This window comes from Ascidia mentula, chromosome 9 (genome assembly GCF_947561715.1).
Source record: "Ascidia mentula chromosome 9, kaAscMent1.1, whole genome shotgun sequence".
In the NCBI taxonomy this organism is placed as follows: domain Eukaryota; kingdom Metazoa; phylum Chordata; class Ascidiacea; order Phlebobranchia; family Ascidiidae; genus Ascidia; species Ascidia mentula.
The window spans coordinates 7,097,879-7,169,967 of NC_138574.1; the positions used below are offsets into that span (position 1 = coordinate 7,097,879).

Sequence of the window (72,089 nt, forward strand, 5' to 3'; positions counted from 1 at the left end):
CGTTTTCCACTGTATAATAAAGCTTGTACTGAAAAAAAATATTTTTGATCGAAAAGTCATATACTGCAAAATGGACATGTGCTGAAATCGCATGGTTACATACGTTGTGCAACCGCAAACTCAGTACTGGATTATCAGCGTTTTCCACTGTATAATAAAGCTTGTACTGAAAAAAAATATTTTTTATCGAAAAGTCATATACTGCAAAATGGACAAGTGCTGAAAGCGCATATGTTACATACGTTGTGCAACCGCAAACGCAATACTGGAGTATCAGCGTTTTCCACTGTATAGTAAAGCTTGTAATGAAAAAAAATATTTTTTATCGAAAAGTCATTTCCTGCAAAATGGACAAGTGCTGAAATCGCACAGTTACATACGTTGTGCAACCGCAAAAGCAATACTGGAGTATCAGCGTTTTCCACTGTATAATAAAGCTTGTACTGAAAAAAAATATTTTTTATCGAAAAGTCATATACTGCAAATTGGACATGTGCTGAAATCGCATGGTTACATACGTTGTGCAACCGCAAACTCAGTACTGGAGTATCAGCGTTTTCCACTGTATAATAAAGCTTGTTCTGAAAAAAAATATTTTTTATCGAAAAGTCATATACTGCAAAATGGACAAGTGCTGAAATCGCATAGTTACATACGTTGTGCAACCGCAAACGCAATACTGGAGTATCAGCGTTTTCCACTGTATAGTAAAGCTTGTAATGAAAAAAAATATTTTTTATCGAAAAGTCATTTCCTGCAAAATGGACAAGAGCTGAAATCGCACAGTTACATACGTTGTGCAACCGCAAAAGCAATACTGGAGTATCAGCGTTTTCCACTGTATAATAAAGCTTGTACTGAAAAAAAATATTTTTTATCGAAAAGTCATATACTGCAAATTGGACATGTGCTGAAATCGCATGGTTACATACGTTGTGCAACCGCAAACTCAGTACTGGAGTATCAGCGTTTTCCACTGTATAATAAAGCTTGTTCTGAAAAAAAATATTTTTTATCGAAAAGTCATATACTGCAAAATGGACAAGTGCTGAAATCGCATAGTTACATACGTTGTGCAACCGCAAACGCAATACTGGAGTATCAGCGTTTTCCACTGTATAGTAAAGCTTGTAATGAAAAAAAATATTTTTTATCGAAAAGTCATTTCCTGCAAAATGGACAAGTGCTGAAATCGCACAGTTACATACGTTGTGCAACCGCAAAAGCAATACTGGAGTATCAGCGTTTTCCACTGTATAATAAAGCTTGTACTGAAAAAAAATATTTTTTATCGAAAAGTCATATACTGCAAAATGGACAAGTGCTGAAAGCGCATAGTTACATACGTTGTTCAACCGCAAACTCGGTACTGGAGTATCAGCGTTTTCCACTGTATAATAAAGCTTGTAATGAAAAAAAATATTTTTTATCGAAAAGTCATATACTGCAAAATGGATAAGTGCTGAAAGCGCATAGTTACATACGTTGTTCAACCGCAAACTCAGTACTGGAGTATCAGCGTTTTCCACTGTATAATAAAGCTTGTAATGAAAAAAAATATTTTTTATCGAAAAGTCATATACTGCAAAATGGACAAGTGCTGAAATCGCACAGTCACATACGTTGTGCAACCGCAAAAAGCAATACTGGAGTATCAGCGTTTACCACTGTATAATAAAGCTTGTACTGAAAAAAAATATTTTTTATCGAAAAGTCATATACTGCAAAATGGACAAGTGCTGAAATCGCATAGTTACATACGTTGTGCAACCGCAAACTCAGTGCTGGAGTATCAGGGTTTTCCACTGTATAATAAAGCTTGTACTGAAAAAAAACATTTTTTATCGAAAAGTCATATACTGCAAAATGGACAAGTGCTGAAATCGCACAGTTACATACGTTGTGCAACCGCAAACTCAGTACTGGAGTATCAGCGTTTTCCACTGTATAATAAAGCTTGTACTGAAAAAAAAAATTTTTTATCGAAAAGTCATATACTGCAAAATGGACAAGTGCTGAAATCGCATGGTTACATACGTTGTGCAACCGCAAACTCAGTACTGGAGTATCAGCGTTTTCCACTGTATAATAAAGCTTGTACAGAAAAAAAATATTTATTATCGGAAAGTCATATACTGCAAAATGGACAAGTGCTGAAATCGCATAGTTACATACGTTGAGCAACCGCAAAAGCAATACTGGAGTACCAGCATTTTCCACAGTATAATAAAGCTTGTACTAAAAAAAAATATTTTTTATCGAAAAGTCATATACTGCAAAATGGACAAGTGCTGAAATCGCATAGTTACATACGTCGTGCAACCGCAAACTCAGTACTGGAGTATCAGCGTTTTCCACTGTATAATAAAGCTTGTACTGAAAAAAAATATTTTTTATCGAAAAGTCATATACTGCAAAATGGACATGTGCTGAAATCGCATGGTTACATACGTTGTGCAACCGCAAACTCAGTACTGGAGTATCAGCGTTTTCCACTGTATAATAAAGCTTGTTCTGAAAACAAATATTTTTTATCGAAAAGTCATATACTGCAAAATGGACAAGTGCTGAAATCGCATGGTTACATACGTTGTGCAACCGCAAACTCAGTACTGGAGTATCAGCGTTTTCCACTGTATAATAAAGCTTGTACTGAAAAAAAATATTTTTTATCGAAAAGTCATATACTGCAAAATGGACAAGTGCTGAAAGCGCATAGTTACATAAGTTGTGCAACCGCAAACGCAATACTGGAGTATCAGCGTTTTCCACTGTATAATAAAGCTTGCAATGAAAAAAAATATTTTTTATCGAAAAGTCATATACTGCAAAATGGACAAGTGCTGAAATCGCATAGTTACATACGTCGTGCAACCGCAAACTCAGTACTGGAGTATCAGCGTTTTCCACTGTATAATAAAGCTTGTACTGAAAAAAAATATTTTTTATCGAAAAGTCATATACTGCAAATTGGACATGTGCTGAAATCGCATGGTTACATACGTTGTGCAACCGCAAACTCAGTACTGGAGTATCAGCGTTTTCCACTGTATAATAAAGCTTGTTCTAAAAAAAAAATATTTTTTATCGAAAAGTCATATATTGCAAAATGGACAAGTGCTGAAATCGCATGGTTACATACGTTGTGCAACCGCAAACTCAGTACTGGAGTATCAGCGTTTTCCACTGTATAATAAAGCTTGTACTGAAAAAAAATATTTTTGATCGAAAAGTCATATACTGCAAAATGGACATGTGCTGAAATCGCATGGTTACATACGTTGTGCAACCGCAAACTCAGTACTGGAGTATCAGCGTTTTCCACTGTATAATAAAGCTTGTTCTGAAAAAAAATATTTTTTATCGAAAAGTCATATACTGCAAAATGGACAAGTGCTGAAATCGCATGGTTACATACGTTGTGCAACCGCAAACTCAGTACTGGATTATCAGCGTTTTCCACTGTATAATAAAGCTTGTACTGAAAATAAAAATTTTTTATCGAAAAGTCATATACTGCAAAATGGACAAGTGCTGAAAGCGCATATGTTACATACGTTGTGCAACCGCAAACGCAATACTGGAGTATCAGCGTTTTCCACTGTATAGTAAAGCTTGTAATGAAAAAAAACATTTTTTATCGAAAAGTCATTTCCTGCAAAATGGACAAGTGCTGAAATCGCACAGTTACATACGTTGTGCAACCGCAAAAGCAATACTGGAGTATCAGCGTTTTCCACTGTATAATAAAGCTTGTACTGAAAAAAAATATTTTTTATCGAAAAGTCATATACTGCAAATTGGACATGTGCTGAAATCGCATGGTTACATACGTTGTGCAACCGCAAACTCAGTACTGGAGTATCAGCGTTTTCCACTGTATAATAAAGCTTGTTCTGAAAAAAAATATTTTTTATCGAAAAGTCATATATTGCAAAATGGACAAGTGCTGAAATCGCATGGTTACATACGTTGTGCAACCGCAAACTCAGTACTGGAGTATCAGCGTTTTCCACTGTATAATAAAGCTTGTACTGAAAAAAAATATTTTTGATCGAAAAGTCATATACTGCAAAATGGACATGTGCTGAAATCGCATGGTTACATACGTTGTGCAACCGCAAACTCAGTACTGGAGTATCAGCGTTTTCCACTGTATAATAAAGCTTGTTCTGAAAAAAAATATTTTTTATCGAAAAGTCATATACTGCAAAATGGACAAGTGCTGAAATCGCGTGGTTACATACGTTGTGCAACCGCAAACTCAGTACTGGATTATCAGCGTTTTCCACTGTATAATAAAGCTTGTACTGAAAAAAAATATTTTTTATCGAAAAGTCATATACTGCAAAATGGACAAGTGCTGAAATCGCATAGTTACATACGTTGTGCAACCGCAAACGCAATACTGGAGTATCAGCGTTTTCCACTGTATAGTAAAGCTTGTAATGAAAAAAAATATTTTTTATCGAAAAGTCATTTCCTGCAAAATGGACAAGTGCTGAAATCGCACAGTTACATACGTTGTGCAACCGCAAAAGCAATACTGGAGTATCAGCGTTTTCCACTGTATAATAAAGCTTGTACTGAAAAAAAATATTTTTTATCGAAAAGTCATATACTGCAAATTGGACATGTGCTGAAATCGCATGGTTACATACGTTGTGCAACCGCAAACTCAGTACTGGAGTATCAGCGTTTTCCACTGTATAATAAAGCTTGTTCTGAAAAAAAATATTTTTTATCGAAAAGTCATATACTGCAAAATGGACAAGTGCTGAAATCGCATAGTTACATACGTTGTGCAACCGCAAACGCAATACTGGAGTATCAGCGTTTTCCACTGTATAGTAAAGCTTGTAATGAAAAAAAATATTTTTTATCGAAAAGACATTTCCTGCAAAATGGACAAGTGCTGAAATCGCACAGTTACATACGTTGTGCAACCGCAAAAGCAATACTGGAGTATCAGCGTTTTCCACTGTATAATAAAGCTTGTACTGAAAAAAAATATTTTTTATCGAAAAGTCATATACTGCAAAATGGACAAGTGCTGAAAGCGCATAGTTACATACGTTGTTCAACCGCAAACACGGTACTGGAGTATCAGCGTTTTCCACGGTATAATAAAGCTTGTAATGAAAAAAAATATTTTTTATCGAAAAGTCATATACTGCAAAATGGATAAGTGCTGAAAGCGCATAGTTACATACGTTGTTCAACCGCAAACTCAGTACTGGAGTATCAGCGTTTTCCACTGTATAATAAAGCTTGTACTAAAAAAAAATATTTTTTATCGAAAAGTCATATACTGCAAAATGGACAAGTGCTGAAATCGCATAGTTACATACGTCGTGCAACCGCAAACTCAGTACTGGAGTATCAGCGTTTTCCACTGTATAATAAAGCTTGTACTGAAAAAAAATATTTTTTATCGAAAAGTCATATACTGCAAAATGGACATGTGCTGAAATCGCATGGTTACATACGTTGTGCAACCGCAAACTCAGTACTGGAGTATCAGCGTTTTCCACTGTATAATAAAGCTTGTTCTGAAAAAAAATATTTTTTATCGAAAAGTCATATATTGCAAAATGGACAAGTGCTGAAATCGCATGGTTACATACGTTGTGCAACCGCAAACTCAGTACTGGAGTATCAGCGTTTTCCACTGTATAATAAAGCTTGTACTGAAAAAAAATATTTTTTATCGAAAAGTCATATACTGCAAAATGGACAAGTGCTGAAAGCGCATGGTTACATAAGTTGTGCAACCGCAAACGCAATACTGGAGTATCAGCGTTTTCCACTGTATAATAAAGCTTGTAATGAAAAAAAATATTTTTTATCGAAAAGTCATATACTGCAAAATGGACAAGTGCTGAAATCGCATGGTTACATACGTTGTGCAACCGTAAACTCAGTACTGGATTATCAGCGTTTTCCACTGTATAATAAAGCTTGTACTGAAAAAAAATATTTTTTATCGAAAAGTCATATACTGCAAAATGGACAAGTGCTGAAAGCGCATATGTTACATACGTTGTGCAACCGCAAACGCAATACTGGAGTATCAGCGTTTTCCACTGTATAGTAAAGCTTGTAATGAAAAAAAACATTTTTTATCGAAAAGTCATTTCCTGCAAAATGGACAACTGCTGAAATCGCACAGTTACATACGTTGTGCAACCGCAAAAGCAATACTGGAGTATCAGCGTTTTCCACTGTATAATAAAGCTTGTACTGAAAAAAAATATTTTTTATCGAAAAATCATATACTGCAAATTGGACATGTGCTGAAATCGCATGGTTACATACGTTGTGCAACCGCAAACTCAGTACTGGAGTATCAGCGTTTTCCACTGTATAATAAAGCTTGTTCTGAAAAAAAATTTTTTTTATCGAAAAGTCATATATTGCAAAATGGACAAGTGCTGAAATCGCATGGTTACATACGTTGTGCAACCGCAAACTCAGTACTGGAGTATCAGCGTTTTCCACTGTATAATAAAGCTTGTACTGAAAAAAAATATTTTTGATCGAAAAGTCATATACTGCAAAATGGACATGTGCTGAAATCGCATGGTTACATACGTTGTGCAACCGCAAACTCAGTACTGGAGTATCAGCGTTTTCCACTGTATAATAAAGCTTGTTCTGAAAAAAAATATTTTTTATCGAAAAGTCATATACTGCAAAATGGACAAGTGCTGAAATCGCATGGTTACATACGTTGTGCAACCGCAAACTCAGTACTGGATTATCAGCGTTTTCCACTGTATAATAAAGCTTGTACTGAAAAAAAATATTTTTTATCGAAAAGTCATATACTGCAAAATGGACAAGTGCTGAAAGCGCATATGTTACATACGTTGTGCAACCGCAAACGCAATACTGGAGTATCAGCGTTTTCCACTGAATAGTAAAGCTTGTAATGAAAAAAAATATTTTTTATCGAAAAGTCATTTCCTGCAAAATGGACAAGTGCTGAAATCGCACAGTTACATACGTTGTGCAACCGCAAAAGCAATACTGGAGTATCAGCGTTTTCCACTGTATAATAAAGCTTGTACTGAAAAAAAATATTTTTTATCGAAAAGTCATATACTGCAAAATGGACAAGTGCTGAAATCGCACAGTTACATACGTTGTGCAACCGCAAACTCAGTACTGGAGTATCAGCGTTTTCCACTGTATAATAAAGCTTGTAAAGAAAAAAAATATTTTTTATCGAAAAGTCATATACTGCAAAATGGACAAGTGCTGAAAGCGCATAGTTACATACGTTGTGCAACCGCAAACTCAGTACTGGAGTATCAGCGTTTTCCACTGTTTCGTAAAGCTTGTAATGAAAAAAAATATTTTTTATCGAAAAGTCATTTCCTGCAAAATGGACAAGTGCTGAAATCGCACAGTTACATACGTTGTGCAACCGCAAAAGCAATACTGGAGTATCAGCGTTTTCCACTGTATAATAAAGCTTGTACTGAAAAAAAATATTTTTGATCGAAAAGTCATATACTGCAAAATGGACATGTGCTGAAATCGCATGGTTACATACGTTGTGCAACCGCAAACTCAGTACTGGATTATCAGCGTTTTCCACTGTATAATAAAGCTTGTACTGAAAAAAAATATTTTTTATCGAAAAGTCATATACTGCAAAATGGACAAGTGCTGAAAGCGCATATGTTACATACGTTGTGCAACCGCAAACGCAATACTGGAGTATCAGCGTTTTCCACTGTATAGTAAAGCTTGTAATGAAAAAAAATATTTTTTATCGAAAATTCATTTCCTGCAAAATGGACAAGTGCTGAAATCGCACAGTTACATACGTTGTGCAACCGCAAAAGCAATACTGGAGTATCAGCGTTTTCCACTGTATAATAAAGCTTGTACTGAAAAAAAATATTTTTTATCGAAAAGTCATATACTGCAAATTGGACATGTGCTGAAATCGCATGGTTACATACGTTGTGCAACCGCAAACTCAGTACTGGAGTATCAGCGTTTTCCACTGTATAATAAAGCTTGTTCTGAAAAAAAATATCTTTTATCGAAAAGTCATATACTGCAAAATGGACAAGTGCTGAAATCGCATAGTTACATACGTTGTGCAACCGCAAACGCAATACTGGAGTATCAGCGTTTTCCACTGTATAGTAAAGCTTGTAATGAAAAAAAATATTTTTTATCGAAAAGTCATTTCCTGCAAAATGGACAAGTGCTGAAATCGCACAGTTACATACGTTGTGCAACCGCAAAAGCAATACTGGAGTATCAGCGTTTTCCACTGTATAATAAAGCTTGTACTGAAAAAAAATATTTTTTATCGAAAAGTCATATCCTGCAAAATGGACAAGTGCTGAAATCGCACAGTTACATACGATGTGCAACCGCAAACTCAGTACTGGAATATCAGCGTTTTCCACTGTATAATAAAGCTTGTAAAGAAAAAAAATATTTTTTATCGAAAAGTCATATACTGCAAAATGGACAAGTGCTGAAAGCGCATAGTTACATACGTTGTGCAACCGCAAACTCAGTACTGGAGTATCAGCGTTTTCCACTGTATAATAAAGCTTGTAATGAAAAAAAATATTTTTTATCGAAAAGTCATATACTGCAAAATGGACAAGTGCTGAAATCGCACAGTCACATACGTTGTGCAACCGCAAAAGCAATACTGGAGTATCAGCGTTTTCCACTGTATAATAAAGCTTGTACTGAAAAAAAATATTTTTTATCGAAAAGTCATATACTGCAAAATGGACAAGTGCTGAAATCGCATAGTTACATACGTTGTGCAACCGCAAACTCAGTGCTGGAGTATCAGGGTTTTCCACTGTATAATAAAGCTTGTACTGAAAAAAAAACATTTTTTATCGAAAAGTCATATACTGCAAAATGGACAAGTGCTCAAATCGCACAGTTACATACGTTGTGCAACCACAAAAGCAATACTGGAGTATCAGCGTTTACCACTGTATAATAAAGCTTGTACTGAAAAAAAATATTTTTTATCGAAAAGTCATATACTGCAAAATGGACAAGTGCTGAAATCGCATGGTTACATACGTTGTGCAACCTCAAACTTAGTACTGGAGTATCAGCGTTTTCCACTGTATAATAAAGCTTGTTCTGAAAAAAAATATTTTTTATCGAAAAGTCATATACTGCAAAATGGACAAGTGCTGAAATCGCATAGTTACATACGTTGTGCAACCGCAAACGCAATACTGGAGTATTAACGTTTTCCACTGTATAATAATATGCGCTTTCAGCACTTGTCCATTTTGCATATATGACTTTTCGAAAAAAATATTTTTTTTCAGTACAAGCTTTATTATACAGTGGAAAACGCTGATACTCCAGTAATGAGTTTGCGGTTGCACAACGTATGTAACTATGCGATTTCAGCACTTGTCCATTTTGCAGTATATGACTTTTCGATAAAAAATATTTTTTTTTAGTACAAGCTTTATTATACAGTGGAAAACGCTGGTACTCCAGTATTGCTTTTGCGGTTGCACAACGTATGTAACCATGCGATTTCAGCACTTGTCCATTTTGCAGTATATGACTTTTCGATAAAAAATATTTTTTTTCTGTACAAGCTTTATTATACAGTGGAAAACGCTGATACTCCAGTACTGAGTTTGCGGTTGCACAACGTATGTAACCATGCGATTTCAGCACATGTCCATTTTGCAGTATATGACTTTTCGATAAAATATATTTTTTTTCATTACAAGCTTTATTATACAGTGGAAAACGCTAATACTCCAGTATTGCGTTTGCGGTTGCACAACGTATGTAACTATGCGATTTCAGCACTTGTCCATTTTGCAGTATATGACTTTTCGATAAAAAATATTTTTTTTCATTACAAGCTTTATTATACCGTGGAAAACGCTGATACTCCAGTACTGAGTTTGCGGTTGCACAACGTATGTGACTATGCGATTTCAGCACTTGTCCATTTTGCAGTATATGACTTTTCGATAAAAAATATTTTTTTTTAGTACAAGTTTATTATACAGTGGAAAACGCTGATACTCCAGTACTGAGTTTGCGGTTGCACAACGTATGTAACTATGCGATTTCAGCACTTGTCCATTTTGCAGTATATGACTTTTCGATAAAAAATATTTTTTTTCATGACAAGCTTTATTATACCGTGGAAAACGCTGATACTCCAGTATTGCGTTTGCGGTTGCACAACGTATGTAACTATGCGCTTTCAACACTTGTCCATTTTGCAGTATATGACTTTTCGATAAAAAATATTTTTTTTCAGTATAAGCTTTATTATGCAGTGGAAAACGCTGATACTCCAGTACTGAGTTTGCGGTTGCACAACGTATGTACCCATGCGATTTCAGCACTTGTCCATTTTGCAGTATATGACTTTTCGATAAAAAATATTTTTTTTTAATACAAGCTTTATTATACAGTGGAAAACGCTGATACTCCAGTACTGAGTTTGCGGTTGCACAACGTATGTAACCATGCGATTTCAGCACATGTCCATTTTGCAGTATATGACTTTTCGAAAAAAAATATTTTTTTTCATTACAAGCTTTATTATACAGTGGAAAACGCTGATACTCCAGTATTGCGTTTGCGGTTGCACAACGTATGTAACTATGCGCTTTCAGCACTTGTCCATTTTGCAGTATATGACTTTTCGATAAAAAATTTTTTTTTTCAGTACAAGTTTTATTATACAGTGGAAAACGCTGATACTCCAGTATTGCTTTTGCGGTTGCACAACGTATGTAACTGTGCGATTTCAGCACTTGTCCATTTTGCAGTATATGACTTTTCGATAAAAAATATTTTTTTTCATTACAAGCTTTATTATACAGTGGAAAACGCTGATACTCCAGTATTGCGTTTGCGGTTGCACAACGTATGTAACTATGCGCTTTCAGCACTTGTCCATTTTGCAGTATATCACTTTTCGATAAAAAATATTTTTTTTCAGTACAAGCTTTATTATACAGTGGAAAACGCTGATACTCCAGTACTAAGTTTGCGGTTGCACAACGTATGTAACCATGCGATTTCAGCACTTGTCCATTTTGCAGTATATGACTTTTCGATAAAAAATATTTTTTTTTAGTACAAGCTTTATTATACAGTGGAAAACGCTGATACTCCAGTATTGCTTTTGCGGTTGCACAACGTATGTAACTGTGCGATTTCAGCACTTGTCCATTTTGCAGGAAATGACTTTTCGATAAAAAATATTTTTTTTCATTACAAGCTTTACTATACAGTGGAAAACGCTGATACTCCAGTATTGCTTTTGCGGTTGCACAACGTATGTAACTATGCGCTTTCAGCACTTGTCCATTTTGCAGTATATGACTTTTCGATAAAAAATTTTTTTTTCAGTACAAGCTTTATTATACAGTGGAAAACGCTGATAATCCAGTACTGAGTTTGCGGTTGCACAACGTATGTAACCATGCGATTTCAGCACTTGTCCATTTTGCAGTATATGACTTTTCGATAAAAAATATTTTTTTTCAGAACAAGCTTTATTATACAGTGGAAAACGCTGATACTCCAGTAATGAGTTTGCGGTTGCACAAGGTATGTAACCATGCGATTTCAGCACATGTCCATTTTGCAGTATATAACTTTTCGATAAAAAATATTTTTTTTCAGTACAAGCTTTATTATACAGTGGAAAACGCTGATACTCCAGTACTGAGTTTGCGGTTGCACAACGTATGTAACTATGCGATTTCAGCACTTGTCCATTTTGCAGTATATGACTTTTCGATAAAAAATATTTTTTTTTAGTACAAGCTTTATTATACAGTGGAAAACGCTGATACTCCAGTACAGAGTTTGCGGTTGCACAACGTATGTAACCATGCGATTTCAGCATATGTCCATTTTGCAGTATATGACTTTTCGATAAAAAATATTTTTTTTCATTACAAGCTTTATTATACAGTGGAAAACGCTAATACTCCAGTATTGCGTTTGCGGTTGCACAACGTATGTAACTATGCGATTTCAGCACTTGTCCATTTTGCAGTATATGACTTTTCGATAAAAAATATTTTTTTTCAGTACAAGCTTTATTATACAGTGGAAAACGCTGATACTCCAGTACTGAGTTTGCGGTTGTACAACGTATGTGACTATGCGATTTCAACACTTGTCCATTTTGCAGTATATGACTTTTCGATAAAAAATATTTTTTTTCAGTACAAGCTTTAATTTATTATACAGTGGAAAACGCTGATACTCCAGTACTGAGTTTGCGGTTGCACAACGTATGTAACTATGCGATTTCAGCACTTGTCCATTTTGCAGTATATGACTTTTCGATAAAAAATATTTTTTTTTAGTACAAGCTTTATTATACAGTGGAAAACGCTGGTACTCCAGTATTGCTTTTGCGGTTGAACAACGTATGTAACTATGCGATTTCAGCACTTGTCCATTTTGCAGTATATGACTTTTCGATAAAAAATATTTTTTTTCTGTACAAGTTTATTATACAGTGGAAAACGCTGATACTCCAGTACTGAGTTTGCGGTTGCACAACGTATGTAACTATGCGATTTCAGCACTTGTCCATTTTGCAGTATATGACTTTTCGATAAAAAATATTTTTTTTCATTACAAGCTTTATTATACCGTGGAAAACGCTGATACTCCAGTATTGCGTTTGCGGTTGCACAACGTATGTAACTATGCGCTTTCAGCACTTGTCCATTTTGCAGTATATGACTTTTCGATGAAAAATATTTTTTTTCAGTATAAGCTTTATTATACAGTGGAAAACGCTGATACTCCAGTACTGAGTTTGCGGTTGCACAACGTATGTAACCATGCGATTTCAGCACTTGTCCATTTTGCAGTATATGACTTTTCGATAAAAAATATTTTTTTTCAGTACAAGCTTTATTATACAGTGGAAAACGCTGATACTCCAGTACTGAGTTTGCGGTTGCACAACGTATGTAACCACGCGATTTCAGCACATGTCCATTTTGCAGTATATGACTTTTCGATAAAAAATATTTTTTTTCATAACAAGCTTTATTATACAGTGGAAAACGCTGATACTCCAGTATTGCGTTTGCGGTTGCACAACGTATGTAACTATGCGCTTTCAGCACTTGTCCATTTTGCAGTATATGACTTTTCGATAAAAAATTTTTTTTTTCAGTACAAGCTTTATTATACAGTGGAAAACGCTGATACTCCAGTATTGCGTTTGCGGTTGCACAACGTATGTAACTATGCGCTTTCAGCAGTTGTCCATTTTGCAGTATATCACTTTTCGATAAAAAATATTTTTTTTCAGTACAAGCTTTATTATACAGTGGAAAACGCTGATACCCCAGTACTAAGTTTGCGGTTGCACAACGTATGTAACCATGCGATTTCAGCACTTGTCCATTTTGCAGTATATGACTTTTCGATAAAAAATATTTTTTTTCAGTACAAGCTTTATTATACAGTGGTAAACGCTGATACTCCAGTATTGCTTTTGCGGTTGCACAACGTATGTAACTGTGCGATTTCAGCACTTGTCCATTTTGCAGGAAATGACTTTTCGATAAAAAATATTTTTTTTCATTACAAGCTTTACTATACAGTGGAAAACGCTGATACTCCAGTATCGCGTTTACGGTTGCACAACGTATGTAACTATGCGCTTTCAGCACTTGTCCATTTTGCAGTATATGACTTTTCGATAAAAAATATTTTTTTTCAGAACAAGCTTTATTATACAGTGGAAAACGCTGATACTCCAGTACTGAGTTTGCGGTTGCACAAGGTATGTAACCATGCGATTTCAGCACATGTCCATTTTGCAGTATATAACTTTTCGATAAAAAATATTTTTTTTCAGTACAAGCTTTATTATACAGTGGAAAACGCTGATACTCCAGTACTGAGTTTGCGGTTGCACAACGTATGTAATTATGCGATTTCAGCACTTGTCCATTTTGCAGTATATGACTTTTCGATAAAAAATTTTTTTTTTTAGTACAAGCTTTATTATACAGTGGAAAACGCTGATACTCCAGTACAGAGTTTGCGGTTGCACAACGTATGTAACCATGCGATTTCAGCATATGTCCATTTTGCAGTATATGACTTTTCGATAAAAAATATTTTTTTTCATTACAAGCTTTATTATACAGTGGAAAACGCTAATACTCCAGTATTGCGTTTGCGGTTGCACAACGTATGTAACTATGCGATTTCAGCACTTGTCCATTTTGCAGTATATGACTTTTCGATAAAAAATATTTTTTTTTAGTACAAGCTTTATTATACAGTGGAAAACGCTGGTACTCCAGTATTGCTTTTGCGGTTGCACAACGTATGTAACCATGCGATTTCAGCACTTGTCCATTTTGCAGTATATGACTTTTCGATAAAAAATATTTTTTTTCTGTACAAGCTTTATTATACAGTGGAAAACGCTGATACTCCAGTACTGAGTTTGCGGTTGCACAACGTATGTAACCACGCGATTTCAGCACATGTCCATTTTGCAGTATATGACTTTTCGATAAAAAATAATTTTTTTTCATTACAAGCTTTATTATACAGTGGAAAACGCTAATACTCCAGTATTGCGTTTGCGGTTGCACAACGTATGTAACTATGCGATTTCAGCACTTGTCCATTTTGCAGTATATGACTTTTCGATAAAAAATATTTTCTTTCATTACAAGCTTTATTATACAGTGGAAAACGCTGATACTCCAGTACTGAGTTTGCGGTTGCACAACGTATGTGACTATGCGATTTCAGCACTTGTCCATTTTGCAGTATATGACTTTTCGATAAAAAATATTTTTTTTTAGTACAAGTTTATTATACAGTGGAAAACGCTGATACTCCAGTACTGAGTTTGCGGTTGCACAACGTATGTAACTATGCGATTTCAGCACTTGTCCATTTTGCAGTATATGACTTTTCGACAAAAAATATTTTTTTTCATTACAAGCTTTATTATACCGTGGAAAACGCTGATACTCCAGTATTGCGTTTGCGGTTGCACAACGTATGTAACTATGCGCTTTCAACACTTGTCCATTTTGCAGTATATGACTTTTCGATAAAAAATATTTTTTTTCAGTATAAGCTTTATTATGCAGTGGAAAACGCTGATACTCCAGTACTGAGTTTGCGGTTGCACAACGTATGTACCCATGCGATTTCAGCACTTGTCCATTTTGCAGTATATGACTTTTCGATAAAAAATATTTTTTTTTAATACAAGCTTTATTATACAGTGGAAAACGCTGATACTCCAGTACTGAGTTTGCGGTTGCACAACGTATGTAACCATGCGATTTCAGCACATGTCCATTTTGCAGTATATGACTTTTCGAAAAAAAATATTTTTTTTCATTACAAGCTTTATTATACAGTGGAAAACGCTGATACTCCAGTATTGCGTTTGCGGTTGCACAACGTATGTAACTATGCGCTTTCAGCACTTGTCCATTTTGCAGTATATGACTTTTCGATAAAAAATTTTTTTTTTCAGTACAAGTTTTATTATACAGTGGAAAACGCTGATACTCCAGTATTGCTTTTGCGGTTGCACAACGTATGTAACTGTGCGATTTCAGCACTTGTCCATTTTGCAGTATATGACTTTTCGATAAAAAATATTTTTTTTCATTACAAGCTTTATTATACAGTGGAAAACGCTGATACTCCAGTATTGCGTTTGCGGTTGCACAACGTATGTAACTGTGCGCTTTCAGCACTTGTCCATTTTGCAGTATATCACTTTTCGATAAAAAATATTTTTTTTCAGTACAAGCTTTATTATACAGTGGAAAACGCTGATACTCCAGTACTAAGTTTGCGGTTGCACAACGTATGTAACCATGCGATTTCAGCACTTGTCCATTTTGCAGTATATGACTTTTCGATAAAAAATATTTTTTTTTAGTACAAGCTTTATTATACAGTGGAAAACGCTGATACTCCAGTATTGCTTTTGCGGTTGCACAACGTATGTAACTGTGCGATTTCAGCACTTGTCCATTTTGCAGGAAATGACTTTTCGATAAAAAATATTTTTTTTCATTACAAGCTTTACTATACAGTGGAAAACGCTGATTCTCCAGTATTGCTTTTGCGGTTGCACAACGTATGTAACTATGCGCTTTCAGCACTTGTCCATTTTGCAGTATATGACTTTTCGATAAAAAATATTTTTTTTCAGTACAAGCTTTATTATACAGTGGAAAACGCTGATAATCCAGTACTGAGTTTGCGGTTGCACAACGTATGTAACCATGCGATTTCAGCACTTGTCCATTTTGCAGTATATGACTTTTCGATAAAAAATATTTTTTTTCAGAACAAGCTTTATTATACAGTGGAAAACGCTGATACTCCAGTACTGAGTTTGCGGTTGCACAAGGTATGTAACCATGCGATTTCAGCACATGTCCATTTTGCAGTAAATAACTTTTCGATAAAAAATATTTTTTTTCAGTACAAGCTTTATTATACAGTGGAAAACGCTGATACTCCAGTACTGAGTTTGCGGTTGCACAACGTATGTAACTATGCGATTTCAGCACTTGTCCATTTTGCAGTATATGACTTTTCGATAAAAAATATTTTTTTTTAGTACAAGCTTTATTATACAGTGGAAAACGCTGATACTCCAGTACAGAGTTTGCGGTTGCACAACGTATGTAACCATGCGATTTCAGCATATGTCCATTTTGCAGTATATGACTTTTCGATAAAAAATATTTTTTTTCATTACAAGCTTTATTATACAGTGGAAAACGCTAATACTCCAGTATTGCGTTTGCGGTTGCACAACGTATGTAACTATGCGATTTCAGCACTTGTCCATTTTGCAGTATATGACTTTTCGATAAAAAATATTTTTTTTCAGTACAAGCTTTATTATACAGTGGAAAACGCTGATACTCCAGTAATGAGTTTGCGGTTGCACAACGTATGTAACTATGCGATTTCAGCACTTGTCCATTTTGCAGTATATGACTTTTCGATAAAAAATATTTTTTTTTAGTACAAGCTTTATTATACAGTGGAAAACGCTGGTACTCCAGTATTGCTTTTGCGGTTGCACAACGTATGTAACCATGCGATTTCAGCACTTGTCCATTTTGCAGTATATGACTTTTCGATAAAAAATATTTTTTTTCTGTACAAGCTTTATTATACAGTGGAAAACGCTGATACTCCAGTACTGAGTTTGCGGTTGCACAACGTATGTAACCATGCGATTTCAGCACATGTCCATTTTGCAGTATATGACTTTTCGATAAAAAATATTTTTTTTCATTACAAGCTTTATTATACAGTGGAAAACGCTAATACTCCAGTATTGCGTTTGCGGTTGCACAACGTATGTAACTATGCGATTTCAGCACTTGTCCATTTTGCAGTATATGACTTTTCGATAAAAAATATTTTTTTTCATTACAAGCTTTATTATACAGTGGAAAACGCTGATACTCCAGTACTGAGTTTGCGGTTGTACAACGTATGTGACTATGCGATTTCAACACTTGTCCATTTTGCAGTATATGACTTTTCGATAAAAAATATTTTTTTTCAGTACAAGCTTTAATTTATTATACAGTGGAAAACGCTGATACTCCAGTACTGAGTTTGCGGTTGCACAACGTATGTAACTATGCGATTTCAGCACTTGTCCATTTTGCAGTATATGACTTTTCGATAAAAAATATTTTTTTTTAGTACAAGCTTTATTATACAGTGGAAAACGCTGGTACTCCAGTATTGCTTTTGCGGTTGAACAACGTATGTAACTATGCGATTTCAGCACTTGTCCATTTTGCAGTATATGACTTTTCGATAAAAAATATTTTTTTTCTGTACAAGTTTATTATACAGTGGAAAACGCTGATACTCCAGTACTGAGTTTGCGGTTGCACAACGTATGTAACTATGCGATTTCAGCACTTGTCCATTTTGCAGTATATGACTTTTCGATAAAAAATTTTTTTTTTCATTACAAGCTTTATTATACCGTGGAAAACGCTGATACTCCAGTATTGCGTTTGCGGTTGCACAACGTATGTAACTATGCGCTTTCAGCACTTGTCCATTTTGCAGTATATGACTTTTCGATGAAAAATATTTTTTTTCAGTATAAGCTTTATTATACAGTGGAAAACGCTGATACTCCAGTACTGAGTTTGCGGTTGCACAACGTATGTAACCATGCGATTTCAGCACTTGTCCATTTTGCAGTATATGACTTTTCGATAAAAAATATTTTTTTTCAGTACAAGCTTTATTATACAGTGGAAAACGCTGATACTCCAGTACTGAGTTTGCGGTTGCACAACGTATGTAACCACGCGATTTCAGCACATGTCCATTTTGCAGTATATGACTTTTCGATAAAAAATATTTTTTTTCATAACAAGCTTTATTATACAGTGGAAAACGCTGATACTCCAGTATTGCGTTTGCGGTTGCACAACGTATGTAACTATGCGCTTTCAGCACTTGTCCATTTTGCAGTATATGACTTTTCGATAAAAAATTTTTTTTTTCAGTACAAGCTTTATTATACAGTGGAAAACGCTGATACTCCAGTATTGCGTTTGCGGTTGCACAACGTATGTAACTATGCGCTTTCAGCACTTGTCCATTTTGCAGTATATCACTTTTCGATAAAAAATATTTTTTTTCAGTACAAGCTTTATTATACAGTGGAAAACGCTGATACTCCAGTACTAAGTTTGCGGTTGCACAACGTATGTAACCATGCGATTTCAGCACTTGTCCATTTTGCAGTATATGACTTTTCGATAAAAAATATTTTTTTTCAGTACAAGCTTTATTATACAGTGGTAAACGCTGATACTCCAGTATTGCTTTTGCGGTTGCACAACGTATGTAACTGTGCGATTTCAGCACTTGTCCATTTTGCAGGAAATGACTTTTCGATAAAAAATATTTTTTTTCATTACAAGCTTTACTATACAGTGGAAAACGCTGATACTCCAGTATCGCGTTTACGGTTGCACAACGTATGTAACTATGCGCTTTCAGCACTTGTCCATTTTGCAGTATATGACTTTTCGATAAAAAATATTTTTTTTCAGTACAAGCTTTATTATACAGTGGAAAACGCTGATAATCCAGTACTGAGTTTGCGGTTGCACAACGTATGTAACCATGCGATTTCAGCACTTGTCCATTTTGCAGTATATGACTTTTCGATAAAAAATATTTTTTTTCAGAACAAGCTTTATTATACAGTGGAAAACGCTGATACTCCAGTACTGAGTTTGCGGTTGCACAAGGTATGTAACCATGCGATTTCAGCACATGTCCATTTTGCAGTATATAACTTTTCGATAAAAAATATTTTTTTTCAGTACAAGCTTTATTATACAGTGGAAAACGCTGATACTCCAGTACTGAGTTTGCGGTTGCACAACGTATGTAACTATGCGATTTCAGCACTTGTCCATTTTGCAGTATATGACTTTTCGATAAAAAATTTTTTTTTTTAGTACAAGCTTTATTATACAGTGGAAAACGCTGATACTCCAGTACAGAGTTTGCGGTTGCACAACGTATGTAACCATGCGATTTCAGCATATGTCCATTTTGCAGTATATGACTTTTCGATAAAAAATATTTTTTTTCATTACAAGCTTTATTATACAGTGGAAAACGCTAATACTCCAGTATTGCGTTTGCGGTTGCACAACGTATGTAACTATGCGATTTCAGCACTTGTCCATTTTGCAGTATATGACTTTTCGATAAAAAATATTTTTTTTTAGTACAAGCTTTATTATACAGTGGAAAACGCTGGTACTCCAGTATTGCTTTTGCGGTTGCACAACGTATGTAACCATGCGATTTCAGCACTTGTCCATTTTGCAGTATATGACTTTTCGATAAAAAATATTTTTTTTCTGTACAAGCTTTATTATACAGTGGAAAACGCTGATACTCCAGTACTGAGTTTGCGGTTGCACAACGTATGTAACCACGCGATTTCAGCACATGTCCATTTTGCAGTATATGACTTTTCGATAAAAAATAATTTTTTTTCATTACAAGCTTTATTATACAGTGGAAAACGCTAATACTCCAGTATTGCGTTTGCGGTTGCACAACGTATGTAACTATGCGATTTCAGCACTTGTCCATTTTGCAGTATATGACTTTTCGATAAAAAATATTTTTTTTCATTACAAGCTTTATTATACAGTGGAAAACGCTGATACTCCAGTACTGAGTTTGCGGTTGTACAACGTATGTGACTATGCGATTTCAACACTTGTCCATTTTGCAGTATATGACTTTTCGATAAAAAATATTTTTTTTCAGTACAAGCTTTAATTTATTATACAGTGGAAAACGCTGATACTCCAGTACTGAGTTTGCGGTTGCACAACGTATGTAACTATGCGATTTCAGCACTTGTCCATTTTGCAGTATATGACTTTTCGATAAAAAATATTTTTTTTCTGTACAAGTTTATTATACAGTGGAAAACGCTGATACTCCAGTACTGAGTTTGCGGTTGTACAACGTATGTGACTATGCGATTTCAACACTTGTCCATTTTGCAGTATATGACTTTTCGATAAAAAATATTTTTTTTCAGTACAAGCTTTAATTTATTATACAGTGGAAAACGCTGGTACTCCAGTATTGCTTTTGCGGTTGAACAACGTATGTAACTATGCGATTTCAGCACTTGTCCATTTTGCAGTATATGACTTTTCGATAAAAAATATTTTTTTTCTGTACAAGTTTATTATACAGTGGAAAACGCTGATACTCCAGTACTGAGTTTGCGGTTGCACAACGTATGTAACTATGCGATTTCAGCACTTGTCCATTTTGCAGTATATGACTTTTCGATAAAAAATATTTTTTTTCATTACAAGCTTTATTATACCGTGGAAAACGCTGATACTCCAGTATTGCGTTTGCGGTTGCACAACGTATGTAACTATGCGCTTTCAGCACTTGTCCATTTTGCAGTATATGACTTTTCGATAAAAAATATTTTTTTTCAGTATAAGCTTTATTATACAGTGGAAAACGCTGATACTCCAGTACTGAGTTTGCGGTTGCACAACGTATGTAACCATGCGATTTCAGCACTTGTCCATTTTGCAGTATATGACTTTTCGATAAAAAATATTTTTTTTCAGCACAAGCTTTATTATACAGTGGAAAACGCTGATACTCCAGTACTGAGTTTGCGGTTGCACAACGTATGTAACCACGCGATTTCAGCACATGTCCATTTTGCAGTATATGACTTTTCGATAAAAAATTTTTTTTTTCATTTCAAGCTTTATTATACAGTGGAAAACGCTGATACTCCAGTATTGCGTTTGCGGTTGCACAACGTATGTAACTATGCGCTTTCAGCACTTGTCCATTTTGCAGTATATGACTTTTCGATAAAAAATTTTTTTTTTCAGTACAAGCTTTATTATACAGTGGAAATCGCTGATACTCCAGTATTGCTTTTGCGGTTGCACAACGTATGTAACTGTGCGATTTCAGCACTTGTCCATTTTGCAGTATATGACTTTTCGATAAAAAATATTTTTTTTCATTAAAAGCTTTATTATACAGTGGAAAACGCTGATACTCCAGTATTGCGTTTGCGGTTGCACAACGTATGTAACTATGCGCTTTCAGCACTTGTCCATTTTGCAGTATATCACTTTTCGATAAAAAATATTTTTTTTCAGTACAAGCTTTATTATACAGTGGAAAACGCTGATACTCCAGTACTAAGTTTGCGGTTGCACAACGTATGTAACCATGCGATTTCAGCACTTGTCCATTTTGCAGTATATGACTTTTCGATAAAAAATATTTTTTTTCAGTACAAGCTTTATTATACAGTGGTAAACGCTGATACTCCAGTATTGCTTTTGCGGTTGCACAACGTATGTAACTGTGCGATTTCAGCACTTGTCCATTTTGCAGTATATGACTTTTCGATAAAAAATGTTTTTTTTTCAGTACAAGCTTTATTATACAGTGGAAAACGCTGATACTCCAGCACTGAGTTTGCGGTTGCACAACGTATGTAACTGTGCGATTTCAGCACTTGTCCATTTTGCAGTATATGACTTTTCGATAAAAATTTTTTTTTTTCATTGCAAGCTTTATTATACAGTGGAAAACGCTGATACTCCAGTACTGAGTTTGCGGTTGAACACACTTATCCATTTTGCAGGATATGACTTTTCGATAAAAAATATTTTTTTTCATTACAAGCTTTATTATACAGTGGAAAACGCTGATACTCCAGTATTGCTTTTGCGGTTGCACAACGTATGTAACCATGCGATTTCAGCACTTGTCCATTTTGCAGTATATGACTTTTCGATAAAAAATTTTTTTTTCATTACAAGCTTTATTATACAGTGGAAAACGCTGATACTCCAGTACTGAGTTTGCGGTTGCACAACGTATGTAACCATGCGATTTCAGCACATGTCCATTTTGCAGTATATGACTTTTCGATAAAAAATATTTTTTTTCATTACAAGCTTTATTATACAGTGGAAAACGCTAATACTCCAGTATTGCGTTTGCGGTTGCACAACGTATGTAACTATGCGATTTCAGCACTTGTCCATTTTGCAGTATATGACTTTTCGATAAAAAATATTTTTTTTCATTACAAGCTTTATTATACAGTGGAAAACGCTGATACTCCAGTACTGAGTTTGCGGTTGCACAACGTATGTGACTATGCGATTTCAACACTTGTCCATTTTGCAGTATATGACTTTTCGATAAAAAATATTTTTTTTCAGTACAAGCTTTAATTTATTATACAGTGGAAAACGCTGATACTCCAGTACTGAGTTTGCGGTTGCACAACGTATGTAACTATGCGATTTCAGCCCTTGTCCATTTTGCAGTATATGACTTTTCGATAAAAAATATTTTTTTTTAGTACAAGCTTTATTATACAGTGAAAAACGCTGGTACTCCAGTATTGCTTTTGCGGTTGCACAACGTATGTAACTATGCGATTTCAGCACTTGTCCATTTTGCAGTATATGACTTTTCGATAAAAAATATTTTTTTTTAGTACAAGCTTTATTATACAGTGGAAAACGCTGATACTCCAGTACTGAGTTTGCGGTTGCACAACGTATGTAACTATGCGATTTCAGCATTTGTCCATTTTGCAGTATATGACTTTTCGACAAAAAATATTTTTTTTCAGTACAAGCTTTATTATACAGTGGTAAACGCTGATACTCCAGTATTGCTTTTGCGGTTGCACAACGTATGTAACTGTGCGATTTCAGCACTTGTCCATTTTGCAGTATATGACTTTTCGATAAAAAATATTTTTTTTCATTACAAGCTTTATTATACCGTGGAAAACGCTGATACTCCAGTATTGCGTTTGCGGTTGCACAACGTATGTAACTATGCGCTTTCAGCACTTGTCCATTTTGCAGTATATGACTTTTCGATAAAAAATATTTTTTTTCAGTATAAGCTTTATTATACAGTGGAAAACGCTGATACTCCAGTACTGAGTTTGCGGTTGCACAACGTATGTAACCATGCGATTTCAGCACTTGTCCATTTTGCAGTATATGACTTTTCGATAAAAAATATTTTTTTTCAGTACAAGCTTTATTATACAGTGGAAAACGCTGATACTCCAGTACTGAGTTTGCGGTTGCACAACGTATGTAACCACGCGATTTCAGCACATGTCCATTTTGCAGTATATGACTTTTCGATAAAAAATATTTTTTTTCATTACAAGCTTTATTATACAGTGGAAAACGCTGATACTCCAGTATTGCGTTTGCGGTTGCACAACGTATGTAACTATGCGCTTTCAGCACTTGTCCATTTTGCAGTATATCACTTTTCGATAAAAAATATTTTTTTTCAGTACAAGCTTTATTATACAGTGGAAAACGCTGATACTCCAGTACTAAGTTTGCGGTTGCACAACGTATGTAACCATGCGATTTCAGCACTTGTCCATTTTGCAGTATATGACTTTTCGATAAAAAATATTTTTTTTCAGTACTAGCTTTATTATACAGTGGTAAACGCTGATACTCCAGTATTGCTTTTGCGGTTGCACAACGTATGTAACTGTGCGATTTCAGCACTTGTCCATTTTGCAGTATATGACTTTTCGATAAAAAATGTTTTTTTTTCAGTACAAGCTTTATTATACAGTGGAAAACGCTGATACTCCAGCACTGAGTTTGCGGTTGCACAACGTATGTAACTGTGCGATTTCAGCACTTGTCCATTTTGCAGTATATGACTTTTCGATAAAAAATATTTTTTTTCAGTACAAGCTTTATTATACAGTGGTAAACGCTGATACTCCAGTATTGCTTTTGCGGTTGCACAACGTATGTGACTGTGCGATTTCAGCACTTGTCCATTTTGCAGTATATGACTTTTCGATAAAAAATATTTTTTTTCATTGCAAGCTTTATTATACAGTGGAAAACGCTGATACTCCAGTACTGAGTTTGCGGTTGAACAACGTATGTAACTACCCAGTCAAAAATTATCTACCCCCTTAGTATGGGCCTAGCTTGGTTTAAGATCGGTTTAGTGCGTTTAAGCTTGGCACGGCCAATCAGCACTTATTCGGACGTCAGCCAAACTTATACGTTCGGTTTACGAATGGTGCGCCGTGCTTAAGTTTGCATAATTTCCCCCTGCGCAAAATAATTTTGAAGTGTAATACGGTGCTTGAAGATGAGTTTCGTCGGCGGGAGTTTTTCCTTGTATAGCTGCGTCACACATATCATATTGTTTTGTCATAAGGTGGGCATAGAAGCATGAAGTTGATTTTATTTCATTTTTGGGTAGTTTGGTTGTACCTCTCTTGGTGATTTCTGCCGTGGGGTTGTGACACATGCAGTTTTGCAGGGCAAATTATTGTCAGTGATTTTTACCATAATATTTGTTGATTTTGCGAGCTAACTAAAATGTTTTTTTAAATATTACAAAGCGAAGCTGAGGCGCTGCTTCGTCATGGTTGGATGAACAACAAGCAGGCAGGCAGGGCAGGCTAGGAGGCTTGGCTAACTGCGTAATTGCTGAGTTGTTTGTTGTAATGACTTGACGGCGGGAAACCTTGTCTAAATTTACAGGTGGTTTACGACAGCAGTTGTTTTATGTCAGGTATTTCTGTTTGATATACTTGCGACTCAAATTCAGATCAAGGGTGAATACGCATCTGGCATGTTTGGGTGTAATGCGTCGATTGTTAATCTGGTGGTGGGGTAAACCACGCCAATTGCAAGTTAAGCTTTCTTCAACTGTCGTCATGTTAACGTCACCACAACCTTACAAAATATAAGGAATTTATACTGCTTGAGTTCAACAGAAAATCGAGGCCTTTGTCTGATTTGCTTTACTGGAAAGCAACAGAATTTAGACTATTTATGCTGTATGTGGGAGTGGTGCTGTGCTGTTGAAAGATAAAAATGTGCTGTGCCATAAACGTATTGTCATTTTCTGCATTTTTCTTTAGCTACGAGATGTTTGTTGTCGCCAAACATTAACACACATGAGTTTTTGTTATGTGTCCAAATGCTAAAAGACTTTGTTAGCAAATCTTCACATATTTATGGTAAAGCATTTGTCAGTTACAATGTTCATTGTTTGATCCACTTGTGTAATGATTATGAAAAACATGGTTCATTGGAAAGCATTGGCTGTTTTCAATTTGAAAATTATTTGGGTTGTTTGAAAAAAAGTTTTGAATTTGGGTACAAACCTATGCAACAAATTGCAAGATTTGCATTTTATGAAAACCAAACTTCCCATTATATGTTTCTTAATTCCACATAATATCCAGTCGAAAAAACTGTCAAAGCAATATTGCCTTTTGGCGTCTTCTTAAAAACCTTGTCAACTTAAAACATGTCGGAATTTACAAAGTGTGTGGTTTGAATGGTGATTATTTTCTGCTGAAAGTTAATGATCAAATTAAAAATGTGTTCTGTTGCCATATAAAGGACATTTCATTGTCAATAATTTGCTTGATGCCACATGATATATCTGCATGTATATTTGTTTCTTCCACAGTACATTAGAATGGAAAATTTTGTTTGTATAAAATCCCCAAAAGCTGGATGGTCGGCGCCAATGCATGTAAGTGGATACCCAGCGATTTGGATGTACAAAGCTTCTTGAAAAATGAAATTTCTGCGGATGCAGCTTGGCAGACATGTCCTTCCACCATTCTTTGTGAAGGGAGTAAGTTGTGTGTTTGTGACAAATAATTGTGCATTTTTGTTTCATGCATTTTGTTCTTTTCAGGCACACATGCCCGTTGTTTGAAAAGAAAATGTAGATCTGCTGATCTGGAAAGGGACATTCTAATGAGCGAATCCACTGAAAGCAGTTCTTCTTCCACGATACCTCTCTTGCAAAAAAAGGTGTCCATAAACCTTGTGCTGATTTTTATGCATAAAACTGGCACATATTATTCATCTAGTTTTTTAATTGACTGGGGACCTTTGCTTGTGCATTTGCTTATTTTAGTTTACTTTCAACAGGTTCTTGCCACCCAAGCAGCAAACACAATGTCACAATGACAGGAGCATGAACTGTCTGAAAACATTGGCATCCTTATCGACAAAACAATAAAGGTGAAGGAAGAAATGCGGAGGATTGGTGACCGAATTCAGAGAATGGAAACTCTGACAGAAAAAAAACACATGTGTGGCAGAAAAGTTTTTGCCGCAATCAGCTGTCAACGAAGAACATCTGATGGCTCTACTTACTAAACCAAATGTGAGCTTTCTTTTTACCTAATGCACTGAGGCTTTTGTCTGCATGCTTTACACTGTAAATGACATCTGCTCTACATTTCAATCATTTTGTATGTTGATACTTTTCAAAAGGACAAAGTAAAACTTGCCCAAGTGATGGACATTGACCAACTTCGTGGCACCTTCCGGAATTCTGTAATACTGTTTATGACAAAACACCTGGCTCTTCAATCTTGTTTTGGCGGTTGGACGCAGGAAAACAAAAATCCCATTCAAATCACATCCTCTGTTGGCATTTATGTTGGGTGAGTCAAATTGCTTTAGAAATCTCACAAGACACGCCACACTGCGGGCCTCATTGTAAAGCCTTCCGATTGTGAAGTTTTCACAACTTTCACATATTTAATTCCCACATGTCAAATATTTAATTTCTGTGCACGATAGAATGTTACCAACATTTTAACTAAATCTTATGTTTTATGTTCCGCAGACGCATAGAAAGATGCAAGACGCCGGCAGTTAAATACCAAGAAATCGCCACAGCGGTGAAACGAGTTTTACCTGGAGTTGTTGACGGAGTGGCGGCAGAATATCAAGCAACGGCAATCAATCCTCAATTAAGCCCACCACGTCTCAGAGTACATAGTTTCGTCGAACACTGCACTTCGTGTTACTCCGTACTTCCACTGCGCTTGCCACTGTATTTCTATTTATGTGTTGTTAATTTCAATAAAACATTATGCAATTAAAGTCGTGGTGCGTGCGAGACGGTGAAGTAGCGAGTTTGATGAGGTCATATTTTGAAAGTGACCAGGCAATATCATTATGTTCGGTAAACGCACGGCGAACGCTCGCTCGGCCAAGCTTGGATTTGTTCAATTGTAGAACATACGCCGAACATATATCCAACATTTAAGTACGGTGAACATGCGTCGCCCAAGCTTGATGCCAAGCGTATGCGCTTTCAGCACTTAGCCGTGCCTAAATTTTTGACTGGGTATGCGCTTTCAGCACTTATCCATTTTGCAGGATATGACTTTTCGATAAAAAATATTTTTTTTCATTACAAGCTTTATTATACAGTGGAAAACGCTGATACTCCAGTATTGCTTTTGCGGTTGCACAACGTATGTAACCATGCGATTTCAGCACTTGTCCATTTTGCAGTATATGACTTTTCGATAAAAAATATTTTTTTTCATTACAAGCTTTATTATACAGTGGAAAACGCTGATACTCCAGTACTGAGTTTGCGGTTGCACAACGTATGTAACCATGCGATTTCAGCACATGTCCATTTTGCAGTATATGACTTTTCGATAAAAAATATTTTTTTTCATTACAAGCTTTATTATACAGTGGAAAACGCTAATACTCCAGTATTGCGTTTGCGGTTGCACAACGTATGTAACTATGCGATTTCAGCACTTGTCCATTTTGCAGTATATGACTTTTCGATAAAAAATATTTTTTTTCAGTACAAGCTTTATTATACAGTGGTAAACGCTGATACTCCAGTATTGCTTTTGCGGTTGCACAACGTATGTAACTGTGCGATTTCAGCACTTGTCCATTTTGCAGTATATGACTTTTCGATAAAAAATGTTTTTTTTTCAGTACAAGCTTTATTATACAGTGGAAAACGCTGATACTCCAGCACTGAGTTTGCGGTTGCACAACGTATGTAACTGTGCGATTTCAGCACTTGTCCATTTTGCAGTATATGACTTTTCGATAAAAAATATTTTTTTTCAGTACAAGCTTTATTATACAGTGGTAAACGCTGATACTCCAGTATTGCTTTTGCGGTTGCACAACGTATGTGACTGTGCGATTTCAGCACTTGTCCATTTTGCAGTATATGACTTTTCGATAAAAAATATTTTTTTTCATTGCAAGCTTTATTATACAGTGGTAAACGCTGATACTCCAGTATTGCTTTTGCGGTTGCACAACGTATGTGACTGTGCGATTTCAGCACTTGTCCATTTTGCAGTATATGACTTTTCGATAAAAAATATTTTTTTTCATTGCAAGCTTTATTATACAGTGGAAAACGCTGATACTCCAGTACTGAGTTTGCGGTTGAACAACGTATGTAACTATATGCGCTTTCAGCACTTATCCATTTTGCAGGATATGACTTTTCGATAAAAAATATTTTTTTTCATTACAAGCTTTATTATACAGTGGAAAACGCTGATACTCCAGTATTGCTTTTGCGGTTGCACAACGTATGTAACCATGCGATTTCAGCACTTGTCCATTTTGCAGTATATGACTTTTCGATAAAAAATATTTTTTTTCATTACAAGCTTTATTATACAGTGGAAAACGCTGATACTCCAGTACTGAGTTTGCGGTTGCACAACGTATGTAACCATGCGATTTCAGCACATGTCCATTTTGCAGTATATGACTTTTCGATAAAAAATATTTTTTTTCATTACAAGCTTTATTATACAGTGGAAAACGCTAATACTCCAGTATTGCGTTTGCGGTTGCACAACGTATGTAACTATGCGATTTCAGCACTTGTCCATTTTGCAGTATATGACTTTTCGATAAAAAATATTTTTTTTCAGTACAAGCTTTATTATACAGTGGTAAACGCTGATACTCCAGTATTGCTTTTGCGGTTGCACAACGTATGTAACTGTGCGATTTCAGCACTTGTCCATTTTGCAGTATATGACTTTTCGATAAAAAATGTTTTTTTTTCAGTACAAGCTTTATTATACAGTGGAAAACGCTGATACTCCAGCACTGAGTTTGCGGTTGCACAACGTATGTAACTGTGCGATTTCAGCACTTGTCCATTTTGCAGTATATGACTTTTCGATAAAAAATATTTTTTTTCAGTACAAGCTTTATTATACAGTGGTAAACGCTGATACTCCAGTATTGCTTTTGCGGTTGCACAACGTATGTGACTGTGCGATTTCAGCACTTGTCCATTTTGCAGTATATGACTTTTCGATAAAAAATATTTTTTTTCATTGCAAGCTTTATTATACAGTGGAAAACGCTGATACTCCAGTACTGAGTTTGCGGTTGAACAACGTATGTAACTATATGCGCTTTCAGCACTTATCCATTTTGCAGGATATGACTTTTCGATAAAAAATATTTTTTTTCATTACAAGCTTTATTATACAGTGGAAAACGCTGATACTCCAGTATTGCTTTTGCGGTTGCACAACGTATGTAACCATGCGATTTCAGCACTTGTCCATTTTGCAGTATATGACTTTTCGATAAAAAATATTTTTTTTCATTACAAGCTTTATTATACAGTGGAAAACGCTGATACTCCAGTACTGAGTTTGCGGTTGCACAACGTATGTAACCATGCGATTTCAGCACATGTCCATTTTGCAGTATATGACTTTTCGATAAAAAATATTTTTTTTCATTACAAGCTTTATTATACAGTGGAAAACGCTAATACTCCAGTATTGCGTTTGCGGTTGCACAACGTATGTAACTATGCGATTTCAGCACTTGTCCATTTTGCAGTATATGACTTTTCGATAAAAAATATTTTTTTTCATTACAAGCTTTATTATACAGTGGAAAACGCTGATACTCCAGTACTGAGTTTGCGGTTGCACAACGTATGTAACTATGCGATTTCAGCCCTTGTCCATTTTGCAGTATATGACTTTTCGATAAAAAATATTTTTTTTTAGTACAAGCTTTATTATACAGTGAAAAACGCTGGTACTCCAGTATTGCTTTTGCGGTTGCACAACGTATGTAACTATGCGATTTCAGCACTTGTCCATTTTGCAGTATATGACTTTTCGATAAAAAATATTTTTTTTCATTGCAAGCTTTATTATACAGTGGAAAACGCTGATACTCCAGTACTGAGTTTTCGGTTGAACAACGTATGTAACTATGCGCTTTCAGCACTTATCCATTTTGCAGGATATGACTTTTCGATAAAAAATATTTTTTTTCATTACAAGCTTTATTATACAGTGGAAAACGCTGATACTACAGTATTGCTTTTGCGGTTGCACAACGTATGTAACCATGCGATTTCAGCACTTGTCCATTTTGCAGTATATGACTTTTCGATAAAAAATATTTTTTTTCATTACAAGCTTTATTATACAGTGGAAAACGCTGATACTCCAGTACTGAGTTTGCGGTTGCACAACGTATGTAACCATGCGATTTCAGCACATGTCCATTTTGCAGTATATGACTTTTCGATAAAAAATATTTTTTTTCATTACAAGCTTTATTATACAGTGGAAAACGCTAATACTCCAGTATTGCGTTTGCGGTTGCACAACGTGTGTAACTATGCGATTTCAGCACTTGTCCATTTTGCAGTATATGACTTTTCGATAAAAAATATTTTTTTTCATTACAAGCTTTATTATACAGTGGAAAACGCTGATACTCCAGTACTGAGTTTGCGGTTGCACAACGTATGTGACTATGCGATTTCAACACTTGTCCATTTTGCAGTATATGACTTTTCGATAAAAAATATTTTTTTTCAGTACAAGCTTTATTATACAGTGGAAAACGCTGATACTCCAGTACTGAGTTTGCGGTTGCACAACGTATGTAACCATGCGATTTCAGCCCTTGTCCATTTTGCACTATATGACTTTTCGATAAAAAATATTTTTTTTTAGTACAAGCTTTATTATACAGTGAAAAACGCTGGTACTCCAGTATTGCTTTTGCGGTTGCACAACGTATGTAACTATGCGATTTCAGCACTTGTCCATTTTGCAGTATATGACTTTTCGATAAAAAATATTTTTTTTCATTACAAGCTTTATTATACAGTGGAAAACGCTGATACTCCAGTATTGCGTTTGCGGTTGCACAACGTATGTAACTATGCGCTTTCAGCACTTGTCCATTTTGCAGTATATGACTTTTCGATAAAAAATATTTTTTTTCAGTACAAGCTTTATTATACAGTGGAAAACGCTGATACTCCAGTACTGAGTTTGCGGTTGCACAACGTATGTAACTATGCGATTTCAGCACTTGTCCATTTTGCAGTATATGACTTTTCGATAAAAAATATTTTTTTTCAGTACAAGCTTTATTATACAGTGGTAAACGCTGATACTCCAGTATTGCTTTTGCGGTTGCACAACGTATGTAACTGTGCGATTTCAGCACTTGTCCATTTTGCAGTATATGACTTTTCGATAAAAAATGTTTTTTTTTCAGTACAAGCTTTATTATACAGTGGAAAACGCTGATACTCCAGCACTGAGTTTGCGGTTGCACAACGTATGTAACTGTGCGATTTCAGCACTTGTCCATTTTGCAGTATATGACTTTTCGATAAAAAATATTTTTTTTCAGTACAAGCTTTATTATACAGTGGTAAACGCTGATACTCCAGTATTGCTTTTGCGGTTGCACAACGTATGTGACTGTGCGATTTCAGCACTTGTCCATTTTGCAGTATATGACTTTTCGATAAAAAATATTTTTTTTCATTACAAGCTTTATTATACAGTGGAAAACGCTGATACTCCAGTATTGCTTTTGCGGTTGCACAACGTATGTAACCATGCGATTTCAGCACTTGTCCATTTTGCAGTATATGACTTTTCGATAAAAAATATTTTTTTTCATTACAAGCTTTATTATACAGTGGAAAACGCTGATACTCCAGTACTGAGTTTGCGGTTGCACAACGTATGTAACCATGCGATTTCAGCACATGTCCATTTTGCAGTATATGACTTTTCGATAAAAAATATTTTTTTTCATTACAAGCTTTATTATACAGTGGAAAACGTTAATACTCCAGTATTGCGTTTGCGGTTGCACAACGTATGTAACTATGCGATTTCAGCACTTGTCCATTTTGCAGTATATGACTTTTAGATAAAAAATATTTTTTTTCATTACAAGCTTTATTATACAGTGGAAAACGCTGATACTCCAGTACTGAGTTTGCGGTTGCACAACGTATGTGACTATGCGATTTCAACACTTGTCCATTTTGCAGTATATGACTTTTCGATAAAAAATATTTTTTTTCAGTACAAGCTTTAATTTATTATACAGTGGAAAACGCTGATACTCCAGTACTGAGTTTGCGGTTGCACAACGTATGTAACTATGCGATTTCAGACCTTGTCCATTTTGCAGTATATGACTTTTCGATAAAAAATATTTTTTTTTAGTACAAGCTTTATTATACAGTGAAAAACGCTGGTACTCCAGTATTGCTTTTGCGGTTGCACAACGTATGTAACTATGCGATTTCAGCACTTGTCCATTTTGCAGTATATGACTTTTCGATAAAAAATATTTTTTTTCATTACAAGCTTTATTATACAGTGGAAAACGCTGATACTCCAGTATTGCGTTTGCGGTTGCACAACGTATGTAACTATGCGCTTTCAGCACTTGTCCATTTTGCAGTATATGACTTTTCGATAAAAAATATTTTTTTTCAGTACAAGCTTTATTATACAGTGGAAAACGCTGATACTCCAGTACTGAGTTTGCGGTTGCACAACGTATGTAACTATGCGATTTCAGCACTTGTCCATTTTGCAGTATATGACTTTTCGATAAAAAATATTTTTTTTCAGTACAAGCTTTATTATACAGTGGTAAACGCTGATACTCCAGTATTGCTTTTGCGGTTGCACAACGTATGTAACTGTGCGATTTCAGCACTTGTCCATTTTGCAGTATATGACTTTTCGATAAAAAATGTTTTTTTTTCAGTACAAGCTTTATTATACAGTGGAAAACGCTGATACTCCAGCACTGAGTTTGCGGTTGCACAACGTATGTAACTGTGCGATTTCAGCACTTGTCCATTTTGCAGTATATGACTTTTCGATAAAAAATATTTTTTTTCAGTACAAGCTTTATTATACAGTGGTAAACGCTGATACTCCAGTATTGCTTTTGCGGTTGCACAACGTATGTGACTGTGCGATTTCAGCACTTGTCCATTTTGCAGTATATGACTTTTCGATAAAAAATATTTTTTTTCAGTACAAGCTTTATTATACAGTGGTAAACGCTGATACTCCAGTATTGCTTTTGCGGTTGCACAACGTATGTAACTGTGCGATTTCAGCACTTGTCCATTTTGCAGTATATGACTTTTCGATAAAAAATGTTTTTTTTTCAGTACAAGCTTTATTATACAGTGGAAAACGCTGATACTCCAGCACTGAGTTTGCGGTTGCACAACGTATGTAACTGTGGGATTTCAGCACTTGTCCATTTTGCAGTATATGACTTTTCGATAAAAAATATTTTTTTTCAGTACAAGCTTTATTATACAGTGGTAAACGCTGATACTCCAGTATTGCTTTTGCGGTTGCACAACGTATGTGACTGTGCGATTTCAGCACTTGTCCATTTTGCAGTATATGACTTTTCGATAAAAAATATTTTTTTTCATTGCAAGCTTTATTATACAGTGGAAAACGCTGATACTCCAGTACTGAGTTTGCGGTTGAACAACGTATGTAACTTATGCGCTTTCAGCACTTATCCATTTTGCAGGATATGACTTTTCGATAAAAAATATTTTTTTTCATTACAAGCTTTATTATACAGTGGAAAACGCTGATACTCCAGTATTGCTTTTGCGGTTGCACAACGTATGTAACCATGCGATTTCAGCACTTGTCCATTTTGCAGTATATGACTTTTCGATAAAAAATATTTTTTTTCATTACAAGCTTTATTATACAGTGGAAAACGCTGATACTCCAGTACTGAGTTTGCGGTTGCACAACGTATGTAACCATGCGATTTCAGCACATGTCCATTTTGCAGTATATGACTTTTCGATAAAAAATATTTTTTTTCATTACAAGCTTTATTATACAGTGGAAAACGCTAATACTCCAGTATTGCGTTTGCGGTTGCACAACGTATGTAACTATGCGATTTCAGCACTTGTCCATTTTGCAGTATATGACTTTTCGATAAAAAATATTTTTTTTCATTACAAGCTTTATTATACAGTGGAAAACGCTGATACTCCAGTACTGAGTTTGCGGTTGCACAACGTATGTGACTATGCGATTTCAACACTTGTCCATTTTGCAGTATATGACTTTTCGATAAAAAATATTTTTTTTCAGTACAAGCTTTAATTTATTATACAGTGGAAAACGCTGATACTCCAGTACTGAGTTTGCGGTTGCACAACGTATGTAACTATGCGATTTCAGACCTTGTCCATTTTGCAGTATATGACTTTTCGATAAAAAATATTTTTTTTTAGTACAAGCTTTATTATACAGTGAAAAACGCTGGTACTCCAGTATTGCTTTTGCGGTTGCACAACGTATGTAACTATGCGATTTCAGCACTTGTCCATTTTGCAGTATATGACTTTTCGATAAAAAATATTTTTTTTCAGTACAAGCTTTATTATACAGTGGTAAACGCTGATACTCCAGTATTGCTTTTGCGGTTGCACAACGTATGTGACTGTGCGATTTCAGCACTTGTCCATTTTGCAGTATATGACTTTTCGATAAAAAATATTTTTTTTCATTGCAAGCTTTATTATACAGTGGAAAACGCTGATACTCCAGTACTGAGTTTGCGGTTGAACAACGTATGTAACTTATGCGCTTTCAGCACTTATCCATTTTGCAGGATATGACTTTTCGATAAAAAATATTTTTTTTCATTACAAGCTTTATTATACAGTGGAAAACGCTGATACTCCAGTATTGCTTTTGCGGTTGCACAACGTATGTAACCATGCGATTTCAGCACTTGTCCATTTTGCAGTATATGACTTTTCGATAAAAAATATTTTTTTTCATTACAAGCTTTATTATACAGTGGAAAACGCTGATACTCCAGTACTGAGTTTGCGGTTGCACAACGTATGTAACCATGCGATTTCAGCACATGTCCATTTTGCAGTATATGACTTTTCGATAAAAAATATTTTTTTTCATTACAAGCTTTATTATACAGTGGAAAACGCTAATACTCCAATATTGCGTTTGCGGTTGCACAACGTATGTAACTATGCGATTTCAGCACTTGTCCATTTTGCAGTATATGACTTTTCGATAAAAAATATTTTTTTTCATTACAAGCTTTATTATACAGTGGAAAACGCTGATACTCCAGTACTGAGTTTGCGGTTGCACAACGTATGTGACTATGCGATTTCAACACTTGTCCATTTTGCAGTATATGACTTTTCGATAAAAAATATTTTTTTTCAGTACAAGCTTTAATTTATTATACAGTGGAAAACGCTGATACTCCAGTACTGAGTTTGCGGTTGCACAACGTATGTAACTATGCGATTTCAGCCCTTGTCCATTTTGCAGTATATGACTTTTCGATAAAAAATATTTTTTTTTAGTACAAGCTTTATTATACAGTGAAAAACGCTGGTACTCCAGTATTGCTTTTGCGGTTGCACAACGTATGTAACTATGCGATTTCAGCACTTGTCCATTTTGCAGTATATGACTTTTCGATAAAAAATATTTTTTTTCATTACAAGCTTTATTATACAGTGGAAAACGCTGATACTCCAGTATTGCGTTTGCGGTTGCACAACGTATGTAACTATGCGCTTTCAGCACTTGTCCATTTTGCAGTATATGACTTTTCGATAAAAAATATTTTTTTTCAGTACAAGCTTTATTATACAGTGGAAAACGCTGATACTACAGTACTGAGTTTGCGGTTGCACAACGTATGTAACTATGCGATTTCAGCACTTGTCCATTTTGCAGTATATGACTTTTCGATAAAAAATATTTTTTTTCAGTACAAGCTTTATTATACAGTGGTAAACGCTGATACTCCAGTATTGCTTTTGCGGTTGCACAACGTATGTAACTGTGCGATTTCAGCACTTGTCCATTTTGCAGTATATGACTTTTCGATAAAAAATGTTTTTTTTTCAGTACAAGCTTTATTATACAGTGGAAAACGCTGATACTCCAGCACTGAGTTTGCGGTTGCACAACGTATGTAACCATGCGATTTCAGCACATGTCCATTTTGCAGTATATGACTTTTCGATAAAAAATATTTTTTTTCATTACAAGCTTTATTATACAGTGGAAAACGCTAATACTCCAGTATTGCGTTTGCGGTTGCACAACGTATGTAACTATGCGATTTCAGCACTTGTCCATTTTGCAGTATATGACTTTTCGATAAAAAATATTTTTTTTCATTACAAGCTTTATTATACAGTGGAAAACGCTGATACTCCAGTACTGAGTTTGCGGTTGCACAACGTATGTGACTATGCGATTTCAACACTTGTCCATTTTGCAGTATATGACTTTTCGATAAAAAATATTTTTTTTCAGTACAAGCTTTAATTTATTATACAGTGGAAAACGCTGATACTCCAGTACTGAGTTTGCGGTTGCACAACGTATGTAACTATGCGATTTCAGCCCTTGTCCATTTTGCAGTATATGACTTTTCGATAAAAAATATTTTTTTTTAGTACAAGCTTTATTATACAGTGAAAAACGCTGGTACTCCAGTATTGCTTTTGCGGTTGCACAACGTATGTAACTATGCGATTTCAGCACTTGTCCATTTTGCAGTATATGACTTTTCGATAAAAAATATTTTTTTTCATTACAAGCTTTATTATACAGTGGAAAACGCTGATACTCCAGTATTGCGTTTGCGGTTGCACAACGTATGTAACTATGCGCTTTCAGCACTTGTCCATTTTGCAGTATATGACTTTTCGATAAAAAATATTTTTTTTCAGTACAAGCTTTATTATACAGTGGAAAACGCTGATACTACAGTACTGAGTTTGCGGTTGCACAACGTATGTAACTATGCGATTTCAGCACTTGTCCATTTTGCAGTATATGACTTTTCGATAAAAAATATTTTTTTTCAGTACAAGCTTTATTATACAGTGGTAAACGCTGATACTCCAGTATTGCTTTTGCGGTTGCACAACGTATGTAACTGTGCGATTTCAGCACTTGTCCATTTTGCAGTATATGACTTTTCGATAAAAAATGTTTTTTTTTCAGTACAAGCTTTATTATACAGTGGAAAACGCTGATACTCCAGCACTGAGTTTGCGGTTGCACAACGTATGTAACTGTGCGATTTCAGCACTTGTCCATTTTGCAGTATATGACTTTTCGATAAAAAATATTTTTTTTCAGTACAAGCTTTATTATACAGTGGTAAACGCTGATACTCCAGTATTGCTTTTGCGGTTGCACAACGTATGTGACTATGCGATTTCAGCACTTTTCCATTTTGCAGTATATGACTTTTCGATAAAAAATATTTTTTTTCATTGCAAGCTTTATTATACAGTGGAAAACGCTGATACTCCAGTACTGAGTTTGCGGTTGAACAACGTATGTAACTGTGCGATTTCAGCACTTGTCCATTTTGCAGTATATGACTTTTCGATAAAAAATGTTTTTTTTTCAGTACAAGCTTTATTATACAGTGGAAAACGCTGATACTCCAGCACTGAGTTTGCGGTTGCACAACGTATGTAACTGTGCGATTTCAGCACTTGTCCATTTTGCAGTATATGACTTTTCGATAAAAAATATTTTTTTTCAGTACAAGCTTTATTATACAGTGGTAAACGCTGATACTCCAGTATTGCTTTTGCGGTTGCACAACGTATGTGACTATGCGATTTCAGCACTTTTCCATTTTGCAGTATATGACTTTTCGATAAAAAATATTTTTTTTCATTGCAAGCTTTATTATACAGTGGAAAACGCTGATACTCCAGTACTGAGTTTGCGGTTGAACAACGTATGTAACTATGCGCTTTCAGCACTTATCCATTTTGCAGGATATGACTTTTCGATAAAAAATATTTTTTTTCATTACAAGCTTTATTATACAGTGGAAAACGCTGATACTCCAGTATTGCTTTTGCGGTTGCACAACGTATGTAACTATGCGATTTCAGCACTTGTCCATTTTGCAGTATATGACTTTTCGATAAAAAATATTTTTTTTCATTACAAGCTTTATTATACAGTGGAAAACGCTGATACTCCAGTATTGCGTTTGCGGTTGCACAACGTATGTAACTATGCGCTTTCAGCACTTGTCCATTTTGCAGTATATGACTTTTCGATAAAAAATATTTTTTTTCAGTACAAGCTTTATTATACAGTGGAAAACGCTGATACTACAGTACTGAGTTTGCGGTTGCACAACGTATGTAACTATGCGATTTCAGCACTTGTCCATTTTGCAGTATATGACTTTTCGATAAAAAATATTTTTTTTCAGTACAAGCTTTATTATACAGTGGTAAACGCTGATACTCCAGTATTGCTTTTGCGGTTGCACAACGTATGTAACTGTGCGATTTCAGCACTTGTCCATTTTGCAGTATATGACTTTTCGATAAAAAATGTTTTTTTTTCAGTACAAGCTTTATTATACAGTGGAAAACGCTGATACTCCAGCACTGAGTTTGCGGTTGCACAACGTATGTAACCATGCGATTTCAGCACATGTCCATTTTGCAGTATATGACTTTTCGATAAAAAATATTTTTTTTCATTACAAGCTTTATTATACAGTGGAAAACGCTAATACTCCAGTATTGCGTTTGCGGTTGCACAACGTATGTAACTATGCGATTTCAGCACTTGTCCATTTTGCAGTATATGACTTTTCGATAAAAAATATTTTTTTTCATTACAAGCTTTATTATACAGTGGAAAACGCTGATACTCCAGTACTGAGTTTGCGGTTGCACAACGTATGTGACTATGCGATTTCAACACTTGTCCATTTTGCAGTATATGACTTTTCGATAAAAAATATTTTTTTTCAGTACAAGCTTTAATTTATTATACAGTGGAAAACGCTGATACTCCAGTACTGAGTTTGCGGTTGCACAACGTATGTAACTATGCGATTTCAGCCCTTGTCCATTTTGCAGTATATGACTTTTCGATAAAAAATATTTTTTTTTAGTACAAGCTTTATTATACAGTGAAAAACGCTGGTACTCCAGTATTGCTTTTGCGGTTGCACAACGTATGTAACTATGCGATTTCAGCACTTGTCCATTTTGCAGTATATGACTTTTCGATAAAAAATATTTTTTTTCATTACAAGCTTTATTATACAGTGGAAAACGCTGATACTCCAGTATTGCGTTTGCGGTTGCACAACGTATGTAACTATGCGCTTTCAGCACTTGTCCATTTTGCAGTATATGACTTTTCGATAAAAAATATTTTTTTTCAGTACAAGCTTTATTATACAGTGGAAAACGCTGATACTACAGTACTGAGTTTGCGGTTGCACAACGTATGTAACTATGCAATTTCAGCACTTGTCCATTTTGCAGTATATGACTTTTCGATAAAAAATATTTTTTTTCAGTACAAGCTTTATTATACAGTGGTAAACGCTGATACTCCAGTATTGCTTTTGCGGTTGCACAACGTATGTGACTGTGCGATTTCAGCACTTGTCCATTTTGCAGTATATGACTTTTCGATAAAAAATGTTTTTTTTTCAGTACAAGCTTTATTATACAGTGGAAAACGCTGATACTCCAGCACTGAGTTTGCGGTTGCACAACGTATGTAACTGTGCGATTTCAGCACTTGTCCATTTTGCAGTATATGACTTTTCGATAAAAAATATTTTTTTTCAGTACAAGCTTTATTATACAGTGGTAAACGCTGATACTCCAGTATTGCTTTTGCGGTTGCACAACGTATGTGACTATGCGATTTCAGCACTTTTCCATTTTGCAGTATATGACTTTTCGATAAAAAATATTTTTTTTCATTGCAAGCTTTATTATACAGTGGAAAACGCTGATACTCCAGTACTGAGTTTGCGGTTGAACAACGTATGTAACTACCCAGTCAAAAATTATCTACCCCCTTAGTATGGGCCTAGCTTGGTTTAAGATCGGTTTAGTGCGTTTAAGCTTGGCACGGCCAATCAGCACTTATTCGGACGTCAGCCAAACTTATACGTTCGGTTTACGAATGGTGCGCCGTGCTTAAGTTTGCATAATTTCCCCCTGCGCAAAATAATTTTGAAGTGTAATACGGTGCTTGAAGATGAGTTTCGTCGGCGGGAGTTTTTCCTTGTATAGCTGCGTCACACATATCATATTGTTTTGTCATAAGGTGGGCATAGAAGCATGAAGTTGATTTTATTTCATTTTTGGGTAGTTTGGTTGTACCTCTCTTGGTGATTTCTGCCGTGGGGTTGTGACACATGCAGTTTTGCAGGGCAAATTATTGTCAGTGATTTTTACCATAATATTTGTTGATTTTGCGAGCTAACTAAAATGTTTTTTTAAATATTACAAAGCGAAGCTGAGGCGCTGCTTCGTCATGGTTGGATGAACAACAAGCAGGCAGGCAGGGCAGGCTAGGAGGCTTGGCTAACTGCGTAATTGCTGAGTTGTTTGTTGTAATGACTTGACGGCGGGAAACCTTGTCTAAATTTACAGGTGGTTTACGACAGCAGTTGTTTTATGTCAGGTATTTCTGTTTGATATACTTGCGACTCAAATTCAGATCAAGGGTGAATACGCATCTTGCATGTTTGGGTGTAATGCGTCGATTGTTAATCTGGTGGTGGGGTAAACCACGCCAATTGCAAGTTAAGCTTTCTTCAACTGTCGTCATGTTAACGTCACCACAACCTTACAAAATATAAGGAATTTATACTGCTTGAGTTCAACAGAAAATCGAGGCCTTTGTCTGATTTGCTTTACTGGAAAGCAACAGAATTTAGACTATTTATGCTGTATGTGGGAGTGGTGCTGTGCTGTTGAAAGATAAAAATGTGCTGTGCCATAAACGTATTGTCATTTTCTGCATTTTTCTTTAGCTACGAGATGTTTGTTGTCGCCAAACATTAACACACATGAGTTTTTGTTATGTGTCCAAATGCTAAAAGACTTTGTTAGCAAATCTTCACATATTTATGGTAAAGCATTTGTCAGTTACAATGTTCATTGTTTGATCCACTTGTGTAATGATTATGAAAAACATGGTTCATTGGAAAGCATTGGCTGTTTTCAATTTGAAAATTATTTGGGTTGTTTGAAAAAAAGTTTTGAATTTGGGTACAAACCTATGCAACAAATTGCAAGATTTGCATTTTATGAAAACCAAACTTCCCATTATATGTTTCTTAATTCCACATAATATCCAGTCGAAAAAACTGTCAAAGCAATATTGCCTTTTGGCGTCTTCTTAAAAACCTTGTCAACTTAAAACATGTCGGAATTTACAAAGTGTGTGGTTTGAATGGTGATTATTTTCTGCTGAAAGTTAATGATCAAATTAAAAATGTGTTCTGTTGCCATATAAAGGACATTTCATTGTCAATAATTTGCTTGATGCCACATGATATATCTGCATGTATATTTGTTTCTTCCACAGTACATTAGAATGGAAAATTTTGTTTGTATAAAATCCCCAAAAGCTGGATGGTCGGCGCCAATGCATGTAAGTGGATACCCAGCGATTTGGATGTACAAAGCTTCTTGAAAAATGAAATTTCTGCGGATGCAGCTTGGCAGACATGTCCTTCCACCATTCTTTGTGAAGGGAGTAAGTTGTGTGTTTGTGACAAATAATTGTGCATTTTTGTTTCATGCATTTTGTTCTTTTCAGGCACACATGCCCGTTGTTTGAAAAGAAAATGTAGATCTGCTGATCTGGAAAGGGACATTCTAATGAGCGAATCCACTGAAAGCAGTTCTTCTTCCACGATACCTCTCTTGCAAAAAAAGGTGTCCATAAACCTTGTGCTGATTTTTATGCATAAAACTGGCACATATTATTCATCTAGTTTTTTAATTGACTGGGGACCTTTGCTTGTGCATTTGCTTATTTTAGTTTACTTTCAACAGGTTCTTGCCACCCAAGCAGCAAACACAATGTCACAATGACAGGAGCATGAACTGTCTGAAAACATTGGCATCCTTATCGACAAAACAATAAAGGTGAAGGAAGAAATGCGGAGGATTGGTGACCGAATTCAGAGAATGGAAACTCTGACAGAAAAAAAACACATGTGTGGCAGAAAAGTTTTTGCCGCAATCAGCTGTCAACGAAGAACATCTGATGGCTCTACTTACTAAACCAAATGTGAGCTTTCTTTTTACCTAATGCACTGAGGCTTTTGTCTGCATGCTTTACACTGTAAATGACATCTGCTCTACATTTCAATCATTTTGTATGTTGATACTTTTCAAAAGGACAAAGTAAAACTTGCCCAAGTGATGGACATTGACCAACTTCGTGGCACCTTCCGGAATTCTGTAATACTGTTTATGACAAAACACCTGGCTCTTCAATCTTGTTTTGGCGGTTGGACGCAGGAAAACAAAAATCCCATTCAAATCACATCCTCTGTTGGCATTTATGTTGGGTGAGTCAAATTGCTTTAGAAATCTCACAAGACACGCCACACTGCGGGCCTCATTGTAAAGCCTTCCGATTGTGAAGTTTTCACAACTTTCACATATTTAATTCCCACATGTCAAATATTTAATTTCTGTGCACGATAGAATGTTACCAAAATTTTAACTAAATCTTATGTTTTATGTTCTGCAGACGCATAGAAAGATGCAAGACGCCGGCAGTTAAATACCAAGAAATCGCCACAGCGGTGAAACGAGTTTTACCTGGAGTTGTTGACGGAGTGGCGGCAGAATATCAAGCAACGGCAATCAATCCTCAATTAAGCCCACCACGTCTCAGAGTACATAGTTTCGTCGAACACTGCACTTCGTGTTACTCCGTACTTCCACTGCGCTTGCCACTGTATTTCTATTTATGTGTTGTTAATTTCAATAAAACATTATGCAATTAAAGTCGTGGTGCGTGCGAGACGGTGAAGTAGCGAGTTTGATGAAGTCATATTTTGAAAGTGACCAGGCAATATCATTATGTTCGGTAAACGCACGGCGAACGCTCGCTCGGCCAAGCTTGGATTTGTTCAATTGTAGAACATACGCCGAACATATATCCAACATTTAAGTACGGTGAACATGCGTCGCCCAAGCTTGATGCCAAGCGTATCTTGACATAAAGTGACAAGGGCCGTGCCTAAATTTTTGACTGGGTATGCGCTTTCAGCACTTATCCATTTTGCAGGATATGACTTTTCGATAAAAAATATTTTTTTTCATTACAAGCTTTATTATACAGTGGAAAACGCTGATACTCCAGTATTGCTTTTGCGGTTGCACAACGTATGTAACTATGCGATTTCAGCACTTGTCCATTTTGCAGTATATGACTTTTCGATAAAAAATATTTTTTTTCATTACAAGCTTTATTATACAGTGGAAAACGCTGATACTCCAGTATTGCGTTTGCGGTTGCACAACGTATGTAACTATGCGCTTTCAGCACTTGTCCATTTTGCAGTATATGACTTTTCGATAAAAAATATTTTTTTTCAGTACAAGCTTTATTATACAGTGGAAAACGCTGATACTACAGTACTGAGTTTGCGGTTGCACAACGTATGTAACTATGCGATTTCAGCACTTGTCCATTTTGCAGTATATGACTTTTCGATAAAAAATATTTTTTTTCAGTACAAGCTTTATTATACAGTGGTAAACGCTGATACTCCAGTATTGCTTTTGCGGTTGCACAACGTATGTAACTGTGCGATTTCAGCACTTGTCCATTTTGCAGTATATGACTTTTCGATAAAAAATGTTTTTTTTTCAGTACAAGCTTTATTATACAGTGGAAAACGCTGATACTCCAGCACTGAGTTTGCGGTTGCACAACGTATGTAACCATGCGATTTCAGCACATGTCCATTTTGCAGTATATGACTTTTCGATAAAAAATATTTTTTTTCATTACAAGCTTTATTATACAGTGGAAAACGCTAATACTCCAGTATTGCGTTTGCGGTTGCACAACGTATGTAACTATGCGATTTCAGCACTTGTCCATTTTGCAGTATATGACTTTTCGATAAAAAATATTTTTTTTCATTACAAGCTTTATTATACAGTGGAAAACGCTGATACTCCAGTACTGAGTTTGCGGTTGCACAACGTATGTGACTATGCGATTTCAACACTTGTCCATTTTGCAGTATATGACTTTTCGATAAAAAATATTTTTTTTCAGTACAAGCTTTAATTTATTATACAGTGGAAAACGCTGATACTCCAGTACTGAGTTTGCGGTTGCACAACGTATGTAACTATGCGATTTCAGCCCTTGTCCATTTTGCAGTATATGACTTTTCGATAAAAAATATTTTTTTTTAGTACAAGCTTTATTATACAGTGAAAAACGCTGGTACTCCAGTATTGCTTTTGCGGTTGCACAACGTATGTAACTATGCGATTTCAGCACTTGTCCATTTTGCAGTATATGACTTTTCGATAAAAAATATTTTTTTTCATTACAAGCTTTATTATACAGTGGAAAACGCTGATACTCCAGTATTGCGTTTGCGGTTGCACAACGTATGTAACTATGCGCTTTCAGCACTTGTCCATTTTGCAGTATATGACTTTTCGATAAAAAATATTTTTTTTCAGTACAAGCTTTATTATACAGTGGAAAACGCTGATACTACAGTACTGAGTTTGCGGTTGCACAACGTATGTAACTATGCGATTTCAGCACTTGTCCATTTTGCAGTATATGACTTTTCGATAAAAAATATTTTTTTTCAGTACAAGCTTTATTATACAGTGGTAAACGCTGATACTCCAGTATTGCTTTTGCGGTTGCACAACGTATGTAACTGTGCGATTTCAGCACTTGTCCATTTTGCAGTATATGACTTTTCGATAAAAAATGTTTTTTTTTCAGTACAAGCTTTATTATACAGTGGAAAACGCTGATACTCCAGCACTGAGTTTGCGGTTGCACAACGTATGTAACTGTGCGATTTCAGCACTTGTCCATTTTGCAGTATATGACTTTTCGATAAAAAATATTTTTTTTCAGTACAAGCTTTATTATACAGTGGTAAACGCTGATACTCCAGTATTGCTTTTGCGGTTGCACAACGTATGTGACTATGCGATTTCAGCACTTTTCCATTTTGCAGTATATGACTTTTCGATAAAAAATATTTTTTTTCATTGCAAGCTTTATTATACAGTGGAAAACGCTGATACTCCAGTACTGAGTTTGCGGTTGAACAACGTATGTAACTACCCAGTCAAAAATTATCTACCCCCTTAGTATGGGCCTAGCTTGGTTTAAGATCGGTTTAGTGCGTTTAAGCTTGGCACGGCCAATCAGCACTTATTCGGACGTCAGCCAAACTTATACGTTCGGTTTACGAATGGTGCGCCGTGCTTAAGTTTGCATAATTTCCCCCTGCGCAAAATAATTTTGAAGTGTAATACGGTGCTTGAAGATGAGTTTCGTCGGCGGGAGTTTTTCCTTGTATAGCTGCGTCACACATATCATATTGTTTTGTCATAAGGTGGGCATAGAAGCATGAAGTTGATTTTATTTCATTTTTGGGTAGTTTGGTTGTACCTCTCTTGGTGATTTCTGCCGTGGGGTTGTGACACATGCAGTTTTGCAGGGCAAATTATTGTCAGTGATTTTTACCATAATATTTGTTGATTTTGCGAGCTAACTAAAATGTTTTTTTAAATATTACAAAGCGAAGCTGAGGCGCTGCTTCGTCATGGTTGGATGAACAACAAGCAGGCAGGCAGGGCAGGCTAGGAGGCTTGGCTAACTGCGTAATTGCTGAGTTGTTTGTTGTAATGACTTGACGGCGGGAAACCTTGTCTAAATTTACAGGTGGTTTACGACAGCAGTTGTTTTATGTCAGGTATTTCTGTTTGATATACTTGCGACTCAAATTCAGATCAAGGGTGAATACGCATCTTGCATGTTTGGGTGTAATGCGTCGATTGTTAATCTGGTGGTGGGGTAAACCACGCCAATTGCAAGTTAAGCTTTCTTCAACTGTCGTCATGTTAACGTCACCACAACCTTACAAAATATAAGGAATTTATACTGCTTGAGTTCAACAGAAAATCGAGGCCTTTGTCTGATTTGCTTTACTGGAAAGCAACAGAATTTAGACTATTTATGCTGTATGTGGGAGTGGTGCTGTGCTGTTGAAAGATAAAAATGTGCTGTGCCATAAACGTATTGTCATTTTCTGCATTTTTCTTTAGCTACGAGATGTTTGTTGTCGCCAAACATTAACACACATGAGTTTTTGTTATGTGTCCAAATGCTAAAAGACTTTGTTAGCAAATCTTCACATATTTATGGTAAAGCATTTGTCAGTTACAATGTTCATTGTTTGATCCACTTGTGTAATGATTATGAAAAACATGGTTCATTGGAAAGCATTGGCTGTTTTCAATTTGAAAATTATTTGGGTTGTTTGAAAAAAAGTTTTGAATTTGGGTACAAACCTATGCAACAAATTGCAAGATTTGCATTTTATGAAAACCAAACTTCCCATTATATGTTTCTTAATTCCACATAATATCCAGTCGAAAAAACTGTCAAAGCAATATTGCCTTTTGGCGTCTTCTTAAAAACCTTGTCAACTTAAAACATGTCGGAATTTACAAAGTGTGTGGTTTGAATGGTGATTATTTTCTGCTGAAAGTTAATGATCAAATTAAAAATGTGTTCTGTTGCCATATAAAGGACATTTCATTGTCAATAATTTGCTTGATGCCACATGATATATCTGCATGTATATTTGTTTCTTCCACAGTACATTAGAATGGAAAATTTTGTTTGTATAAAATCCCCAAAAGCTGGATGGTCGGCGCCAATGCATGTAAGTGGATACCCAGCGATTTGGATGTACAAAGCTTCTTGAAAAATGAAATTTCTGCGGATGCAGCTTGGCAGACATGTCCTTCCACCATTCTTTGTGAAGGGAGTAAGTTGTGTGTTTGTGACAAATAATTGTGCATTTTTGTTTCATGCATTTTGTTCTTTTCAGGCACACATGCCCGTTGTTTGAAAAGAAAATGTAGATCTGCTGATCTGGAAAGGGACATTCTAATGAGCGAATCCACTGAAAGCAGTTCTTCTTCCACGATACCTCTCTTGCAAAAAAAGGTGTCCATAAACCTTGTGCTGATTTTTATGCATAAAACTGGCACATATTATTCATCTAGTTTTTTAATTGACTGGGGACCTTTGCTTGTGCATTTGCTTATTTTAGTTTACTTTCAACAGGTTCTTGCCACCCAAGCAGCAAACACAATGTCACAATGACAGGAGCATGAACTGTCTGAAAACATTGGCATCCTTATCGACAAAACAATAAAGGTGAAGGAAGAAATGCGGAGGATTGGTGACCGAATTCAGAGAATGGAAACTCTGACAGAAAAAAAACACATGTGTGGCAGAAAAGTTTTTGCCGCAATCAGCTGTCAACGAAGAACATCTGATGGCTCTACTTACTAAACCAAATGTGAGCTTTCTTTTTACCTAATGCACTGAGGCTTTTGTCTGCATGCTTTACACTGTAAATGACATCTGCTCTACATTTCAATCATTTTGTATGTTGATACTTTTCAAAAGGACAAAGTAAAACTTGCCCAAGTGATGGACATTGACCAACTTCGTGGCACCTTCCGGAATTCTGTAATACTGTTTATGACAAAACACCTGGCTCTTCAATCTTGTTTTGGCGGTTGGACGCAGGAAAACAAAAATCCCATTCAAATCACATCCTCTGTTGGCATTTATGTTGGGTGAGTCAAATTGCTTTAGAAATCTCACAAGACACGCCACACTGCGGGCCTCATTGTAAAGCCTTCCGATTGTGAAGTTTTCACAACTTTCACATATTTAATTCCCACATGTCAAATATTTAATTTCTGTGCACGATAGAATGTTACCAAAATTTTAACTAAATCTTATGTTTTATGTTCTGCAGACGCATAGAAAGATGCAAGACGCCGGCAGTTAAATACCAAGAAATCGCCACAGCGGTGAAACGAGTTTTACCTGGAGTTGTTGACGGAGTGGCGGCAGAATATCAAGCAACGGCAATCAATCCTCAATTAAGCCCACCACGTCTCAGAGTACATAGTTTCGTCGAACACTGCACTTCGTGTTACTCCGTACTTCCACTGCGCTTGCCACTGTATTTCTATTTATGTGTTGTTAATTTCAATAAAACATTATGCAATTAAAGTCGTGGTGCGTGCGAGACGGTGAAGTAGCGAGTTTGATGAAGTCATATTTTGAAAGTGACCAGGCAATATCATTATGTTCGGTAAACGCACGGCGAACGCTCGCTCGGCCAAGCTTGGATTTGTTCAATTGTAGAACATACGCCGAACATATATCCAACATTTAAGTACGGTGAACATGCGTCGCCCAAGCTTGATGCCAAGCGTATCTTGACATAAAGTGACAAGGGCCGTGCCTAAATTTTTGACTGGGTATGCGCTTTCAGCACTTATCCATTTTGCAGGATATGACTTTTCGATAAAAAATATTTTTTTTCATTACAAGCTTTATTATACAGTGGAAAACGCTGATACTCCAGTATTGCTTTTGCGGTTGCACAACGTATGTAACTATGCGATTTCAGCACTTGTCCATTTTGCAGTATATGACTTTTCGATAAAAAATATTTTTTTTCATTACAAGCTTTATTATACAGTGGAAAACGCTGATACTCCAGTATTGCGTTTGCGGTTGCACAACGTATGTAACTATGCGCTTTCAGCACTTGTCCATTTTGCAGTATATGACTTTTCGATAAAAAATATTTTTTTTCAGTACAAGCTTTATTATACAGTGGAAAACGCTGATACTACAGTACTGAGTTTGCGGTTGCACAACGTATGTAACTATGCGATTTCAGCACTTGTCCATTTTGCAGTATATGACTTTTCGATAAAAAATATTTTTTTTCAGTACAAGCTTTATTATACAGTGGTAAACGCTGATACTCCAGTATTGCTTTTGCGGTTGCACAACGTATGTAACTGTGCGATTTCAGCACTTGTCCATTTTGCAGTATATGACTTTTCGATAAAAAATGTTTTTTTTTCAGTACAAGCTTTATTATACAGTGGAAAACGCTGATACTCCAGCACTGAGTTTGCGGTTGCACAACGTATGTAACCATGCGATTTCAGCACATGTCCATTTTGCAGTATATGACTTTTCGATAAAAAATATTTTTTTTCATTACAAGCTTTATTATACAGTGGAAAACGCTAATACTCCAGTATTGCGTTTGCGGTTGCACAACGTATGTAACTATGCGATTTCAGCACTTGTCCATTTTGCAGTATATGACTTTTCGATAAAAAATATTTTTTTTCATTACAAGCTTTATTATACAGTGGAAAACGCTGATACTCCAGTACTGAGTTTGCGGTTGCACAACGTATGTGACTATGCGATTTCAACACTTGTCCATTTTGCAGTATATGACTTTTCGATAAAAAATATTTTTTTTCAGTACAAGCTTTAATTTATTATACAGTGGAAAACGCTGATACTCCAGTACTGAGTTTGCGGTTGCACAACGTATGTAACTATGCGATTTCAGCCCTTGTCCATTTTGCAGTATATGACTTTTCGATAAAAAATATTTTTTTTTAGTACAAGCTTTATTATACAGTGAAAAACGCTGGTACTCCAGTATTGCTTTTGCGGTTGCACAACGTATGTAACTATGCGATTTCAGCACTTGTCCATTTTGCAGTATATGACTTTTCGATAAAAAATATTTTTTTTCATTACAAGCTTTATTATACAGTGGAAAACGCTGATACTCCAGTATTGCGTTTGCGGTTGCACAACGTATGTAACTATGCGCTTTCAGCACTTGTCCATTTTGCAGTATATGACTTTTCGATAAAAAATATTTTTTTTCAGTACAAGCTTTATTATACAGTGGAAAACGCTGATACTACAGTACTGAGTTTGCGGTTGCACAACGTATGTAACTATGCGATTTCAGCACTTGTCCATTTTGCAGTATATGACTTTTCGATAAAAAATATTTTTTTTCAGTACAAGCTTTATTATACAGTGGTAAACGCTGATACTCCAGTATTGCTTTTGCGGTTGCACAACGTATGTGACTATGCGATTTCAGCACTTTTCCATTTTGCAGTATATGACTTTTCGATAAAAAATATTTTTTTTCATTGCAAGCTTTATTATACAGTGGAAAACGCTGATACTCCAGTACTGAGTTTGCGGTTGAACAACGTATGTAACTACCCAGTCAAAAATTATCTACCCCCTTAGTATGGGCCTAGCTTGGTTTAAGATCGGTTTAGTGCGTTTAAGCTTGGCACGGCCAATCAGCACTTATTCGGACGTCAGCCAAACTTATACGTTCGGTTTACGAATGGTGCGCCGTGCTTAAGTTTGCATAATTTCCCCCTGCGCAAAATAATTTTGAAGTGTAATACGGTGCTTGAAGATGAGTTTCGTCGGCGGGAGTTTTTCCTTGTATAGCTGCGTCACACATATCATATTGTTTTGTCATAAGGTGGGCATAGAAGCATGAAGTTGATTTTATTTCATTTTTGGGTAGTTTGGTTGTACCTCTCTTGGTGATTTCTGCCGTGGGGTTGTGACACATGCAGTTTTGCAGGGCAAATTATTGTCAGTGATTTTTACCATAATATTTGTTGATTTTGCGAGCTAACTAAAATGTTTTTTTAAATATTACAAAGCGAAGCTGAGGCGCTGCTTCGTCATGGTTGGATGAACAACAAGCAGGCAGGCAGGGCAGGCTAGGAGGCTTGGCTAACTGCGTAATTGCTGAGTTGTTTGTTGTAATGACTTGACGGCGGGAAACCTTGTCTAAATTTACAGGTGGTTTACGACAGCAGTTGTTTTATGTCAGGTATTTCTGTTTGATATACTTGCGACTCAAATTCAGATCAAGGGTGAATACGCATCTTGCATGTTTGGGTGTAATGCGTCGATTGTTAATCTGGTGGTGGATAAACCACGCCAATTGCAAGTTAAGCTTTCTTCAACTGTCGTCATGTTAACGTCACCACAACCTTACAAAATATAAGGAATTTATACTGCTTGAGTTCAACAGAAAATCGAGGCCTTTGTCTGATTTGCTTTACTGGAAAGCAACAGAATTTAGACTATTTATGCTGTATGTGGGAGTGGTGCTGTGCTGTTGAAAGATAAAAATGTGCTGTGCCATAAACGTATTGTCATTTTCTGCATTTTTCTTTAGCTACGAGATGTTTGTTGTCGCCAAACATTAACACACATGAGTTTTTGTTATGTGTCCAAATGCTAAAAGACTTTGTTAGCAAATCTTCACATATTTATGGTAAAGCATTTGTCAGTTACAATGTTCATTGTTTGATCCACTTGTGTAATGATTATGAAAAACATGGTTCATTGGAAAGCATTGGCTGTTTTCAATTTGAAAATTATTTGGGTTGTTTGAAAAAAAGTTTTGAATTTGGGTACAAACCTATGCAACAAATTGCAAGATTTGCATTTTATGAAAACCAAACTTCCCATTATATGTTTCTTAATTCCACATAATATCCAGTCGAAAAAACTGTCAAAGCAATATTGCCTTTTGGCGTCTTCTTAAAAACCTTGTCAACTTAAAACATGTCGGAATTTACAAAGTGTGTGGTTTGAATGGTGATTATTTTCTGCTGAAAGTTAATGATCAAATTAAAAATGTGTTCTGTTGCCATATAAAGGACATTTCATTGTCAATAATTTGCTTGATGCCACATGATATATCTGCATGTATATTTGTTTCTTCCACAGTACATTAGAATGGAAAATTTTGTTTGTATAAAATCCCCAAAAGCTGGATGGTCGGCGCCAATGCATGTAAGTGGATACCCAGCGATTTGGATGTACAAAGCTTCTTGAAAAATGAAATTTCTGCGGATGCAGCTTGGCAGACATGTCCTTCCACCATTCTTTGTGAAGGGAGTAAGTTGTGTGTTTGTGACAAATAATTGTGCATTTTTGTTTCATGCATTTTGTTCTTTTCAGGCACACATGCCCGTTGTTTGAAAAGAAAATGTAGATCTGCTGATCTGGAAAGGGACATTCTAATGAGCGAATCCACTGAAAGCAGTTCTTCTTCCACGATACCTCTCTTGCAAAAAAAGGTGTCCATAAACCTTGTGCTGATTTTTATGCATAAAACTGGCACATATTATTCATCTAGTTTTTTAATTGACTGGGGACCTTTGCTTGTGCATTTGCTTATTTTAGTTTACTTTCAACAGGTTCTTGCCACCCAAGCAGCAAACACAATGTCACAATGACAGGAGCATGAACTGTCTGAAAACATTGGCATCCTTATCGACAAAACAATAAAGGTGAAGGAAGAAATGCGGAGGATTGATGACCGAATTCAGAGAATGGAAACTCTGACAGAAAAAAAACACATGTGTGGCAGAAAAGTTTTTGCCGCAATCAGCTGTCAACGAAGAACATCTGATGGCTCTACTTACTAAACCAAATGTGAGCTTTCTTTTTACCTAATGCACTGAGGCTTTTGTCTGCATGCTTTACACTGTAAATGACATCTGCTCTACATTTCAATCATTTTGTATGTTGATACTTTTCAAAAGGACAAAGTAAAACTTGCCCAAGTGATGGACATTGACCAACTTCGTGGCACCTTCCGGAATTCTGTAATACTGTTTATGACAAAACACCTGGCTCTTCAATCTTGTTTTGGCGGTTGGACGCAGGAAAACAAAAATCCCATTCAAATCACATCCTCTGTTGGCATTTATGTTGGGTGAGTCAAATTGCTTTAGAAATCTCACAAGACACGCCACACTGCGGGCCTCATTGTAAAGCCTTCCGATTGTGAAGTTTTCACAACTTTCACATATTTAATTCCCACATGTCAAATATTTAATTTCTGTGCACGATAGAATGTTACCAAAATTTTAACTAAATCTTATGTTTTATGTTCTGCAGACGCATAGAAAGATGCAAGACGCCGGCAGTTAAATACCAAGAAATCGCCACAGCGGTGAAACGAGTTTTACCTGGAGTTGTTGACGGAGTGGCGGCAGAATATCAAGCAACGGCAATCAATCCTCAATTAAGCCCACCACGTCTCAGAGTACATAGTTTCGTCGAACACTGCACTTCGTGTTACTCCGTACTTCCACTGCGCTTGCCACTGTATTTCTATTTATGTGTTGTTAATTTCAATAAAACATTATGCAATTAAAGTCGTGGTGCGTGCGAGACGGTGAAGTAGCGAGTTTGATGAAGTCATATTTTGAAAGTGACCAGGCAATATCATTATGTTCGGTAAACGCACGGCGAACGCTCGCTCGGCCAAGCTTGGATTTGTTCAATTGTAGAACATACGCCGAACATATATCCAACATTTAAGTACGGTGAACATGCGTCGCCCAAGCTTGATGCCAAGCGTATCGTCTTGACATAAAGTGACAAGGGCCGTGCCTAAATTTTTGACTGGGTATGCGCTTTCAGCACTTATCCATTTTGCAGGATATGACTTTTCGATAAAAAATATTTTTTTTCATTACAAGCTTTATTATACAGTGGAAAACGCTGATACTCCAGTATTGCTTTTGCGGTTGCACAACGTATGTAACCATGCGATTTCAGCACTTGTCCATTTTGCAGTATATGACTTTTCGATAAAAAATATTTTTTTTCATTACAAGCTTTATTATACAGTGGAAAACGCTGATACTCCAGTACTGAGTTTGCGGTTGCACAACGTATGTAACCATGCGATTTCAGCACATGTCCATTTTGCAGTATATGACTTTTCGATAAAAAATATTTTTTTTCATTACAAGCTTTATTATACAGTGGAAAACGCTAATACTCCAGTATTGCGTTTGCGGTTGCACAACGTATGTAACTATGCGATTTCAGCACTTGTCCATTTTGCAGTATATGACTTTTCGATAAAAAATATTTTTTTTCATTACAAGCTTTATTATACAGTGGAAAACGCTGATACTCCAGTACTGAGTTTGCGGTTGCACAACGTATGTGACTATGCGATTTCAACACTTGTCCATTTTGCAGTATATGACTTTTCGATAAAAAATATTTTTTTTCAGTACAAGCTTTAATTTATTATACAGTGGAAAACGCTGATACTCCAGTACTGAGTTTGCGGTTGCACAACGTATGTAACTATGCGATTTCAGCACTTGTCCATTTTGCAGTATATGACTTTTCGATAAAAAATATTTTTTTTCAGTACAAGCTTTATTATACAGTGGTAAACGCTGATACTCCAGTATTGCTTTTGCGGTTGCACAACGTATGTAACTGTGCGATTTCAGCACTTGTCCATTTTGCAGTATATGACTTTTCGATAAAAAATGTTTTTTTTTCAGTACAAGCTTTATTATACAGTGGAAAACGCTGATACTCCAGCACTGAGTTTGCGGTTGCACAACGTATGTAACTGTGCGATTTCAGCACTTGTCCATTTTGCAGTATATGACTTTTCGATAAAAAATATTTTTTTTCAGTACAAGCTTTATTATACAGTGGTAAACGCTGATACTCCAGTATTGCTTTTGCGGTTGCACAACGTATGTGACTGTGCGATTTCAGCACTTGTCCATTTTGCAGTATATGACTTTTCGATAAAAAATATTTTTTTTCATTGCAAGCTTTATTATACAGTGGAAAACGCTGATACTCCAGTACTGAGTTTGCGGTTGAACAACGTATGTAACTATATATGCGCTTTCAGCACTTATCCATTTTGCAGGATATGACTTTTCGATAAAAAATATTTTTTTTCATTACAAGCTTTATTATACAGTGGAAAACGCTGATACTCCAGTATTGCTTTTGCGGTTGCACAACGTATGTAACCATGCGATTTCAGCACTTGTCCATTTTGCAGTATATGACTTTTCGATAAAAAATATTTTTTTTCATTACAAGCTTTATTATACAGTGGAAAACGCTGATACTCCAGTACTGAGTTTGCGGTTGCACAACGTATGTAACCATGCGATTTCAGCACATGTCCATTTTGCAGTATATGACTTTTCGATAAAAAATATTTTTTTTCATTACAAGCTTTATTATACAGTGGAAAACGCTAATACTCCATTATTGCGTTTGCGGTTGCACAACGTATGTAACTATGCGATTTCAGCACTTGTCCATTTTGCAGTATATGACTTTTCGATAAAAAATATTTTTTTTCATTACAAGCTTTATTATACAGTGGAAATCGCTGATACTCCAGTACTGAGTTTGCGGTTGCACAACGTATGTGACTATGCGATTTCAACACTTGTCCATTTTGCAGTATATGACTTTTCGATAAAAAATATTTTTTTTCAGTACAAGCTTTAATTTATTATACAGTGGAAAACGCTGATACTCCAGTACTGAGTTTGCGGTTGCACAACGTATGTAACTATGCGATTTCAGCCCTTGTCCATTTTGCAGTATATGACTTTTCGATAAAAAATATTTTTTTTTAGTACAAGCTTTATTATACAGTGAAAAACGCTGGTACTCCAGTATTGCTTTTGCGGTTGCACAACGTATGTAACTATGCGATTTCAGCACTTGTCCATTTTGCAGTATATGACTTTTCGATAAAAAATATTTTTTTTCATTACAAGCTTTATTATACAGTGGAAAACGCTGATACTCCAGTATTGCGTTTGCGGTTGCACAACGTATGTAACTATGCGCTTTCAGCACTTGTCCATTTTGCAGTATATGACTTTTCGATAAAAAATATTTTTTTTCAGTACAAGCTTTATTATACAGTGGAAAACGCTGATACTCCAGTACTGAGTTTGCGGTTGCACAACGTATGTAACTATGCGATTTCAGCACTTGTCCATTTTGCAGTATATGACTTTTCGATAAAAAATATTTTTTTTCAGTACAAGCTTTATTATACAGTGGAAAACGCTGATACTCCAGTAATGAGTTTGCGGTTGCACAACGTATGTAACTATGCGATTTCAGCACTTGTCCATTTTGCAGTATATGACTTTTCGATAAAAAATATTTTTTTTTAGTACAAGCTTTATTATACAGTGGAAAACGCTGGTACTCCAGTATTGCTTTTGCGGTTGCACAACGTATGTAACCATGCGATTTCAGCACTTGTCCATTTTGCAGTATATGACTTTTCGATAAAAAATATTTTTTTTCTGTACAAGCTTTATTATACAGTGGAAAACGCTGATACTCCAGTACTGAGTTTGCGGTTGCACAACGTATGTGACTATGCGATTTCAACACTTGTCCATTTTGCAGTATATGACTTTTCGATAAAAAATATTTTTTTTCATTACAAGCTTTATTATACAGTGGAAACCGCTGGTACTCCAGTATTGCTTTTGCGGTTGCACAACGTATGTAACCATGCGATTTCAGCACTTGTCCATTTTGCAGTATATGACTTTTCGATAAAAAATATTTTTTTTCTGTACAAGCTTTATTATACAGTGGAAAACGCTGATACTCCAGTACTGAGTTTGCGGTTGCACAACGTATGTAACCATGCGATTTCAGCACATGTCCATTTTGCAGTATATGACTTTTCGATAAAAAATATTTTTTTTCATTACAAGCTTTATTATACAGTGGAAAACGCTAATACTCCAGTATTGCGTTTGCGGTTGCACAACGTATGTAACTATGCGATTTCAGCACTTGTCCATTTTGCAGTATATGACTTTTCGATAAAAAATATTTTTTTTCATTACAAGCTTTATTATACAGTGGAAAACGCTGATACTCCAGTACTGAGTTTGCGGTTGTACAACGTATGTGACTATGCGATTTCAACACTTGTCCATTTTGCAGTATATGACTTTTCGATAAAAAATATTTTTTTTCAGTACAAGCTTTAATTTATTATACAGTGGAAAACGCTGATACTCCAGTACTGAGTTTGCGGTTGCACAACGTATGTAACTATGCGATTTCAGCACTTGTCCAATTTGCAGTATATGACTTTTCGATAAAAAATATTTTTTTTTAGTACAAGCTTTATTATACAGTGGAAAACGCTGGTACTCCAGTATTGCTTTTGCGGTTGAACAACGTATGTAACTATGCGATTTCAGCACTTGTCCATTTTGCAGTATATGACTTTTCGACAAAAAATATTTTTTTTCTGTACAAGTTTATTATACAGTGGAAAACGCTGATACTCCAGTACTGAGTTTGCGGTTGCACAACGTATGTAACTATGCGATTTCAGCACTTGTCCATTTTGCAGTATATGACTTTTCGATAAAAAATATTTTTTTTCATTACAAGCTTTATTATACCGTGGAAAACGCTGATACTCCAGTATTGCGTTTGCGGTTGCACAACGTATGTAACTATGCGCTTTCAGCACTTATCCATTTTGCAGTATATGACTTTTCGATAAAAAATATTTTTTTTCAGTATAAGCTTTATTATACAGTGGAAAACGCTGATACTCCAGTACTGAGTTTGCGGTTGCACAACGTATGAAACCATGCGATTTCAGCACTTGTCCATTTTGCAGTATATGACTTTTCGATAAAAAATATTTTTTTTCTGTACAAGCTTTATTATACAGTGGAAAACGCTGATACTCCAGTACTGAGTTTGCGGTTGCACAACGTATGTGACTATGCGATTTCAACACTTGTCCATTTTGCAGTATATGACTTTTCGATAAAAAATATTTTTTTTCATTACAAGCTTTATTATACAGTGGAAACCGCTGGTACTCCAGTATTGCTTTTGCGGTTGCACAACGTATGTAACCATGCGATTTCAGCACTTGTCCATTTTGCAGTATATGACTTTTCGATAAAAAATATTTTTTTTCTGTACAAGCTTTATTATACAGTGGAAAACGCTGATACTCCAGTACTGAGTTTGCGGTTGCACAACGTATGTAACCATGCGATTTCAGCACATGTCCATTTTGCAGTATATGACTTTTCGATAAAAAATATTTTTTTTCATTACAAGCTTTATTATACAGTGGAAAACGCTAATACTCCAGTATTGCGTTTGCGGTTGCACAACGTATGTAACTATGCGATTTCAGCACTTGTCCATTTTGCAGTATATGACTTTTCGATAAAAAATATTTTTTTTCATTACAAGCTTTATTATACAGTGGAAAACGCTGATACTCCAGTACTGAGTTTGCGGTTGTACAACGTATGTGACTATGCGATTTCAACACTTGTCCATTTTGCAGTATATGACTTTTCGATAAAAAATATTTTTTTTCAGTACAAGCTTTAATTTATTATACAGTGGAAAACGCTGATACTCCAGTACTGAGTTTGCGGTTGCACAACGTATGTAACTATGCGATTTCAGCACTTGTCCAATTTGCAGTATATGACTTTTCGATAAAAAATATTTTTTTTTAGTACAAGCTTTATTATACAGTGGAAAACGCTGGTACTCCAGTATTGCTTTTGCGGTTGAACAACGTATGTAACTATGCGATTTCAGCACTTGTCCATTTTGCAGTATATGACTTTTCGACAAAAAATATTTTTTTTCTGTACAAGTTTATTATACAGTGGAAAACGCTGATACTCCAGTACTGAGTTTGCGGTTGCACAACGTATGTAACTATGCGATTTCAGCACTTGTCCATTTTGCAGTATATGACTTTTCGATAAAAAATATTTTTTTTCATTACAAGCTTTATTATACCGTGGAAAACGCTGATACTCCAGTATTGCGTTTGCGGTTGCACAACGTATGTAACTATGCGCTTTCAGCACTTATCCATTTTGCAGTATATGACTTTTCGATAAAAAATATTTTTTTTCAGTATAAGCTTTATTATACAGTGGAAAACGCTGATACTCCAGTACTGAGTTTGCGGTTGCACAACGTATGAAACCATGCGATTTCAGCACTTGTCCATTTTGCAGTATATGACTTTTCGATAAAAAATATTTTTTTTCAGTACAAGCTTTATTATACAGTGGAAAACGCTGATACTCCAGTACTGAGTTTGCGGTTGCACAACGTATGTAACCACGCGATTTCAGCACATGTCCATTTTGCAGTATATGACTTTTCGATAAAAAATATTTTTTTTCATTACAAGCTTTATTATACAGTGGAAAACGCTGATACTCCTGTATTGCGTTTGCGGTTGCACAACGTATGTAACTATGCGCTTTCAGCACTTGTCCATTTTGCAGTATATGACTTTTCGATAAAAAATTTTTTTTTTCAGTACAAGCTTTATTATACAGTGAAAAACGCTTATACTCCAGTATTGCTTTTGCGGTTGCACAACGTATGTAACTGTGCGATTTCAGCACTTGTCCATTTTGCAGTATATGACTTTTCGATAAAAAATATTTTTTTTCATTACAAGCTTTATTATACATTGGAAAACGCTGATACTCCAGTATTGCGTTTGCGGTTGCACAACGTATGTAACTATGCGCTTTCAGCACTTGTCCATTTTGCAGTATATGACTTTTCGATAAAAAATATTTTTTTTCAGTACAAGCTTTATTATACAGTGGAAAACGCTGATACTCCAGTACTAAGTTTGCGGTTGCACAACGTATGTAACCATGCGATTTCAGCACTTGTCCATTTTGCAGTATATGACTTTTCGATAAAAAATATTTTTTTTCAGTACAAGCTTTATTATACAGTGGTAAACGCTGATACTCCAGTATTGCTTTTGCGGTTGCACAACGTATGTAACTGTGCGATTTCAGCACTTCTCCATTTTGCAGTATATGACTTTTCGATAAAAAATGTTTTTTTTTCAGTACAAGCTTTATTATACAGTGGAAAACGCTGATACTCCAGCACTGAGTTTGCGGTTGCACAACGTATGTAACTGTGCGATTTCAGCACTTGTCCATTTTGCAGTATATGACTTTTCGATAAAAAATATTTTTTTTCATTGCAAGCTTTATTATACAGTGGAAAACGCTGATACTCCAGTACTGAGTTTGCGGTTGAACAACGTATGTAACTATGCGCTTTCAGCACTTATCCATTTTGCAGTATATGACTTTTCGATAAAAAATATTTTTTTTCATTACAAGCTTTATTATACAGTGGAAAACGCTGATACTCCAGTATTGCTTTTGCGGTTGCACAACGTATGTAACCATGCGATTTCAGCACTTGTCCATTTTGCAGTATATGACTTTTCGATAAAAAATATTTTTTTTCATTACAAGCTTTATTATACAGTGGAAAACGCTGATACTCCAGTACTGAGTTTGCGGTTGCACAACGTATGTAACCATGCGATTTCAGCACATGTCCATTTTGCAGTATATGACTTTTCGATAAAAAATATTTTTTTTCATTACAAGCTTTATTATACAGTGGAAAACGCTAATACTCCAGTATTACGTTTGCGGTTGCACAACGTATGTAACTATGCGATTTCAGCACTTGTCCATTTTGCAGTATATGACTTTTCGATAAAAAATATTTTTTTTCATTACAAGCTTTATTATACAGTGGAAAACGCTGATACTCCAGTACTGAGTTTGCGGTTGCACAACGTATGTGACTATGCGATTTCAACACTTGTCCATTTTGCAGTATATGACTTTTCGATAAAAAATATTTTTTTTCAGTACAAGCTTTAATTTATTATACAGTGGAAAACGCTGATACTCCAGTACTGAGTTTGCGGTTGCACAACGTATGTAACTATGCGATTTCAGCCCTTGTCCATTTTGCAGTATATGACTTTTCGACAAAAAATATTTTTTTTTAGTACAAGCTTTATTATACAGTGAAAAACGCTGGTAGTCCAGTATTGCTTTTGCGGTTGCACAACGTATGTAACTATGCGATTTCAGCACTTGTCCATTTTGCAGTATATGACTTTTCGATAAAAAATATTTTTTTTCATTACAAGCTTTATTATACAGTGGAAAACGCTGATACTCCAGTATTGCGTTTGCGGTTGCACAACGTATGTAACTATGCGCTTTCAGCACTTGTCCATTTTGCAGTATATGACTTTTCGACAAAAAATTTTTTTTTCAGTACAAGCTTTATTATACAGTGGAAAACGCTGATACTCCAGTACTGAGTTTGCGGTTGCACAACGTATGTAACCATGCGATTTCAGCACTTGTCCATTTTGCAGTATATGACTTTTCGATAAAAAATATTTTTTTTCAGTACAAGCTTTATTATACAGTGGAAAACGCTGATACTCCAGTAATGAGTTTGCGGTTGCACAACGTATGTAACTATGCGATTTCAGCACTTGTCCATTTTGCAGTATATGACTTTTCGATAAAAAATATTTTTTTTTAGTACAAGTTTTATTATACAGTGGAAAACGCTGGTACTCCAGTATTGCTTTTGCGGTTGCACAACGTATGTAACCATGCGATTTCAGCACTTGTCCATTTTGCAGTATATGACTTTTCGATAAAAAATATTTTTTTTCTGTACAAGCTTTATTATACAGTGGAAAACGCTGATACTCCAGTACTGAGTTTGCGGTTGCACAACGTATGTAACCATGCGATTTCAACACTTGTCCATTTTGCAGTATGTGACTTTTCGATAAAAAATATTTTTTTTCAGTACAAGCTTTAATTTATTATACAGTGGAAAACGCTGATACTCCAGTACTGAGTTTGCGGTTGCACAACGTATGTAACTATGCGATTTCAGCCCTTGTCCATTTTGCAGTATATGACTTTTCGATAAAAAATATTTTTTTTTAGTACAAGCTTTATTATAGAGTGAAAAACGCTGGTACTCCAGTATTGCTTTTGCGGTTGCACAACGTATGTAACTATGCGATTTCAGCACTTGTCCATTTTGCAGTATATGACTTTTCGATAAAAAATATTTTTTTTCAGTACAAGCTTTATTATACAGTGGAAAACGCTGATACTCCAGTAATGAGTTTGCGGTTGCACAACGTATGTAACTATGCGATTTCAGCACTTGTCCATTTTGCAGTATATGACTTTTCGATAAAAAATATTTTTTTTTAGTACAAGCTTTATTATACAGTGGAAAACGTTGGTACTCCAGTATTGCTTTTGCGGTTGCACAACGTATGTAACCATGCGATTTCAGCACTTGTCCATTTTGCAGTATATGACTTTTCGATAAAAAATATTTTTTTTCTGTACAAGCTTTATTATACAGTGGAAAACGCTGATACTCCAGTACTGAGTTTGCGGTTGCACAACGTATGTAACCATGCGATTTCAGCACATGTCCATTTTGCAGTATATGACTTTTCGATAAAAAATATTTTTTTTCATTACAAGCTTTATTATACAGTGGAAAACGCTAATACTCCAGTATTGCGTTTGCGGTTGCACAACGTATGTAACTATGCGATTTCAGCACTTGTCCATTTTGCAGTATATGACTTTTCGATAAAAAATATTTTTTTTCATTACAAGCTTTATTATACAGTGGAAAACGCTGATACTCCAGTACTGAGTTTGCGGTTGCACAACGTATGTGACTATGCGATTTCAACACTTGTCCATTTTGCAGTATATGACTTTTCGATAAAAAATTTTTTTTTTCAGTACAAGCTTTATTTTTTGTTATACAGTGGAAAACGCTGATACTCCAGTACTGAGTTTGCGGTTGCACAACGTATGTAACTATGCGATTTCAGCACTTGTCCATTTTGCAGTATATGACTTTTCGATAAAAAATATTTTTTTTCATAACAAGCTTTATTATACAGTGGAAAACGCTGATACTCAAGTATTGCGTTTGCGGTTGCACAACGTATGTAACTATGCGCTTTCAGCACTTGTCCATTTTGCAGTATATGACTTTTCGATAAAAAATATTTTTTTTCAGTACAAGCTTTATTATACAGTGGAAAACGCTGATACTCCAGTACTGAGTTTGCGGTTGCACAACGTATGTAACCATGCGATTTCAGCACTTGTCCATTTTGCAGTATATGACTTTTCGATAAAAAATATTTTTTTTCAGTACAAGCTTTATTATACAGTGGAAAACGCTGATACTCCAGTACTGAGTTTGCGGTTGCACAACGTATGTAACCATGCGATTTCAGCACATGTCCATTTTGCAGTATATGGCTTTTCGATAAAAAATATTTTTTTTCATTACAAGCTTTATTATACAGTGGAAAACGCTGATACTCCAGTTACTGAGTTTGCGGTTGCACAACGTATGTGACTATGCGATTTCAACACTTGTCCATTTTGCAGTATATGACTTTTCGATAAAAAATATTTTTTTTCAGTACAAGCTTTAATTTATTATACAGTGGAAAACGCTGATACTCCAGTACTGAGTTTGCGGTTGCACAACGTATGTAACTATGCGATTTCAGCCCTTGTCCATTTTGCAGTATATGACTTTTCGATAAAAAATATTTTTTTTTAGTTCAAGCGTTATTATACAGTGAAAAACGCTGGTACTCCAGTATTGCTTTTGCGGTTGCACAACGTATGTAACTATGCGATTTCAGCACTTGTCCATTTTGCAGTATATGACTTTTCGATAAAAAATATTTTTTTTCATTACAAGCTTTATTATACAGTGGAAAACGCTGATACTCCAGTATTGCGTTTGCGGTTGCACAACGTATGTAACTATGTGCTTTCAGCACTTGTCCATTTTGCAGTATATGACTTTTCGATAAAAAATATTTTTTTTCAGTACAAGCTTTATTATACAGTGGAAAACGCTGATACTCCAGTACTGAGTTTGCGGTTGCACAACGTATGTAACCATGCGATTTCAGCACTTGTCCATTTTGCAGTATATGACTTTTCGATAAAAAATATTTTTTTTCAGTACAAGCTTTATTATACAGTGGAAAACGCTGATACTCCAGTAATGAGTTTGCGGTTGCACAACGTAAATAACTATGCGATTTCAGCACTTGTCCATTTTGCAGTATATGACTTTTCGATAAAAAATATTTTTTTTCTGTACAAGCTTTATTATACAGTGGAAAACGCTGATACTCCAGTACTGAGTTTGCGGTTGCACAACGTATGTAACCATGCGATTTCAGCACATGTCCATTTTGCAGTATATGACTTTTCGATAAAAAATATTTTTTTTCATTACAAGCTTTATTATACAGTGGAAAACGCTGATACTCCAGTACTGAGTTTGCGGTTGCACAACGTATGTGACTATGCGATTTCAACACTTGTCCATTTTGCAGTATATGACTTTTCAAAAAAAAATTTTTTTTTTCAGTACAAGCTTTATTTTATTATACAGTGGAAAACGCTGATACTCCAGTACTGAGTTTGCGGTTGCACAACGTATGTAACTATGCGATTTCAGCACTTGTCCATTTTGCAGTATATGACTTTTCGATAAAAAATATTTTTTTTCATTACAAGCTTTATTATACAGTGGAAAACGCTGATACTCCAGTATTGCGTTTGCGGTTGCACAACGTATGTAACTATGCGCTTTCAGCACTTGTCCATTTTGCAGTATATGACTTTTCGATAAAAAATATTTTTTTTCAGTACAAGCTTTATTATACAGTGGAAAACGCTGATACTCCAGTACTGAGTTTGCGGTTGCACAACGTATGTAACCATGCGATTTCAGCACTTGTCCACTTTGCAGTATATGACTTTTCGATAAAAAATATTTTTTTTCAGTACAAGCTTTATTATACAGTGGAAAACGCTGATACTCCAGTACTGAGTTTGCGGTTGCACAACGTATGTAACCATGCGATTTCAGCACATGTCCATTTTGCAGTATATGACTTTTCGATAAAAAATATTTTTTTTCATTACAAGCTTTATTATACAGTGGAAAACGCTGATACTCCAGTTACTGAGTTTGCGGTTGCACAACGTATGTGACTATGCGATTTCAACACTTGTCCATTTTGCAGTATATGACTTTTCGATAAAAAATATTTTTTTTCAGTACAAGCTTTAATTTATTATACAGTGGAAAACGCTGATACTCCAGTACTGAGTTTGCGGTTGCACAACGTATGTAACTATGCGATTTCAGCCCTTGTCCATTTTGCAGTATATGACTTTTCGATAAAAAATATTTTTTTTTAGTACAAGCGTTATTATACAGTGAAAAACGCTGGTACTCCAGTATTGCTTTTGCGGTTGCACAACGTATGTAACTATGCGATTTCAGCACTTGTCCATTTTGCAGTATATGACTTTTCGATAAAAAATATTTTTTTTCATTACAAGCTTTATTATACAGTGGAAAACGCTGATACTCCAGTATTGCGTTTGCGGTTGCACAACGTATGTAACTATGCGCTTTCAGCACTTGTCCATTTTGCAGTATATGACTTTTCGATAAAAAATATTTTTTTTCAGTACAAGCTTTATTATACAGTGGAAAACGCTGATACTCCAGTACTGAGTTTGCGGTTGCACAACGTATGTAACCATGCGATTTCAGCACTTGTCCATTTTGCAGTATATGACTTTTCGATAAAAAATATTTTTTTTCAGTACAAGCTTTATTATACAGTGGAAAACGCTGATACTCCAGTAATGAGTTTGCGGTTGCACAACGTAAATAACTATGCGATTTCAGCACTTGTCCATTTTGCAGTATATGACTTTTCGATAAAAAATATTTTTTTTTAGTACAAGCTTTATTATACAGTGGAAAACGCTGGTACTCCAGTACTGAGTTTGCGGTTGCACAACGTACGTAACCATGCGATTTCAGCACATGTCCATTTTGCAGTATATGACTTTTCGATAAAAAATATTTTTTTTCATTACAAGCTTTATTATACAGTGGAAAACGCTAATACTCCAGTATTGCGTTTGCGGTTGCACAACGTATGTAACTATGCGATTTCAGCACTTGTCCATTTTGCAGTATATGACTTTTCGATAAAAAATATTTTTTTTCATTACAAGCTTTATTATACAGTGGAAAACGCTGATACTCCAGTAATGAGTTTGCGGTTGCACAACGTAAATAACTATGCGATTTCAGCACTTGTCCATTTTGCAGTATATGACTTTTCGATAAAAAATATTTTTTTTCTGTACAAGCTTTATTATACAGTGGAAAACGCTGATACTCCAGTACTGAGTTTGCGGTTGCACAACGTATGTAACCATGCGATTTCAGCACATGTCCATTTTGCAGTATATGACTTTTCGATAAAAAATATTTTTTTTCATTACAAGCTTTATTATACAGTGGAAAACGCTGATACTCCAGTACTGAGTTTGCGGTTGCACAACGTATGTGACTATGCGATTTCAACACTTGTCCATTTTGCAGTATATGACTTTTCGATAAAAAATTTTTTTTTTCAGTACAAGCTTTATTTTATTATACAGTGGAAAACGCTGATACTCCAGTACTGAGTTTGCGGTTGCACAACGTATGTAACTATGCGATTTCAGCACTTGTCCATTTTGCAGTATATGACTTTTCGATAAAAAATATTTTTTTTCATTACAAGCTTTATTATACAGTGGAAAACGCTGATACTCCAGTATTGCGTTTGCGGTTGCACAACGTATGTAACTATGCGCTTTCAGCACTTGTCCATTTTGCAGTATATGACTTTTCGATAAAAAATATTTTTTTTCAGTACAAGCTTTATTATACAGTGGAAAACGCTGATACTCCAGTACTGAGTTTGCGGTTGCACAACGTATGTAACCATGCGATTTCAGCACTTGTCCATTTTGCAGTATATGACTTTTCGATAAAAAATATTTTTTTTCAGTACAAGCTTTATTATACAGTGGAAAACGCTGATACTCCAGTACTGAGTTTGCGGTTGCACAACGTATGTAACCATGCGATTTCAGCACATGTCCATTTTGCAGTATATGACTTTTCGATAAAAAATATTTTTTTTCATTACAAGCTTTATTATACAGTGGAAAACGCTGATACTCCAGTTACTGAGTTTGCGGTTGCACAACGTATGTGACTATGCGATTTCAACACTTGTCCATTTTGCAGTATATGACTTTTCGATAAAAAATATTTTTTTTCAGTACAAGCTTTAATTTATTATACAGTGGAAAACGCTGATACTCCAGTACTGAGTTTGCGGTTGCACAACGTATGTAACTATGCGATTTCAGCCCTTGTCCATTTTGCAGTATATGACTTTTCGATAAAAAATATTTTTTTTTAGTACAAGCGTTATTATACAGTGAAAAACGCTGGTACTCCAGTATTGCTTTTGCGGTTGCACAACGTATGTAACTATGCGATTTCAGCACTTGTCCATTTTGCAGTATATGACTTTTCGATAAAAAATATTTTTTTTCATTACAAGCTTTATTATACAGTGGAAAACGCTGATACTCCAGTATTGCGTTTGCGGTTGCACAACGTATGTAACTATGCGCTTTCAGCACTTGTCCATTTTGCAGTATATGACTTTTCGATAAAAAATATTTTTTTTCAGTACAAGCTTTATTATACAGTGGAAAACGCTGATACTCCAGTACTGAGTTTGCGGTTGCACAACGTATGTAACCATGCGATTTCAGCACTTGTCCATTTTGCAGTATATGACTTTTCGATAAAAAATATTTTTTTTCAGTACAAGCTTTATTATACAGTGGAAAACGCTGATACTCCAGTAATGAGTTTGCGGTTGCACAACGTAAATAACTATGCGATTTCAGCACTTGTCCATTTTGCAGTATATGACTTTTCGATAAAAAATATTTTTTTTTAGTACAAGCTTTATTATACAGTGGAAAACGCTGGTACTCCAGTACTGAGTTTGCGGTTGCACAACGTACGTAACCATGCGATTTCAGCACATGTCCATTTTGCAGTATATGACTTTTCGATAAAAAATATTTTTTTTCATTACAAGCTTTATTATACAGTGGAAAACGCTAATACTCCAGTATTGCGTTTGCGGTTGCACAACGTATGTAACTATGCGATTTCAGCACTTGTCCATTTTGCAGTATATGACTTTTCGATAAAAAATATTTTTTTTCATTACAAGCTTTATTATACAGTGGAAAACGCTGATACTCCAGTACTGAGTTTGCGGTTGCACAACGTATGTGACTATGCGATTTCAACACTTGTCCATTTTGCAGTATATGACTTTTCGATAAAAAATATTTTTTTTCAGTACAAGCTTTAATTTATTATACTGTGGAAAACGCTGATACTCCAGTACTGAGTTTGCGGTTGCACAACGTATGTAACCATGCGATTTCAGCACATGTCCATTTTGCAGTATATGACTTTTCGATAAAAAATATTTTTTTTCATTACAAGCTTTATTATACAGTGGAAAACGCTAATACTCCAGTATTGCGTTTGCGGTTGCACAACGTATGTAACTATGCGATTTCAGCACTTGTCCATTTTGCAGTATATGACTTTTCGATAAAAAATATTTTTTTTCATTACAAGCTTTATTATACAGTGGAAAACGCTGATACTCCAGTACTGAGTTTGCGGTTGCACAACGTATATGACTATGCGATTTCAACACTTGTCCATTTTGCAGTATATGACTTTTCGATAAAAAATATTTTTTTTCAGTACAAGCTTTAATTTATTATACAGTGGAAAACGCTGATACTCCAGTACTGAGTTTGCGGTTGCACAACGTATGTAACTATGCGATTTCAGCCCTTGTCCATTTTGCAGTATATGACTTTTCGATAAAAAATATTTTTTTTTAGTACAAGCTTTATTATACAGTGAAAAACGCTGGTACTCCAGTATTGCTTTTGCGGTTGCACAACGTATGTAACTATGCGATTTCAGCACTTGTCCATTTTGCAGTATATGACTTTTCGATAAAAAATATTTTTTTTCATTACAAGCTTTATTATACAGTGGAAAACGCTGATACTCCAGTATTGCGTTTGCGGTTGCACAACGTATGTAACTATGCGCTTTCAGCACTTGTCCATTTTGCAGTATATGACTTTTCGATAAAAAATATTTTTTTTCAGTACAAGCTTTATTATACAGTGGAAAACGCTGATACTCCAGTACTGAGTTTGCGGTTGCACAACGTATGTAACTATGCGATTTCAGCACTTGTCCATTTTGCAGTATATGACTTTTCGATAAAAAATATTTTTTTTCAGTACAAGCTTTATTATACAGTGGTAAACGCTGATACTCCAGTATTGCTTTTGCGGTTGCACAACGTATGTAACTGTGCGATTTCAGCACTTGTCCATTTTGCAGTATATGACTTTTCGATAAAAAATGTTTTTTTTTCAGTACAAGCTTTATTATACAGTGGAAAACGCTGATACTCCAGCACTGAGTTTGCGGTTGCACAACGTATGTAACTGTGCGATTTCAGCACTTGTCCATTTTGCAGTATATGACTTTTCGATAAAAAATATTTTTTTTCAGTACAAGCTTTATTATACAGTGGTAAACGCTGATACTCCAGTATTGCTTTTGCGGTTGCACAACGTATGTGACTGTGCGATTTCAGCACTTGTCCATTTTGCAGTATATGACTTTTCGATAAAAAATATTTTTTTTCATTGCAAGCTTTATTATACAGTGGAAAACGCTGATACTCCAGTACTGAGTTTGCGGTTGAACAACGTATGTAACTATATATGCGCTTTCAGCACTTATCCATTTTGCAGGATATGACTTTTCGATAAAAAATATTTTTTTTCATTACAAGCTTTATTATACAGTGGAAAACGCTGATACTCCAGTATTGCTTTTGCGGTTGCACAACGTATGTAACCATGCGATTTCAGCACTTGTCCATTTTGCAGTATATGACTTTTCGATAAAAAATATTTTTTTTCATTACAAGCTTTATTATACAGTGGAAAACGCTGATACTCCAGTACTGAGTTTGCGGTTGCACAACGTATGTAACCATGCGATTTCAGCACATGTCCATTTTGCAGTATATGACTTTTCGATAAAAAATATTTTTTTTCATTACAAGCTTTATTATACAGTGGAAAACGCTAATACTCCATTATTGCGTTTGCGGTTGCACAACGTATGTAACTATGCGATTTCAGCACTTGTCCATTTTGCAGTATATGACTTTTCGATAAAAAATATTTTTTTTCATTACAAGCTTTATTATACAGTGGAAATCGCTGATACTCCAGTACTGAGTTTGCGGTTGCACAACGTATGTGACTATGCGATTTCAACACTTGTCCATTTTGCAGTATATGACTTTTCGATAAAAAATATTTTTTTTCAGTACAAGCTTTAATTTATTATACAGTGGAAAACGCTGATACTCCAGTACTGAGTTTGCGGTTGCACAACGTATGTAACTATGCGATTTCAGCCCTTGTCCATTTTGCAGTATATGACTTTTCGATAAAAAATATTTTTTTTTTGTACAAGCTTTATTATACAGTGAAAAACGCTGGTACTCCAGTATTGCTTTTGCGGTTGCACAACGTATGTAACTATGCGATTTCAGCACTTGTCCATTTTGCAGTATATGACTTTTCGATAAAAAATATTTTTTTTCATTACAAGCTTTATTATACAGTGGAAAACGCTGATACTCCAGTATTGCGTTTGCGGTTGCACAACGTATGTAACTATGCGCTTTCAGCACTTGTCCATTTTGCAGTATATGACTTTTCGATAAAAAATATTTTTTTTCAGTACAAGCTTTATTATACAGTGGAAAACGCTGATACTCCAGTACTGAGTTTGCGGTTGCACAACGTATGTAACTATGCGATTTCAGCACTTGTCCATTTTGCAGTATATGACTTTTCGATAAAAAATATTTTTTTTCAGTACAAGCTTTATTATACAGTGGAAAACGCTGATACTCCAGTAATGAGTTTGCGGTTGCACAACGTATGTAACTATGCGATTTCAGCACTTGTCCATTTTGCAGTATATGACTTTTCGATAAAAAATATTTTTTTTTAGTACAAGCTTTATTATACAGTGGAAAACGCTGGTACTCCAGTATTGCTTTTGCGGTTGCACAACGTATGTAACCATGCGATTTCAGCACTTGTCCATTTTGCAGTATATGACTTTTCGATAAAAAATATTTTTTTTCTGTACAAGCTTTATTATACAGTGGAAAACGCTGATACTCCAGTACTGAGTTTGCGGTTGCACAACGTATGTGACTATGCGATTTCAACACTTGTCCATTTTGCAGTATATGACTTTTCGATAAAAAATATTTTTTTTCATTACAAGCTTTATTATACAGTGGAAACCGCTGGTACTCCAGTATTGCTTTTGCGGTTGCACAACGTATGTAACCATGCGATTTCAGCACTTGTCCATTTTGCAGTATATGACTTTTCGATAAAAA

The 72,089-nt window shown here is 35.4% G+C and overlaps 1 protein-coding gene across 1 annotated transcript; it reads left to right on the plus strand.

The window, feature by feature from the left end:
• Window positions 1-26,978: 26,978 nt before the first annotated feature.
• Window positions 26,979-54,059, plus strand: LOC145914478 (uncharacterized). The gene is made up of 9 exons (XM_083002305.1): window positions 26,979-27,127; window positions 27,313-27,541; window positions 43,063-43,235; window positions 43,421-43,649; window positions 48,377-48,549; window positions 48,735-48,963; window positions 53,413-53,585; window positions 53,771-53,980; window positions 54,032-54,059. Exons 1-9 carry the CDS (start codon window positions 26,979-26,981, stop codon window positions 54,057-54,059), a joined length of 1,593 nt encoding a protein of 530 aa, XP_082858431.1.
• The last annotated feature ends 18,030 nt before the right edge of the window (window positions 54,060-72,089 follow it).

What these genes read in the sequence shown, in the direction of transcription:
- LOC145914478 (XM_083002305.1), top strand. Translation starts at nt 26,979, where the DNA reads ATGGACATTGACCAACTTCGTGGCACCTTCCGGAATTCTGTAATACTG. An exon ending in TGTATTTCTATTTATGTGTT is followed by an intron (nt 43,650 to 48,376) that starts GTTAATTTCAAT and finishes ACTTTTCAAAAG; the next exon opens with GACAAAGTAAAACTTGCCCA. An exon ending in TGTATTTCTATTTATGTGTT is followed by an intron (nt 48,964 to 53,412) that starts GTTAATTTCAAT and finishes ACTTTTCAAAAG; the next exon opens with GACAAAGTAAAACTTGCCCA.